Source organism: Phaethon aethereus, assembly GCF_964289735.1.
Source record: "Phaethon aethereus genome assembly, chromosome: 9".
Lineage (NCBI taxonomy): Eukaryota > Metazoa > Chordata > Aves > Phaethontiformes > Phaethontidae > Phaethon > Phaethon aethereus.
Window position 1 is genome coordinate 17,923,374 of NC_138585.1, and position 71,813 is coordinate 17,995,186.

Genomic DNA, 71,813 nt, shown 5'->3' on the forward strand with positions numbered 1-71,813 from the left:
GGGCAGCCCTTTTTTTCTGCACCCCATTTCTACATCTTCCAGGCTGGGTCCTGGGGGTGTCTGACAGCCTCCCACCATGCCATGCCCCCTGGATGTGTTCCTGTGTCTTCATTGCAGAGAGGGCAGACACCACCCTGGGTGCAGAGCAGGGAGGACACAGGCTGGTCCTGGCACTGGGGGCTGAGACTGGGCACAGCTCAGTGCATGGGCCACCGCAGGGAGCCCGTCTGCAACCCCACTGCCCAGCCACCCAGCCCCAGCCAATCCCCACGCACTGGTACAGCCTACCAGCCAATCTCATACTGCCACCTGTCCCTCCCCGCCCCTCCAGCTTCCGCCTTCCCTAGTGCTGCCCCCACCAACCACAATCAAGCAATACCCAGGCCTGACCAATCACAGTCTGCCACCTAGCACTTCTCCCCCAGCCAACCACATGCTGCCACCTGTCCCTGCTGCTGTCTCACCCGTCGCAGCAGCAGCAGCTCACCAATCGCAGGGTGAGAGAGACTGCTCTGAGCCAATCCGGTGCCACCACCTGTCAGCAGTCCCAGCCAATCGGGGGGCAGCCACACCCGACTGAGGGGTATAAAAGGCCCCTCAGTGCAGCCACTCGGTCTGTGTTTGGGTCTGCCTGGGGGGTGGGAGGTGGTGGTCCTTTGAAAGAGCGGCCTGACTGCCTGCCCACCCACCCATCGGGTTGCAGCGGGGATGCGGGCTAGAAGGTGGCTCTTCACCTTGCCTGATGCAACTGGATGAATCCAAAATGCTGTAGGCGTTGCCCACCTGGATGATGTTTTGGGATGGGGACTGGGAGCAGCAGGTTTCCCTCAGCAGGAGAGGGCTTGCAGGAGTTGTGCCAACTGAAAGCACCTCTGAGGATGTCTTGGAAATGGTCTCCCTGGTGAGGTGGCCTCATGCTAGCGGCTGACCACTGCGACCTGGAGGGTCCCACCTGCCTCTGGTGCGCAGAAGATATCTCCACTGCTGCCTGGTGACCAGAGCCAGGCTCTGAGGGGGGCTGATGCTGCAGGGCTGGAGGTGAAGAGCATGTGGCCATTGGATGCTGTGGTGCTGGGCCCCTCACCCAGGGCTTTACCAGGTCATATGTTCAGCTGCAACCTGTGGAGCACTGCTTGTGCTGCCTCTTGCCTGCAGATGTGACCCATGTGCTATGGGCGACTTGATTCGTGGTTGGGCTGCTGATCGTGCTGCTGGTGCTGGAGATCAGGGAGGTGAATGTCCGAAGCTGTTCTGGGGTGCGCTAGCTGGCTGCTGATGACTGAAGATAGCCCAGGTAGCTCCCAAATTGTAGCTGTTAGAGCTGCAGGGTGCCTCGTACAAGCCTGGAAGGCCTCAGCTGGAGCAGCGGTGTCCTGCGTGTGGCTGAACAACTGGGTGAACCGAGAACAACTTCCCCATGGTCGGCCTGAAATGCAACGCACCAGTGGGAGCTGTGCTACCAAAGGCCTCAGCCAGTGTACCCAGCAGGGCTGACCCCATGCCTGGTGGGCAACCAGACTGGGTATGGACCAGCAGGCATATCTCCAGTCCTGACCTCCTGTCTGTAGTAGGTTAGGACCTGTTGCATCAGCTCAGGCTTGTTCTGCACCAGCTGTAGCTTTCAGTCAGCCTCAACCAAAACTTCTTGTTGTATCTTGACAACCTTCATGAATTTGGAGCAACCTGAGGACTTGGTGGAGAACTTGCCTGTGGGGAACACAGCACTTGGACTCTAAACTAGACATGGGCTGGGGTTACTGGTGCAGTTTGTGTCTGGGCAAATAACTGGCATCTACTTAAGAGTCTGAGTGAAACTGTCCTCCAGGCACAACTCCTGAAGATCACAAACACACAAGCTCTTTTGGGGTGTTGATGTTGAAAATAGGCATGAAGAGCTGTTCCTCTGGCAGAGCAATTGCCACCCGGCTCAGGGTGTGAGGTGTCCCAGGGGAGCAGAGCCCTTGCGAGCAGGCTGGGGAAGCCCAGGGCCTGTGGCTGGTCGTGGTCCGTCCCACATAGCAAAGATGTGCCTCCGAAGTGGTGTGGGGATGTTTGTGCGCTTGCCCCCAGAGCTGTCTGGTGTGGGTGATGCGGGAGATCTGGTTCCTCTCTCATCCCTGGCTGGCACATGCCCCGCAGCCTGGCCCCGTGGTGAGCCGGGGCAGCTCTGGTCCTGGACCCTAACTTGACAGTCCAGAGGACCGGCCAGACCCCAGTCCAGCAGAGGTCCTCAAGATCTGAAACCCAGCTAATCCCTGCTGCCAGCTCTCCTTGGGACCACCACCCCAATCCTTCACCCCTCTTGTGGGGGAGCCTCAGAGAGGGAGCAGGGCTGGGGTGCCTGTGGCTGCTACTGTGCAGACACAGGGAATCCTCCATCCTTCCCCGTGCCACTGGCTGCTCCCTGTTGTCCCTCTGAGCTCATCCTCTCCAAAGGGCTGGAGAGCAGGAGGAAGGGCTGCAGGGGGCCTTCAGCTTTGCATACCCCAAGGAGAGCCATGGCTCCTGTTCATGGCCAGCTGGGGAGCCCTGGAGTGGGGGGCAGATGGGGACGGTGGGCTCAGAGGCCCCCCCGCATTGTGCTGCACCACGCATGACCCGGGAAGAGACCTCAGAGGAAGCGGTGAGTGCTGCACTTCAGAGCAGGCAGGGACACTTCCCTAAGAAAATGCAAGTGCAAGGGAGGCAGCTGGGTAGTGAGAAAGCTCAACCCAGTTAGCCCTTGGAGAATCCACAGGGATGGAGACCTCAGGCTGTAAATCTGCAGGGGTGGGGTCTTTGCACGTGTCCTTTCCTGCCCACGAAGGAGGCCTGAAGGTGAGGGGCTGTGGCAGGCAGCAGGCTCTGCCTTTCCCTGCGTGCCAGCCAGGTGGGCATTGGGGTGTCCCGGACTCTCTGGGCACCTCTCTGGCCCCTCTCCTTCGCTGCAGGCAGAACAAGCTCCCAGCCCCGGCCCTTCAGGGAGCTGGAAACCAGCACCCCTCTTTCATGACTTGGGGGGGAGGTACAAGGGGTGATGCAGTTTGTGCCCGAAGCTGGAGACCTGGATGCTCAGGTTGGTGCATGACCCATGGGCAAGGCTGAGGAGGACAAGCCATAGCATGGATGAGGCACCCCCTGCCCTCTGACCCACGGGCAGAGAAGGGACATAGCTCCAGATTGCCTGGCTGGGGTGGCAGGGAGCGGGGTCCTGTGTGGGGCCAGGGAGCCCACTGAGCCTGCCTGCGGTTGGCTCCACCACCAAGTGAGGCCCCCAAGGCAGCGTGAGGGCTCACAGGGCGGCTCCTGGCTGCCATGGGGTGCACCCACCCTGCAGTGGTGGGGTGCAGAGCCAGCAGCCCAGACCCCTGGCAAGGCAAACCCTGGCCATTGCAGGGGCTGGGTCCCTGTCCTGGTGCAAATCCCCCGCAGTCTTGCTTATCCTCCGCAAGGTGAGGGCAAACTCTGGGGCTGTCCCCCCACGCTAAGGCCTGTCCCTGGGACAGATGGTGTGACCGAGGCTGCAGCTCGGGATGATGCCCCGGGGGGGTGAGCAGCGGGCAGGAGCAGGGCTGTGGGGCTGTGCCGTGGGGAGGTGTGACCGTGGGGGCAGCTGTCCCCAAGCAGGCACTGGAGCCGCTGCTCCCTGCCCCTGTGCTGCACCATGGGGCGGCTGTGGGGCACCCCTCGGGGCAGGCTGGTCCTCAGCAAGAGCTGGGGGCTGCGTTCGCCATGGGGAGCCCCACCGGGCCGTTAGCCATGGCCTTGGGCTCTCGAGGCTTCTTGTGCACCCCCCGGCTGGGCAGGGGGAGGGCCGAAGGGGGGATGAAGGCGGGTACGGGGCACGGCAGCGCCGGTGCCTGCGCGAGACGCCGGGACATCTCACCCCGCGGCGGGAGCAGCCCCGGTCCTAACCGCGTGTCCGTGGGTACCCCGGGGGCTGCGGGGCTCGGCGCAAGGGCCGCTCCTCACTCGTGGCAGAGCGGCGGCGCGTCCCGTCCCGGGGGGGCCCCCAGCCTACCTGCCGTGGGGCTGGCTTGCCCGAGCTGGCCCTCGGTGGCTCTCCCAGGCTCCCCGGCCGAGACGGTGACCCGGACCCGCGTCGTCCCCGCCGGCGCCGTGCAGGCACTGCGCGGTCCGGGCGATATCGCTGTATCGCAGCACCATCTAGTGCTGTGGGGTGGGGAAGCCCGGCCACCCCGATGCTCCCCCCCTGCCCCAAGAGCTATGGAAGCACCGTGGGGACAGCCCGTGACTGTCCCGTGTCCGTGGGTCGTGCTGCCAAGACCACCCTGCCAGGGAACCCAAACAGGCTGTTGGTGATGGGGATGAAGGGGCGGCACAGCGTGACCGCTGGCCCGGCGCAGCCAGAGTCTCCCCGTGCCCCTGCTCCGTGCCAGGGAGTTTCCTGCAAGGATCCTGGGAAACATCAAGGAGTGCAAACGCTCCCAGCTCCTGAGCTGAATGTATCTGGCCTCAGCTGGTGGTTTTGCCACTTCCTCCCATGGAAATCAGGCGTCCATGCTCTCCTCTGGCCACTTTTGCTTCTCTATCAGCCAGGTGACCCCGGCTCTGTAAGTCCCTTGCCGTCAGGGTCTTCACGTCACTCCTGTGGCTTCCTCCTACATCCCTGGTGGTTTCTTGGTGTCCGTCTTCCATAGCTGGCATGAGCGGATTCCTTTCCACTGCTCGTCACCCTTCCCCTTTTGCACACCTGGGCAACGCCAGCCCTTTCCAGCTTGGCTTTCTGCACACTGGGAGACAGTCCTGCTGTCCCCTCCTTCCCTTGCTCCGTGTCCCCAGCTCGTCCCCTCTCAGCTCATCATCCCTCCTGGATACCTGCCATTCTCTCCGTCTTGCCTGGTGCTGGTAGAACAGGCAGGATTTTGGCACAGGGAGGGTGGTGCAGATAGGATTTTGGCACAGAGCTGGATCCCATAGGAATGGGATGCTCTGCAAGAGGGGTCATGGCGATGGCTGGCCCCACTCCCCTCCTCTGGTGGGGCGTGCTGCTATGGATGTCATGCGTGCAGTGGGGCAAGACAGGTGCTGAGCCCCAACAGGGGTTGCACCCAGGTCCCGTGACACTGAGGGGCTGGTGGCCAGAGGCTCCCTAGGGCAGGAGGAATTGGGCACCTTGGACTGAAAATGGGGCCTCTGGGTCCTGCCTCTGCTCTGGCTGCCCTCCTGTCTTTGGGAACGGATGGGACTGTGCCAAAGTCACCTGGCAGCTCTGAGGTCCCTCTGACCGAGTGGTTTGACACCTGGCTTGGTCTCTGCCCACGCTATCTTGGTGTTCTAGGAACGGACCTCTGACCCGAACCTTCCCAGCCCTCCTGTCCCCTTCCCAGTGCCACCAGGGGAGGACGGAGCCGGGTAAGACAGGATGAGATGACGCTGACCCCACAGGCTGCCTGACGCTGCCACGCGCTGCCTGCTGCCACGCGCTGCCTGACACCTGCCTGCGCTGCCTGCACCCACAGGAAGGTAAGAGTAGCAGAGCAGGCACCGAACATAATGTGGCCCTGGGCTGTTTGTGCGCCTTTTGTTCGCTGGTAACCTTCGTGACTCGGCTAATTAACTGCATTAGGACAGCTCTGCTTCCCTGCCTGAGCGTTATTGGGCAGGGCAGATCTGGGGCAGTGCGCCAGCAGGAGCCCCGGTCGGTTTTGCCAGGGCGTCAGGCAGCTGAGAGCCCCCGTGGCGGCCGGGGTAGGCAACAGCCCGACGGGGTGCCGGTGACAAGCAGCAAGGGTGTGAGAGCCCGGTGCTTGCTGTGTGGTGGGGAGGAGCTGGCCCTGTTCCCCCGTCACCCTCATTGCAGTGTGCAGGCAAGAACCCAGTGCACCCAGGGTTGGGGTCCTGCTTCACAACCAGCCTGTATCCCATCGATGGGTATTTTTCATTGCCGTAAGCCATGGCTGTGCTTCAGGGAGCCTCTGTGGTGTGATGGACCCCCAAAGCATACAGGGAGCTCCCCTAAAGCCAAAAGCATGTTGTGCATCTCTCTCTGTGCATCATCTGCCTGCTTCTCCCTCCCTCCTGCCTTGGCCTCCTGACGTGCCTTTGTGGCCTCTGGCCACATGTCTGGGCTCTGCAGGGCCATGCTGCCCTCGCCGCCAGGTTTCCACAGGCTGCCGGGGCGGCTTGCAGCCTTCCCGATGTGGGGGGCGAACCCCGTGCGGCAGCCGGCCGGCTGGTGGGGAGCAGCCTCCCAAGCACGTTCCCTGCCCCGAGGCTCTCGCAGAAACAAATGCCATCTTCATGCCAGCGGCTGGAAGGCACTTGCATCCGCCGCAGGAGCTGCTGAGGCCAAAACACCCCGACTGCGAACAATGAGACGGGGAAAACTGCGACTGTCTGTTGGGATTCACCCGCGCGGCGGCTGCTGCCACTGAATCCGGCCGGTTCCCGCTCCCGGGCACTGCTCAGCAGCAGCTCCAGGTGAGCCAGGTTTTTTGCGAGCAGATGGGCTCTGGGAAGGGCCCTGCATGGTGAAAGGCTCCTCCCTGGCCCAGGCAGGTCCTACCCCCCCAAAACTGCCCTTCTCGCCATCATGGAGCCCTCCCCTTGTGCCGAGCCCGGCAAGGTCTCCCTGCCCTGGAGATGCCTGCCAAGGTTGTGAGTTTCCAAGTGAGAACTTTTATTTTTGCAAATAAAAGGGGGAATCGATGTGTGGCTCCCCGCTCCAACTTCGCCTCCTTTGCGCAGAGGGTGTCGTCGGGCTGCCCTTGGGCCGCAGCCAGAACCACCCCTGGGCACAGGGGCGTGTGGTGGCAGAGGTGACACACACCCCAGTGCCTCCCGCTCCTCTCTCACTCTTTCCAGCCCCACTGTTCCGTTTGCTGGTGCCTTTGCTGGCCCAAGAGCCGCCCGCGCCACGCTCGGGCCCGGAGTCCGGGCCGTGCTGAGGGCAGCGCGTTGGCAGTGCCTCCTGCCCCTTCTCCCGGGGCTCCCAAATCCCCGTCAGCCCCACGGGGAGGGGACCCACAGCCCCTCCCGCCTGGGCCAAGCACGGGCTCCTGCTCCGAGCACCCGCAAGCCCTTTCACCTGCATCTGGGGTGGTGCGCGGTCGGACCACGCCGTCCCCCCCGCCCTGCCGGGGCCGTTCCCGCCGGCTGGGTCTGGCCGCCGCTCTGCCCCGGCCTTGGCTCCATCGCTTCTTTAAGGGAGGCTGAATCCCGCACTGGGGGATGCTGGGGGGCACTGGGAGAGGCTGGTCCAGGGATAGGGGCGGGTGAGCTGCCAGCCATTTCCCACGGAGCCGCTTGAGGGCGGCAATGGCCCGCCGCAGAGCCGCTGCCGTGGGGCCGGCCGGCTCCAACTGGGCGAACTGGGGCGGCCGAGGCCAGGCGGGCGCGGGCGGGGGGGAAAGGGCTCCGGAGGTCCTCCCCGGCCATGCGCGTCGGCGGCCGCCTAACCCCCCCGCCCCCGCAGAGACCTCCAGCGTGTGCGGCTCCACGGGGAGGGCATCCCCGCAGGAGCCTTCCTCGCCGGTGGGGCGAAGCGGGTGCGAGGATGTAACGCTTGTTTGCCATTAAAGTAAAAGGCACCCAGGCTGGGTTCAGTTCCGCCGGGAGCATCCCCCTGCCACGGGGGCAGGGGCTCCCCGGCACTGGGCTGTAGCTCAGCTTGGCGAGAGGAGACACCTCCCCGTCTCTGCCAGACCCACGCTGCCCGTGTGTAGCCAAGCGTCTATCCGAGGACACGGAGGTACCCGCTCGCGAGACCCTTGACCGTTTCTGTTTTTCCTTTTCGGATACCTTTTGTCTCTCCTCTTTGATGGAGAGACCATCACTGCTGGGCGTTGTCCACACTGGGTGCAGAGGGCAGTTTCGGTCGATCCCTGTGTGTAAAGGCTGGCCCAGGACGAGTCACACTGCTGAGAAAACTCTGCCCTGCGAGCCCATCAGGCTGAAATCCATCAGCAAGGTCTCATGAGCGAGCTGCTATAATGGATAATGTTCTTCTCATGGGGATTAATGATCCAACTTCAATTCACCTAAAAAAAATATTATGCTGTATCCCTCCCACAGACACCCAGTGGCTGAATTCAGGATCTGAAATGCTGCGTTTCATTTCCCTGTGACTCTCCTGCGAATCTCAAGCTCAGCCACAGGACAGGCTGAGCAAGGTGTGGAGCGATCATAAAGCTGTCGTGATGTTTAAGAGCAGAAGCTGGAGACGTCCCCTTCCCAAGATTTACATGTGCTAGAGCTAATTATAAATGACCTGGGGAAAGAGCAGCGGTAGGGCTCGAGGAGCCTGTCATAGCAAAGTTGCCGCTGTGTCTCCTTAAAGCTGCGCACGCACGGGCACTGCTATCGGCAACCGCTGGTACCGCTGGTATCAGCAATGAGCTCCTTGTGCTTCAGGGAGCTCAGCCCAGCACAGCAGTGATGCTGCTGGGCTCAGGGGGAGACAGGTTTTCCAGAAGGGTTTAAGCATCCCCAGGAACTTAGAAAAGCAGAACAGCGTGCAGTGCTGCTCAGGACACCGGTGACTGGGCAAACAGGACAAACTGCCCCGAGGGGTTAATGCACAGAAATGAGGGCAAGGAGAAACCTCGGTCAGAGCAGTCAGGAGACCTTTGCCTACGAGGCCGGCTGGAGGAAGAAATTTAACAAGGGTGGGCTGTGGAAAGTCCTGCCCTGCTGCTGGCTTCAGTGAGAGGAGTTTGTGCCTGCTGCGAGGCGTTTTTGTAGCAGAAAGGAAAATGCACAGAACTAATATGTCTTCCCTTCTTTGGACGGTAGGAATGTTTTAATTGAGAAATTTGTTTTAATTACATTAGGTGATATCACAGTCTATTTTACAAGTTCAGGGTAAGAGGATGTGTGAACCAGTTACAGAGAAATCCAGTGAAAGGATAAAAACCTACAACATGAGAAAAATAAAAAGGTTAACTTAATCCCCCCCCAAATGAAACGCATTAAGAATTTGGTGTGAGTGGAAATGGGAGATTATACCAGGATCCAGAGAAGTACAAAGGATGAGACTAACATAATTTACAGTATTGGTTCTGCATGACCATCGTTTGCCCGTGTTCAGAGACAGCCTCTATTCCCCAGTGCATCGCTGAGCAGATGGTCCCGTCTCTGAGGGTTTGGTCTGGTCTTGTCAGAGGAGAAAGCAAAATAACTGATGGGCAAAGGTCACAACCCACGTTGAGCTGGTCCCCAGGGTCACCGCCTACAGGAGTGTCTTCCACTGGATAGTCAGGGGGTTCTGCACCAAGAACTGTATGGAGGAAAACTAAAACAGCTCCAAAAAGCCCCATCTCAAACGTAGAAAAGTCTCACTCTGGAAGTGCTTACGAGAAGGTCGTCATCATAGAATTTGGTTTCTATAATAACATTACCACTGTGGAAGGAAAAGAGCAGAAGAGGTATTAGAAGAATGCATGAACGGTAGAAAATGACTGCTCCTCTCAGTGCTCTCACAGGCCTGGGCTGACATCTTACCCCCCTCAACACGAGCTTTCGTTTGGAGCCACGTGCAGCGAGCACTGTGTCCTGACCCAGGGGCCATTGGGGCTGAAGGAGCTCTCCATTGCATTCCTACATGGAGCAGTTCCCCCATCCCTCCCTTGCCATCCCCCTTCTGGGCTCAGTACCACGCAGGCTGCAGAGAGTGCTAACAAACTGCAAACTTCTGCTTACTTCTACTGCTAAAACTATACTAGCAGTCCCAGCACCTTCAGGCCCCTCTTTCTTGCAGTGAATTGTGAAAACCATTGGGAATTCTTTTTTTATTCCCCATCTCTGTCCTTTAATGCTGAGCAAGCTACTTTAACCAACTTGACATGTCATTTCTCTCAAGAAGTGCTTAAATGGAAACGCACAAGCATACTTTATACAAACTGCAATGGAATGTGGATTTGGGTGTGACAAAACACCAATGGTTTAAGTTGCTGACTTTGAGATTTCGGTAGACTAAGGTAAGAACTTCAGGGTTGCCACAACACCTGGGCACCTGAGCAGTGTGATCTGACCATGTCTAAATAACCTGGCTCTTGAAAATCAAAGCAGCAGGTCCATCTCCATTGTGGCTCTTAGTATCTGTAACTCTGACAAGCACGTACAGTTTTGCTGTGGCATGGACAATGCTCGAACTCAAATGTCAGGGAATGTTCTTAGTCTGACATTCAGTCATCCTGGAAATCCTTCATGCAGCGTGCCTTGGTTAGCACCAAATACCACATCTCCATTCTCTCCTGCTATTAGAAACACCAAGACAAACATGAAGTCTTTGGGAATATCAGAAAGTGAGGGGCTTTCCAAGTCTTGGCAGCTGAAAAAAGTTGATTTCTTTGGGCCACAAAAACCCAATTGCATTTCTTTGGGCTGCTGATTCTACTGAAAAGCCTCAAGAATTACTTTAGGACACCTCCATGAATAGGAGAGAGAGCTGAGCTGCCCACTACAAGTGGACTGACTCCAGGGAAAGAATGGGACACTGGAAAATCCTCAAGGTTGCTTGAGAACTGGACTCTCATGATTCCCAGTCCTGAAAATGCCTTGATTTCCCAAGATGGTCAAAGCCAACTTGTCAGATGTGTTTGTTTCTTTACTCTGATTCCCAAATCTGGCTCCTCCTGTACTGACTGAAAGCCACCAGCTCTGGGAGCCGAGGAGGCATGCAGCACCTACAAGGGTCTGAGCAGATTGTGCCAGGGAGCACTATTCGAACACTGATGCTCTCTTCTGAGTCCAAACTTCTTCTGAGTTTCTCTTTGAAACGTGCCATGAATAGAAATCAGCGATGGTAATTCCCATCCCGGTGCCTTCTTGATGTGACTGGCTTTCCTCCAGGCAGGGAACGAGAGCGAAAATGCTGGAGAGGAAGGTCTTCCAGAGGACACAGTGACCCTGTGGTGAGACTGGCTGCTCCCTGTCTGCCTCTTGTTGGCAGGAGGATTCCCATGCCCTTCTGTCTCTCCTGGCAACGTGCTCCTCATGTGCTTGCCAGCACCCATCTAGCACTGCAGGGAGGGTGGCTTTTTGTCAGTGATTACAGCTTCCCAGGGGCCTCCCTCAAGGAGCCTTTTCCACCAAAGCTTGTGCCTTGCTGTCCGCACTCGGAGCAATGCCCAGCATGCACTGCTCGGACACAAGCCCTAGGGATCGCCGACCTACTCAGAAGTCAATGTGCAAACAGCGGCCAGGACTAGATGTTCTTCAGGAAGGTGTGTGAATCCCATTACAGGTGACTGTAAAATGACTGTTTCCTACCTGTTAAGGGTATTTTATTCCCAGATACAACTCCATATGACTAAATGCATAGATTATAATCCAGTGTAGAAGACACAAAGCTTGTCAAAATGGTACAGTGATGAAACAAATGCTAGAGCAGCTCCTATGGGTGATATACTGCATGAAAAACAACCACCTCAGACAAGAGTCAGTGATCAATAGCTGGACTTGAAATGGCCCAAGCGTCTCTTTTTTTTTCTTTTTTTTTTTTTTTTCCCCCTGGATGTAAGGGGTATTAAGCTGCAAAGCATTTTAAAATCCTTTCATGGTTCACCTTTCAAAAAAATTAAGCAATGGTAATAAAGGATCAGTTCCACTTTCTCCAAACTTTTATTGCTATATTAATGCAAATTGGACCTATGGGAAAGAAGGTAATGAGGTTGGCTTAGCCCCTTTTATCTCTCAACAGTGAACAGTAGTGGGGGTGATTCAGAGTTGGTAGCAGCTCCCTCTCTTCATTCCCACTGTGGGCCCCAAGGAAATGCCACACATCATTGTTTTTTCTTTGCCTGCTCTCAGATTCTGTAAGCCCAAGGCACTCACGTTAAAAGGTTAGCTGGCATCATCTGTGATTCAGGTGCTGCCTCTATCAAGGACTGCCAAGTGTTTGTGGAGTTAGGAATCACAAAACCGAATTCAAAGAACCATTCTGCAAAGTAAAAAGAAGATCCAGAGGCATTTGAAAGAAGATAAAATCCACAAATGGTCCTTTTGCTTTTCACCTGACAGGCTGGGGGAACTCCCTAAACTGTCCTGCTGTGCTGCCAACATTTTACATTTAAATTACTTTGTACAGCTTAAACTGCACTGAACCCTGCCCTCCTCAAAGCAGATACTCCCTTTCTAAAATAGCTGATGGTAATGATAAAGTCACACCACTTCCTTAGCATTCAGTGGAAATTTCATCACACCTAATTTGGAACAGGGAAACCACACTCCCCCTCTTGCAAACATCCCCCGGATCCACTTGAGACTAACTGCACAACTGGTTGCCCAAAAGACAAGGAGCTCAATGTTTTATCTCCCCCTCCTCCACCTCAGATTAAGAGTAATGCTGCAGTGACGGAGATCAGATGTGCAGCTATGGAGTCACGTGGACAATACTCGGTGGCACTGCTGTAATCAAAGTAAACCAGAGGTTCCTTTACTCTGACCTCCGGTCTGGTGGTGGCCAGCACTAGGTGCTTCTGAGGAAGATGCATGTATCCCCATAATGGGTGACTCCAAAATAACCTGTTTCCTCGCCTCAGGCAGCCTGCGGTGGATTTATGCCCTGAAGCATGATTACCCAGATTTTTTCCTTACATAACAAAGTGTTAATACACTTATGAAATGCTATCCCTAATACTGTGGCCCATTAGTCCTGACGAGACGAGTGCTTCAGTGCTACTCTGAAAAATTAAAATCACCACGTTCAACCCATTTTAGCTTCTCTAATCCCTGCCGTGCTGGGGGTCACTCCCCGCGCTGCAGCAGGACTGCACACAGAGCAGATGCATACCTTCTAGACACTGCCCTTTGAAATAAACTTTCTGTTCCAGTCGGAATTTTTCCATTTGTTCTGCTGAGGAAAAGTTTAACTCCCGAGACACTGCTTTGCATTTCAGGATTTTTTTTGGAACTCGAGCTGTGAAACAGATAAAGAAGCATTATTTGGACACAATAAAACAAACCCAGCTGCTTCAGGTGATATTATAATATACTTTGAAATAATGATTAGTGCTAGTACAAGATCATAGCAGCAGGAGAAATGCAAATACAAAGGACCTCATTTTTACATTTGCAGTGAAATCCAAGATGCAAATAGGTTAAGTACCTTGCCCAGAGCCAGGAATGAAACTTGTGACAGAACCAGGGATACAATGCTGGGATACAACATCTCTCAGACTCCTGGTTCTTAGCCGTTTATTACTAAAACCCACAATTCTTCAAGTCAAAATATGAGATACAACTTAAATTTTTACTTTAGGAAGTGTGCTGATGATCACAAGCAGCTGAAGGGCTGCTTAGTATACCAAGCCTGTTAGCCCTCCTCACTTCTTCCCTTTCAGACTCCGCATCCCCAGCAAACCACAAACGGCTATTTCTCAGCCCAACAGCACTCTTTCAGCCATCTCACATAGCTCTGGGAAGTTGCCCTGTAAAAATACGCAAAATGTCTGTCCCACAAACATTGAAACTCACACAGGCAGTAAAGTCAGTACCAAACCAAAGAGTTTAAAGAGACAGTAATTTGGCAATCCAAGGTATTTGGGCTCTTGCAATGGGTGAGATGCCAACAGCAAGTGGCAAACTGTACCTGGTAGGTATTTCATAAGGCTTTTTTTAGAGGTGGAGGAGTAAGAGAAGGGACAGTTTGGGAGCATTGATTAATATGCTGAAAGGTCCTAATCAGGAGAATACAGGGGGGAAGTCAATATACTAAAAATCTCCCAAGCCTCCCAACCATACTTCAGTGGTATGATTGCACATAATCCTTCCTGCGACTAGAAACAGTTTCATGTAAATTTATTAGAAATAAAGAGGGGAGGGAATACAGCTGGCATGTGCTTTATGAGCCAAACTGTTCCTAAATGGAAAGTGTATCAAAACGTCCATGAGCAGATAGCAGGCTGCTGTTTAATAAAAGGAAGAGTCTACCAAACCCCAGGGAAATCCATCTGATGCAGAACAGTTTAATGGACTAGGACCTTGATGTGAAAACAATCCAGAGAACTGGAGGGTTAGGGAATGTATACCCTAACATGTATATGTTTATATGTAAATGTATACTACCATCCTATCCCATGGAGAAGTACACAGCCCCACAGTTTGTTTAAAAAAAAAAGGGCAAAAAAGAAAGTTAAAAGGGTAAGGGAAGAGTTTTAAATGTAAAAGCTCTCTAATTATTTTTTTCAGCTAGAAATCTGCATGGCACCATCCTTTACTTCCCTCACAAGTACAGACTACGGCCTGTTGTGAATAAACATCCCTTTGCAGTTAAGTGTAAAATGACTCGTGAAAACTATTCTGCAATTTAGTAATTACATTTCTTTCATCCCCAAGACAGACTGCTGAGAAGGTTTGCTTTAAGATCGTAAAACTACAAAATAAAAGGTTACTTTTAATAAAAGTAGGACTGAGTAGTCTTTAAACCCCTGATCTAAGAGATTTTAATTGATATTTATACAATCAAGCAGAACATTTTAATTGAAATTATTTATTTTAACTCATTTTACTTGTATACCTCTCTTTTCCATTCAAAAGACAGAAGAGAAAGAAGTTTAATTCTCATCAACTAGGGCCATTAAACATGCTGAAATGCAGATAAGCATAGCCTTTATCCTAAATCTAGTACTGCTTTTTGCTAACGTGATATACTATGCCTGCACATTTATTTAAGCACTTACATAGCTAATATACATTTAGTCAGATACTTAATTCTGATTAGATTAGAAAGTGATGATTGACACATTTCTTATTTACTAAACAAGTAATTTTGGGCCCAACTGCATTTAGGTAGAAACTGAAATTCAATTAAAATATCTGTATCATTATGTTTTCATATAGTTTAATAAAACTACCTTAAATATTAACCAAACTTACTTTATATTTCAAACTACATCTTTTCTTAGACAATGAAAGGATTATTTGTATTTCCTGAATGAAAGCTGGCTGCGGTGACTGGGAACAATCCTGGGGATTTCACAAGTGCTAGACCTCAGCAGCTTACTCCAAGCTTTGCCTATAAACTGGAAGAAACCAAACTTTACGGATTACCTCCCAGTTTTGAATGCACTATCCCTGAACTGAGCTAACTGGGTACATGGAACAGCTCCTGCTGTCAAAACCGGGCTTAGATGATTAATTCCAGTTTCAGGTGCTCAGGCAGTGATTTTCACCACTTTCAGCAGTTCAGACTTGGCAGCAATCCAATACCACATTAATATTCTTTTTATTTAATCTAAGCAGTAATAGTAAGTTTAGGTAGTAATACAGTATCATGATTTGAAACTTAATAGTTCATTTTTTAAAGAAACCTGTACTTTAATCAAATATAAGTCTTGTTTAAAAAGCAAATTAAGTCCTGTTTAAAGGGAATATATTTTATTCACTCTGCTATATATTTGATTCTTTGTCTGCTATGTCTAGACTGTGATTTGCCTTGAATGTCCACGGAACACACGCACATGAGTACTATATAATGATTTTGAGACACACATGGCCTTCATTTTAAAACAATTATTCTGACTGTCTCTCTGTTCACTGTTTCTGTTGCAGGACTGTACCAGAATCACATTTCCCCACACCTTGTTTCAATTCATAGTCAGATTATCCTCCTTTGTTGGACATCTCTCCCATTTCTTAGCCTATTTATTGAGAATAATATATCCATCTCAGCCTTCTTTTCTTGCTCAGCCATACAAGAACATCTCTTTTCTCTCTTCTCCTAAGGAAGACCATCCTCCCATCTGTAATCTTTTCAGTGGCTTCTTCTAATAGCTCTTCTCTGCACCTGTTCCAGGTTGCAGTCATCCATCTAGGAGATGGATGACTGAACTGCACACCAGATAAGGTCTTAACAATTCCTTGTACAATGGGCATTAATCTCATGCCAGAGTATGCTTTAATTAATTCCCCAAGCTCCTCTGATGGGATTGAGGGTTCCTGGTTTATATGTAAAGAAAATCTGAGGTGATATGATTTGCCAAAGCGAGAAAGATGGCAGGAGGGAAATGGGGCAACACAAGAAAACCTCATGAGACACAGCTCCAGCTGTCCTCTCTGCCCAAAAGCACACCTTTCTGTAGTTTGCATTGAACCAAGGCAGTGTTAACAGTCTGTTGAGACAGAGTGAAGAGGATTCAAAGACTAGCCATGCATCCAAGGAGAAGCTTTTGCAGCACAAAATCTGGGAAGACTGGGAATACTTTTGGCTGATTTTCTTCTGCTTTCTAAAGCCTGATTCCTCATTTCTCTTAGGTCTCCCGTCAGGTGCTGTGGGCACGCCAAATGTTACACTTATATTGAGAAGGCAAAGCATCCCTAACCTGCAATTTAAGAAATTTAGTACTGAACCAATGAATTACCACATTTCATTTTAAAAGTTGTATTTCAATTGCTTTCCTGCAGGTACCTTTTAAAGCACTGGAATGCTGTTCCTTAATGTAGGTGTCTTGCATGGTAAGCATGAGTAAATATCTGTTGAGGCCTATTGGCAGAACTGTTTGCTGTTACCACTGGTATTAGAATGGGAGTACAGGTTAGCAAGGCTGAAGGAGACAAAGCTTGGAAAATGCTCTTAGTAATCACTGAGTCACCGCTTTGCTTTCCTATAGCTCTGACCTGCAACTCCACTCCTGGCATCAAGCCCCTCTTAAGCTGAGACAACCTTCTACTGGTCCTAATAATGAACTCTTGTCATAAAGTAGATGAATGTTGAGTGGGGACCAAATGAGAAGAAGGCAACTCATTTCTCTTGCACCTTAAGTGGCTTTGAAACCAGGCATATTGCTGGAAGACTACTGGACTCACAGTGTTTTGCCACAGATCTTCTGTATGCTCTCTGGGCAGAGAAGGATCGTTATACACCGGTTGCCTCCTTCAGACACAACAATTTTCCAATTTATGGGAGAGGTAAGTCCTAGTAATGCCAGGCAGAACTCAGTCCTTGATGTTTAACCAAAAATAAATCAATGCCACCAGCGTGATTAAATGATCAAGTTCATTCCACTTACTGGAGATCAGCTACAGTACTCACATAATAGAAAAGCCTTAAAAATTAATTCAGTGAGGTCAGACTCTTCACAGAGCCAAAGTAAAGCTCTTGGCAAGGGACATTACCTATCACAGTGCTTTGTCACAAATGGGGAAGTGTAAGGGACAGTGAAGTCCTCTGCTACTCAGTGACAACAGAAGTTGAAGGGTAACAGGCCTTCCTAGCAATGGCAGAGGGACAGAAGAACAGAGCAAATGTGCCATGCATGCCGTTTTAAAGCAGAGGTCAAATTTAGTGCATGAGAATATTAGGACAGTTGTGGCCAGGCAAGGCAATAACTGTGTATGCTTCTTCCCCACTGGTTCTCCATTTGACCTCGACCTTGACTAAACCCTGTTGTTATACTGAGAAAAGTCAATGTATTTTTATACTTTTTATTTTGGAACGAACACTTGACCTAGCAAAAGTTGGCCACTCATTCCTTATCCAGCTGTGCTCTCTGCTTAGCATTGCTTAACTTGTCCCCTTTGCCAGCCACTGATCCACTCCCACCCTTCTCCACATGTCCCCAGGTTACTGTGGTGGGTCCCCAGGTTATTGTGGTGGAAGCCTCTGAAGGTGTGAAGTCACAGCCAGGACATCTGTCCTTCAAAGCAGGGGTATGCTTGCAACTCTGGCAACCCAGACATACAGCACCACCCAAACCCAAAATGCACAGTAAGGCCACACAGTACCTTCATGCTCCACTCCAGGTACAGACAGATCTTCTGTTCCTTGCCAGAGGATTTTCCCTGTTTCTGCATCCCGAAGGTTCATCCAATTTCTGATTGGGAAGCAATTAAGGAAAACAAGCTATCTACATCCCTAAATGCTGCACCTACTGTTCTTTGCTAAGCCCTCAAATAAAAGCTACTCCAGCTGAGTTTCAATTGCGTTTCCCGATTCTCAGGAGGCCAAGGAAAAGAGACACTTTTTCCCAGAAAATAAATGAACAAACCAACCCTTCATTAGAATGAGTGCAAGAAGAGTTGTGTAGTCACAGATTTAGTTTTCACTTTAGACTGAAGCTTGTTAACTTCATTTATCTTATTCCATTGCTTTTAAAGGATAAAGGTAATGTCATTGTGCTGCAGAGAAACATTACTATCAATAACAGATACTTCTACACAAACAATTGCTGTTCTCCAGCATTTGAAAAATGCTAGAAGTAGTGCTTCCTGTACAACATTAGAAAAAGAAAAACACCTGATCAAGCTTGGTTTTCCTAGTTTACAAAATATTAATATCAAGGGTTGTTCTATTGCTGTTGACCCAGTAAGTGCCACTCATGGAAATTCTTCAGCTGCTGAGCACTAAGCAGAGAGATCCCCTCTTTTCACTTTCAGCAAGTGAGGTCATGCTAGCTTTCAAAAAGCCCAGATCAGTGAATTAGTCATTAAAGTATATAGGCAAGTATGAAATACTTACATTTTCAAAGGGACAATTAATAATGATCTTAAGCAGACCTTTGAAAAATCTTTCCCATAACTCAGACATTGACATACCAGAACAAGGAGCCTGCGGACCTGCCCGATGCCATTTTGAAGAGGGATACAGCTGTCCGTGAGCCCGAGGCCCCGAGCTCCACAGCTGACCAGAGTGGCTCTGAGTCATCACCAGCATAAATGTAAGCAGCCTAAATAAAGCAGGATCTGTGAGATAAGGCCATGCAAACCAACACCTTTCCAGGTGTTTCCTTTCACTGGTTTATGGCAGTGCACCCTTTGTAGTGAGTACTTCCTAGACAAGATACTGGAAACCATCTGGGAGAAGGGGAGGGACTAACTGCTCAATGAACTGCCTAGGGAGGTGGAGTAACATAACAGGGATGATATGGACCTTGATGTAGGTATAAATAGGAGCTGTCAGAGATATGCATATTGAACTCATCCTCTAACATACAGTTTCCAGGAAGACTCACACAAACTTGTCACATTGATCAAAATTTTCCAGAGCTCCAGGGAAGAAACAGATGCTTTCGCAAATTTTGCATTACAAGGTAACATTCGTTTTAAAATTACGTGTGTGGAGGAGGGAAGGGAAGATGCCTGCTTCACTGCAGATGTGAGAAACCTTTCCCTTCCTGAAGGCTTGCCAGACTTTTCATGTCCCACTGGAACAGCAAGGGGGAGGAGAAAGGTGGGAGTGCATGTATAGGATCAATTTACAAGCACGGCCTTATAGCTTCCAAAACTTAGCAACAACTTGGAGCACAGGAAGAGGGAGGGTAGGGCAGCCTGTTCACGTCCTTCCAGACTTGTTCTATAACATATAATATCTAACACTTGTTCTGGGATTAAGGCAGGAGGGAAAGGGGGAGAAGATGGAAAGCATCATCCCCAGACGGCCTCATATATCACCTCCGTATCCTGTCAGAAAGCTGGAGAGTGGAGATCTCTTCCCTGCTACCAAACCAAGGGAGATGCGGGCTGCAGGCAAGTCAGAGAGAGAAAATGAGCAGCAGCATGGCAAGAAGAACCTGCAGCAGGGCTGGGCACTTCATGTGGTGCTGGCTCAGCACAAAACTCGAAGTCCCCAGCCAATGCAACCCGCAGGATGGAACCACCACAACTGTAATTTAAAATGTCAAAAAAATCCACCATTTTTAGATACATCTTCCCTCAGACAAACATACAAACTAGCCAGGGTGAAGCTATTTGCATAGTAAGCAGTGTGCAGTCTATCAAATACCATGTACAAGGGAAAAATACTCACTGACAAATTCATTTATCTTCACAACACCTTGCGATGCAAACACTCTTGACTATTAGCAGTACAGTAATTCAGTAAATTGGGCATTTGATCATCAAAAACCTGGATTACCTTTAAAAAATTATCTCCTTCAGAAGTATTTACTTGCTATTTGTTCACTACCAATATCAGTGGGAGTTACGAGCTCACAGGTCTGGCCGTAGGCTGTGTAGTGCCAAACTGAGCAGTAGACAAAGACCTCTGAACTGGAGATGAAACACTAACCAGAACAGCAAACCCAGCATTGCACAGGAACTAATCCAGCCTCCCAAGTGCTATACCAGTACTCTAACCACCTTCCTTTTTCCTTGCCATGCCCTCCCTTGCCTTCCTGACCCTCTTCCCTTACCATTTTTTGGAGTACTCCGAAATCACGTTTGCCATTTTCAGAAGTATTACATTAGAAGTACCCTTCAAGAGTATACATAACCTCACAGCTTAATTATTATCCTTACTTGAAATACATAGTTATAGGGTGACAGTGACCTACTATTTCTGGTGAGAGAAAACACTGCTGTAGATTACTGACCTCTGTTGCTTCTCCCTATAAGGATTTATCTCTCAATCCATTCCAAGAGAGATGATACATGTTGCCATGCTGAACAATGCTAGATATGTCAACATTTGGGGTCTTGGACTTCTATAAAGTGCTATGAGACTTTATTCTGTATTGATGTTCCTTTGTAAGAGTAAATCCATGCAGGACAGCCTGTCCCATGCTTTGTATTCTGACTGTCAAGTTAAAGATGAAGAATAAATAAAAACATCAAGACTATATCTGTGTTCATGAGAGCACGCATGCCAGCAATGCATTCCACAGTTCCGAGAAAATCATTGCTAACCCATGTAAATTCGATACCAAATGAATAAAGGTTTAGTGTCAGTGTAGCCAAAGGCTTTCTGGCCTAGATAGATGTATGTGCAGGTTCAAGACATGCTTTTCCAACTTTTGCAAATAAAAAAATGAAATCAACCTGCTATTCAGACTATATAAACAGAGTTAAAATACGTGGATCCAGGCATATTTTAAGGAATCAGAATACTCTAGCCAGTTCACAAGTTTTTTTCCCAGTAACTAAGCATTATTAAAAGAACAAATCATCAAATCTTAAAAGTGCACACACACAATCCTCTTCTATTGGTAAAAAACACTTCACGTTCAAGAGATTCATTCTTTTTAAAAAAATAAATGTTTAAAAAGAAACAAGCATCTGAAAAAAAATTCCTAAATAAAAATCGAGATAATTCATAAAACTTAACTGTAATGGAATTAAAAACCCCACAAGTCATTTTTTTTGCAAGGGAATACCTGACAAAGCAGCAGCTGTACTGCTCACCTAGTTAGCAGATTATCACATTATTTCTGTCATCTTGGATAGAAAAGCTGGTACTAGGACATACCCCAGAGTGAAGAAAACGGAGATCTTGAACCAAACTCACACACACTGTTATCTTCTAATGTGTTTAATTGGTTTAAGATTCTTCCATCCCAGCATGAGAGATATTGTTACTAAAAATAAAAAGTGCTCCGTCTTCTGAGAAGCAGTGGAGACCTGCAGGCAGGATGAAGAGGGCATTTTAAGTATTATTGAAAAGAAGAAAGTAAATTAATATAGGTTTAACACAATTACTCCATTTGAAGAGGCTCATGTCAAGCCACCTGGCAGGAGAGAGAAAGTAGAGAGCCAGGTAGTTACAGCTTTGTGAAGTTAATATATATGAAAAAAAAAAGGAAGAACAATAGCATATTCCTAGTTCAGCTTCTCATTCTAAAATCATAGGAACACTCTTACACCGTTAAATTTCCATTCTCCTGTTTGGTTTTTTTTTTCTTTTCTTTTTTTTTTTTTGTAGGAACAATGTCTGATTTAAGACTCAATAGATCAAATACTCCTCAATCCTGAAGGCAAGGAAGGATTAGGTAGAACAGCAGAAGGAAGGGTGTAGTGTTGATCTATTTATATTCCGCCACCTATTGGGTCAGCAAAGTCTTACATAAAAGCTTTGTAGTAGCTGGAATTTGACTTGCTTTATATACACAACATGAATTAGTTTCCTCACAACCTACTTTGCTTAGCCTGATGAAGGGAAATAGTTTGTGCATTTCTAATTCCAAGTTTTGTTGTCTTGAATACCTCTGATCTCAGAAGAGAAATTATTTCTTTTTTTGTATCTGTCATAGACATCGCCTCATTCAAACAAATCAAAATATACATACTTATCTTTAAGTGCTTTAGCATTGCAAAAGATTGCCATGTATTACCACACTGGTAATTAAGAATAACCTTGAAGGAAGAGAATGAGAACAAACAAAATTAATTATTAAAGTAGTATGGAGTTAAAGAAGTTCTGCCCTAATCTCCCTGACTATTATTTGTATGTTGTAACTTTTTTAATATCTCAAAGGCTGCAGCAAACAGTAGGTGTAATTTCTTCCATTAAAATGGTCCATTTTTCCTTTTATTCATTGCTGTCTACACCATTCTAAAATCTGTGGAACTGCTTCACTCTTATCTTTCATAATAAAGCAAGCCTAATGTTCATAACCACCCCTGGAAAGGAGGGTCTTTCATCATCTTTGCCAGCTTTTTCTTTTTTGTGTGCATGAAATGCTACATTAAGAACAGTTCACTACATGCCAAGTGCAAACAGGATCTCAATAATTATGTGTTAGTGAGAATTGTCCTATGGGATAAATGACAGAAAGAAGGTGGAACTGAAAGCCCTGAACAATTCAGACTCACATCTCTGTTGCAGATCCAGAGAAACTTCTGATATGGAGTGCCCAACTTTCACTCCTGATTTTACATTGTCTGTCATGAAAAGCAGACACAACGAGGCACTCAATGGGCGAGCATGTTACTTTAACGAATGTTACAGGTAAGTAAAAATCAACCTTTAAGGATTATGTTTTTATTAGATATATTTTCCCAGAATATTTGCATCTCAGTTGTTTCAATCCAGTCTGAGGGGTAAGGACCAAAATAAGTCACGCAAAGTATCTACCAAACTACAGCATTATGAAGTAGCCATCCAAACGGCCTTATGTTTCTACTCCACTCATGCCATTCTAATCTCTAACCTTTCCAATCTCTAATCTCACTTTTTATTACAACTCCCAAATCCATCTTCCTCAGAACTCTTAATCGTATGTTTAAATTTAAGCATACGCTCAGACATTCTGCTGAACTGTGTCCTTAAGTTCACTCTGTTTGCATTCAAGAGAAATGCTGTTGTCTTTCGTGTCTAATAAACCACAAGTATACATGTTGGCAGTGTGTTAAGAGAAAAAGAGTGTTTCCTCCCAGCCTAAGGCTGAAATTCAGTGCAAAGTTATATCTGAAGGAACTGAATGAGCGTCCATCCATTCTGTCTAGTAATAGAGACACCAAAACAAACACCTAAAATGGAAGCTATTCCTCAAACATTACTGAAGCCTTTGGGTATAGAACTGTCAACTTCTGCTTTCAGACAGCAGCACACTCTCTTGGGTTCCAGATTAGAGAGAACATGTGCTATGACAGCTCTTACAGGAGCAGGTATTTTTTAAAACTCTGCTATTACAAACCATCTTTCCTGGAGTGACGCACAATATATGGGTTACTGTGCTTCTCCAAATGACGGGAGGTGCTGGGTACTGGAAAGGTGCTCTGTTAAATCCTCAAATAGAAGGAAGCCAATTATCCCTTCAAAGCACTCCTGACACTGTAAAGAGCCTGATTTTAAAGTCTTCTGCGCAGAACAAATTGCTGTGCAACAGAAGCCAGGGAGATCCACAGATTAATGTGAATCTCAGCAACCAACAAAGTCATTTCATGGCAAATTATGTAATCAGGGGGATATATTTAACAGCTATAGCATCATAGCAAAAAAACTAACACAATATCATATAGTCGTATACTTTGTACTTCCCTTTTTACTTTCCTCCTTACATCTTTGCTTGTAAATGCCCTCTATATGGATCTTATATCACCATGTATTTTCATCTAACATCAGACAGTCCTGGATTAAGCTGTTCTTGGTCTGTACTTGAAAAGACAGTCACACATATTAGGAAATACCATGTCAACTTTACCTTGTTTGTAATAGAAAATTATGCTAATAGGGCAGAAGATAATATTGCTACATTATATTATATTAAGTAGACCTCAGATAATTTCTGCTATGCAGTAAGCTTGGTCCTGTTGTTAAGCTACAGTATGCATCGCTACATGTCGTATTTTCCCTATAAGAACTTAACAAAGACACTCTGTACACCTTGGGGAAACCTTTTTGAAGATAAGCTATGTTCCCACCATGAAAGTATTTCCAGCTTGAACCTCTTAATATATATTATCTTAGCAGGGCTCGTGCTGAGGCACACTGCAAAAGTCTACAACAAAAATGCAGAATAGGTCAATTCATAGTCAGATCAGCTGCAAAGAGACACTAATCAAACTAGAGAAATACAGAAACCGTTTAACTTGGCATACTTTGGAAATGCGGTAAAACCACATCCAACATTTGCTAATAAAAATTTTATGCAGACTATCCATCTTAACATCATGAAAATGAACAATTAACATACAACTCTACTCCATAGCATCCTAGTGATGTCATGAAGCAGAATAAGGCACAGAGTTTGCTTTCAGTTAGTTTATGTTTAAATTTCACTCTTGTCAATTTACTGTCTGAAAACATTCAGAGTGAAATCTCTCCAAATCTTAAATACTTAAGTCAGAATTGGTGACACATGTAGTAGGCTTAACAAAAACAGGTACTTGTACAAAAACAATGAAGATGGAGAGCTCCTAGACTCTGGAAAGAGAAGTGTTCAGCATGGGCAGGCAGGGTGGGAGAATGTGTTTTGTTTCTTCAGTAGCACACAGCAACATTGCAAACTAAGCCAGGCTTCTATTTCACTGACGTTTCCTCTCTTCCTCAAACCACAGAAGCAATACACGAATGGATGTACATTTTGAAGGAAAGAGTTACAGACCTACTGAGATGAAGGAGGAAAAAAGGTAAAAAAAGAATAAATTACAGTGGTTTGCAAACAGCGGAACTAGGGACAGATAATAGACACTATTGTTTCAAGTTTACTTCCCTGTCCAGATGACTTTAATCTTGTAGAATTTTAACTCTCTCACAAATTCCAGCAATTTTTGTCACTGTTGAGTGACAGGAACCAATTTAGGCATTTACAAGCAACCTTTGATTTCTTCAGACAAAAGCAACAATATGTGACATTCCCAGCAGCTCCTGCCTGCAGCAGATGAGAAGTCTGCCTTGTTACCCCGACGTACCAGCAAAGGCCACGTAGACAACGCTTCCAGAGTGCGTGCTAGGCATGTGTCTAGGCACTAAGCTCAACCTAAAAAGACTAACCACCTCTCAGCTCCGAAATAAAATACCTAAGTTTTGAGATCCCTAACAACAAAAGTTACAGCAAAACCCAAAATACACTTGTGGTACATACATAGAATATAATGTTGTTTAAAGTGGGAATAAACTCCAAATCAAATCTATACAAACAAATCGCCAGCTTATGGAGCAGGTTCTCCTGTCAGAGGGAGCAAGCTGCTTTCTTTTGCTACTATTAGAAATGTGTTTTCTAGAAACATCTAGAAACAGATGTTAAAACGGTTCCTAGAACCCAATAGCAGTGCCAAAATAAAAGCAAGCTGAAGCAATGTAGTGGTTTTATGCTGCTTTCTGCTGCCTATGTTTTTTAGGCTTTTCTTTGGCTTCTCTGAATAGGCTTGACAGAATTCCTTTATACAAATGCCTCAGCAGGAAAAACAACACGCTATCACATCTGGAGATTGCTTTACATCCTAGGTATTAAAACAATCAATAACTTAGAAAACTCATCATTGCTTGCAGGACCATCTCAGAAGCATGAATTGCACAAAGAAAATTATTTTGTCTTTTCCAGCACGATAACACCCAACTTCTCCCCATCTTCCCTGCATTTTACATGGCTCTCAAAAATTAGCATGTTAGAAAAGCTTGAGCTCATGCTAAGAACCAGTAATACTCTGAGTTTGCAGAAACAGCAGGTGAATCAATGAGAATGATGTATTCATCCGAGAAAAGAACGTGACCTTTAAAATCCATAGTGCTTTATCAGAACACAGTTTTAAAGGTGGGTGGCTTGTAGCTCAGTGGAAAGAACAAAACTGAATGTAACTAAGGAGAAAACTAATAGAGACACCACATGCACAAGGGAAACTAAAAATACAACTGAAACATAAAACACTGGGACCTCCTTGCAGAAGATGCCCCATCTATATCAAAAGGTGAGGCAGCTCACAGGACAGCTTGAGAAACCACTCCAAGGAATGCTATGATGAGGGAGAGGCAATTAAAAGAACATTCCTGAAATGTAAGTCTGGATGGATGGAGATTTTTTTATCCAGAATGCTTAAAATTAAGTTAAATGCTTTAAACCCCAAAACAATTTGGAATAAAAAGAGTGCGCGATGCAGTTTGCCCACTTCTTAATTTTAGCACATCAAACAATTTTCCTTTCTGCAAGTGAACACTGAAAATGATTCAGTGATTGAAACAACTTCATTTTATCTTAACTACTTCAGAACATTCAATCATTTCAACACAGCTGAACTATTATGATAATATTTCAAGGTTCTCAGCAATAAGTGAACTACAGGGAGTTTCATGGAAATAATCTATCAAGGGGTTCTGGTGAATAACTTAATTTTCATAGATGAGGTTGTAACCAGAAGCCCTCAGAAGAATTTACCTCCCTGTAAATCATTATGGTCTACTGCTCTTTACAGAGTTGAAACGCAGGATGTCATGACAGTCATGCAATGAAATTAGCTTTAATGGAATGAAGTATTTTGAACCTTGATATGCCTCTTTATTTTATAGCATTATTCAATTGTTTTAAAATATGCATTATATTGGCTTGCTTATAAAGGAAAGCTTTGCTTGATTTCATGTCATTTTTGCAATACTGTAGGAGTGATTTTTTTTTCTCATGTCTAAAAGGATCTTCACACTTCCCCATACTGACAGGGCACAGACCTGAGCAGAGGAACAAAGGGTTCTTTGACCACATTTTTAAATCGGATAAACACGGCTACTTAGCTGGCATTTTCATATAGTTTCACTTGAATGACCTGTAGCCTTCTGTGAAGAGTGGGAAAAAAGCCAACCTAAAAGGCTTTAAAAAGGCAGTTTTATATAGCACCATCTGTGGCCAGTTGACACCTTTGTTACTTGAAGGCCTCTGCAATAACTTCTCTATTGAGCAAAGTGATGTTTATTGAAAATGGCATAGCTGAGCATCAGCAGGTTCCCCTGCTGTTCGGTTTATCTATCCTCTGAACTCCAAGCAACATCTCGGTCTGAAAGTGTCCCCCTGGTAAAATAAGCAACTGACAACACAAAAAGCCTAGATGACTTCCAACTGCCAGTGCTTATGTTGTAACTATGTGCTTTTTGCCCCATTAACGTTTAATTTTCTTTTTTTTCTCCTTCACTTCATGTGTCTTCTTAAAGAGATCTCTAACACACAAGCCTACTGAGCTCCAAAGACTATTTCTGATAATCCATAGATTTATCAGATTCATATGTTTTATAAGAATATTTAATTTACTGGAGGTATTAATATATCATATACTCCTAAGAACACATCTGCAGATCGGAAATTGATAGGAGACAGGGCTTTGGCATGAACTCATTCACTGTGCTTACAGTTTGCACAGCTCCATACTGTCATTATCATCTACCCTCGGCTACCAGGCAGGAGACGAATCCTGTAATTTAACTAGAAAGATAGGATGTCCCACTGAATAGGCAATACACTACAGCTCAGTGACTGATAACTTAAACAATTCCTAGTAGTACGCTGTGCTTCAAAAACTTCAAATAATATTCTCAAAGTAGTTTTTAATAACTGCATATTGTAGAGACTGGGAAATAAGCATGAAGATTTGCCCACAGCCACACAATGAATCAGCAAGAGAAGAGGTAAGCAATCTTAGGAGGTGTTTGGCTCAAAATCTCATGCTTCAATAGACAATACTGCCTCTCTCTTAGACAGCCAGGAACTGTGCTCTCTAGCTAATGGAAACTCTTACTCTATCTTGGAGTGACTTTGCAGTAGCACAGATTGCTGCAATCATGCTAGGGAGTGGGTGCCAGTGGTTCCCTTCATGTTTTTCTTGCTTTTGGTGGTTTCTCATTCACCCTAACTAGAAAGCAGGGTGGTTCTGAATCCCTGCCAAGCATTACTAATGGAAGTGGGGGACAGGAAGGAAATAAAGATGACTGGTTGCAAAAGTAGAAGTACTTTTTAGTGTCTAAAATGGCATATTAAAGCAGGACAAAAAATAGATATATTAGCTCTGACAATAGAAGCAAAATGCTTCTAGCTAGAAAAATGAGTAAACCTGTGAAACTTATCATTAATACTCTTGTGCATTAAGACAACTTAAAACCACCAGAAATATAAAATAGGAGAGTCATGGGGGAAAGTACATAATTTGTTCCTTTCTTGGTTCATTTTAATTCAGACAAAGTTCCCACAAAAATGCTTCAATTCCTTTTGTTTTTCCTTTCTAACTCTGGACACTCAAGCATATTCTGAGCTCAGACAAAGTATATGGGTCATGCTTAATATCAGAGGTTGCTTCTCTGTTCATTTAAGACAAATAGTCATCTAAGTTAAAAAACCTCCTCCACTCTAAAAATTAGAGATGCCCCTAATATATGGTTTCTAACATGCTTTTATATACAAGGTTTCCATCCACAAAATTTCATTAGGTATAAAAGGAGGCCAAATGAATGAGTGGAAACACAGCACTTTTTCATGTATTCAAATTGTCCTCAAACTTGCCAGCTCCAGGAACTGCAGCAATAATTTTGCAAAACGTAGTCAGCAGTAAATCTGAAAGGACAAAGTCTTAGGACAAATGCTATGGCTGTTCGTTGCTGGCAGGGATAGGCAGGCTCCATTTTGTACAAAGTGACCATCCATTTTGTACAGAATGACATTCAGAGATTACCAACTAAAGGACTCTTAAGAGCTGAACAAACATGAACATATTTTGTTTAAGTCCAAACAGCCTGATACCACCTTCACTGCATCAGCACTCTCAGCATCAGACTCCATGAACACAGGCAGTCAGTGGTCGAGCCATTAGTCTAAATTTCAGAGAAAATGCCAAGTCTTGAAGCTGTTTGGTTAAAATACTAAAAATAAACTCTCAGAGCTAGGCAGAGTTGTGTTTCCAAAATGAATGCCACCTGACCAGCCCTATTACAAGAATCCACAAATGGGCCCGTAACATTCAGATATTCCCTTACACTGTTTTGTAATGGAATTGTATTTGGGACTAGCTGTTTCCATATCCTATGACGCATCCCAGAGTTGGATTGCAAGCAGGCAGCCACTACGGGGAAGTGTCTACCCTGTTGCATCTTGCCTTGTTTCCTTTTCTCATTACATTTTTTCAGAATTTGTTGGGATCAGAGCAGAACAAGGTCTGAGCACTCCTGGAATAAAAAAAAAAAATCTGGAAAAAAGCAGTAAGTTCCAGCAGCACACTTTTCCTAACCTAACTTTGCTTGAAAAAGTTTCCAGTAGTTCCAGCCTCACCAGATCCAGCTGGGAATGGGCAAGGACTCATTTTTTTACTCATACTTGTATTGTTTTTATGCAATCTATTAACACGTACAGTTTAACATTTTAGTGGGAAATCTTTCAAATCTTAGCTATATACCTGTAATTGAACTCTTAAACATCAGGCTGCCATTTTCCTTTCACAAAATCCCATGTAGAAACATGCATACTTGTCTTGATGAATCTCCTCTATTGGTGAAGAATGTCTGAACCTACCTGATCAGATTGCTCCACATAGGCCGATTATAAGGACAAACAGTAGACCTGTTAGCAGAGATGCACACTGTGACTATACAGCTGGCACCCAGATGGAGATAAATCAGCCTGGACGGGTCTAGCAGTCCCTACCCAGAACAACTTTGGTGTTTTGGCACTGCACACCTCTGCAACATAGGCCAGGAATACAGGATAATGATAACGAAACAGGTCTGCACATAGCCAGACCAGATCTAGCAGAGCTTCAAGTGTTCAAGGTCCCTGCTGAACCTCATCCGTGAAATTTTGAGCTTCTTTGCATGCTGGGAGCCAGTGCCCTTGTCTGCTCTCTCTACCACAGGAATAACTTCTTGTAAAAAAATATTGGCCATTTAGTCGCACAAATAGGTAAAACATTTCAGAAAAGGATGCAGATGTACTTAGAAAAGCCTCAAATGAGCTAGTCAGATACCCTGCAAAATGGTAACTGCATCTTATTTAAAGTTAGAGGAGACAAATTTACGGGGAAGCCAGTTTGTGTGAAGTGCATTTTAGTTCAACCAAGATGAGCTGCTTGGCTTCCTAACACTTGTTCTATTTATTCCTCCACCACAATCTTCTCAGTGTGACGTCTTTAACAAGAAGATCACAACATCCTATATACTGGCCAGGGAGATTAAGCAACACACACACACAAAACAAGAAAGCAAGAGTCTTTAAGATTTAAGTCAAAATCTACACTGGTTTGCCATAAAGATTTGACATTTAAATGACTGAATAATGTTAATCTTCCACTAATATTAGACTGTTATTAGGAGTAGGTATTACAGAATAAAGCCAAACCGTTTCCTTTTGAAAATATATTTCATCATCACTATATAAAATATGTCTGCTGATTTTCCCTAGGGTATCTTACATTCCTGGGAGATTGAATTTAATGGTGGATTTGCCCATGCCTAGCTGGCACATAGACCACAAGCTAGGGAACAAGAGGTTTGTTTTTCTTTTTCATAAAGCTCAATAAACACAATATTCCCTACTAGAATGTCAACTGATACACAATCAGAGCAAAGACCTATTTTTGAACCAACCAGTTACAGATTTTGTAGTATTTATTTACAAGATTCATTGGTATAACAAGGATCCCAAGAACATAATGGAAGTAATTAACTTCTCATTTCTATGTTCACATTCATAAAAGACTGCTTTAGGTTGAGAAGCAGGAAAAGAGAACAGAAGATCACAGTTGAAACAAAAAGAGGATGTATCTCTTTTCACTAGTCTGGTCATACTACAAAGCAAGTACACACAGCAGCAATAAATTTGGTTTTTTTAATAGAAAACCTAACTAACAATCTTAGCTAGAACTCCGTAGCTAAATGCTCAGATGTGTGGCATTCAAACAGCCTTTCATTTAAATAAGTCTGCTTTAATTGCTTATTTTCTATCTTTTTCCATTGTAAGACAAACAAAGCTGCCATCGAGGATGTGTCTCCCCTGATAAGGCAATCAGAACAGGAGCCTGCAATTACAGTAATATTTTGCATAAAGGTTTCCCTTATATTTATTAATCCAAAAGAGCTCTAATTTAAAAGAACACTATTTTACTATGCTGCCACCCTCAACGGTGCAAAAATTCTTCTGGATTCTTTTTGCCTGTACTCCAAGCTGCTCAAGTGGGCTTCCTCTCTTTAGAGAACCTTTATTCATTCCACTTCTGAGGATAAAAAAGACATGGTATGGTAGTATCACTGAATGTCTAGCAGTTCAACAACATCTGGTTCTTCATACTACCATTTCTGCTGCCCATGTCAACGATCAGCACCACGTAGTTCACACATACAGGGTGCATGTACTACCTAGATATCTCTGTTTGTAAAGCATCCCATTAATCATTCCCATACTGTCATAAATTAACATCAAGTAGGCGATCAGAACTTTCACAAAGGAAACAGTCCTGCTAGCTTGGTTACTGCTCTCAGATGGATACTGTTTACTCAAGAATTTTACTGTAATCTCTGTTGGCAAAAAATAATCCACCCAGAACAAATACGTATTCCATCTTTTAGTGTAATCCTTTTTCTCAGTCTTCATTCAAAAAACCCAAACTTGTAGCAGCTGCAGACCCACAAATTCTGCAAAATAAGGGGGAGATACATGTGAGTCCACCTAGACTGAACTGTATGCTCCTTAAACATACCTTGGAGAAACACTGCTCTGTGGAGAACTATTGGTAAGAGAATAAAGGTGCCTTCCATGAAAATTTTCTCACAGAGATGCATGCACTAAAAGAAACGAAACAGGTTATTTACTACAGAAGCAGCTGTCTTCCTCCTCTCTACCAAAGTACCCTTACTGATACAGAGCAGAGCAGAGAGGAACACAGTAACACATGAGATACTGGAAATCTGTATAGGAAAATCTGCAGTTGTATGCAATAGTTTAATCCCAGTATGCTTTTCAGTTGAACTAAACAACTTGGCCATTCAAACTCTAAATCATTAAAAAGAGCTAATTTCAGGACCAAATCTCTTTACAGTCCTACTTCAGTTCAAAGATGAAAAAGGTGCAGCAAGTATGTCAAGTGACAGACTCGCATAATTTGTCGACATACTTGCACAATGAACATCTCCTAAAGGAGACGGGTCTTCAAAACAGAACAGTTTTTTTTTAACCCTAGTTGAGTTAGCTACACTTTAAGTCTGAAACCCTCATAGTTTCCAGGATAAGTGTTACTTAGTGTTACCTATAAATTTCAGATTAAATTTTATACTTAATCTTTATTCAAGGTCTCAGTGGGAACATCACTTCCTGTTAAATTTTTGGTGTAACACAGTAAATTGATTCAACCCATTCACCCCATTAAAATGGTAAGAAAACGATTCTATTTGTTGGAGCTATAACTAAAACAATAAAGCCTTAACAAGAAGCAATGCTTCCACCTATGAAGAAAAACAACAGATCTTGAAAGCAATCTCAGAAACCTGCAGAACTCCTGAGATTCCAGAGTTCCTTAAATGTAAATTCCAGATTCTCACAGCTTCAACAGTAAGATTATTCTATGTAGGTCACCTGTTATAAGTAAAGCTTTCTTCAGTCATCCTCTCTGGACTAAAATTAAAGCAGTTCTTCAGATCTGTAAGGAAAACTAGATCCCATTTGCACATCTGCAAAGACTATTGGGATACTTTTTCTTCTGAAGTTCAGCATTATGTCCACAAACATCTGTAAAGCTGATAAAAACTATATACACAAAATAAATAATATTAACTTATTGGCAAAGCAATCCCTAATCAATGTTGCTGAACACTAATTTCTTCTCTCAGTATCAAGCAGCATGAAGAAATCTAAACCCAGGGCAGTGAATACAGAGGCTCAGACATCAACTCTATGGCATCAGGACTTCTAAGAACATTTACTCTGCCAGATCAATCTTCCTTGATTCAGACACTGATTAGATCCCAATAGAGAGAGATGAAAAAGTGGTATCTGCCTGCTTCCGTACAGTAATTCACTCAACACCTGTGATTTTGTTTGGACACAACAAGGTCTGTTAACTTTATGGCTTATCTGTAAAAGATGGCACTGATGATGTTAGTTTGAAGAACTGCTTCTGTATATCCTAAGACCTCTGACAAGCAGGTTTGCATTCACCTTCTCTTTTAGAGGGTACTAGATGGGTCTGTTAACGAATGCGGCATACATACGGTTTCATGTCATCTTGAAACACACTTCTCTCTTCTCTACATAGTGTGTGGCAAAGGTGCAGTATGTGGGTACTTCCTACATAGAACAAAAGGTCCACAACTTTGCTCTGACTCCCAAAAGACTCAGATTCCCTGGACTTGGACTCCTAGATATTCCAAAACACCTACCTTGACAAAGAGAACCCCACAACAAAACAGTGCTATCAGTGGACAATAAGATGTTAGGAGAAAAAAGAAGCTAATTAGAATTTGTGTACATGACATGACAAGTCAACATCTAGAGCCATATTAGCAAGGACTGTGACACAGGTCCTTGAACATCAAACCTAGCAACTGGGAGGGACTGTCATTTTTTAAAATCTTCTAAACCAGGGCAGAGCCCAGGAGTACAGATTTTGTATATTTGAAATATTTCTTACTTCTGGTTAACTGCCCAAAGACTGGAAGAGGCTACAAGCACAATGCATTATTACTGGGGAGAGATCCTGTTCTGAGATGGCCCTTAAAATACTCCTCCATGCACAGGATGACAGATAGCCTTAACTCTGCATATTTAAGCAACAACAGCTACCACAAAAATTTAAAGAACTCTCAGGTGGTAGTTTGTTTTCTCCAGCAATTTTGTATACTTGGTGAATGTTTGGTACATGAAAGTAGGCATCTTTCATATCAAGAGCTGTTCACCCACCTCTTTCACATGAGGGACAGAGAGTTGTCCCTAGAGAGAAAGTCTTGCCCTTTACTTTTTATATTTCTTATAAAGTTAAAAGAGCAGAAATAAAACTGTCTTCAAGAGCATACTTTAACTTGTGCTGCTGAGAACAGAAACTAGGCCAGGGGAGATTTCAGAGTTACTGTCAAGCGAGGTATGTACCTATACAGAACAAAGCAAAAAATCACCATTGAAAAGGACTGTTTGTACAAACTCCTTTTAGGGAAAATCTGTATCTCAGTCTTCACAGAGACATGTCTTGATTTCAGAGAGGTCTGTAAAAGAGGAAGAATTCATTTGTGCAAAGGACTTCAGGGACTCAGGGATTTTTATTTGGCCGTGGAACCTTTAGGCTGTCTGTTAGCACTCCAAATCCCCATCAGATCAATAAAGCCTGCAGTCATTACGTCTGATAGCTCCTACCTTCCAGGAAATGAGCTTGTGAGTTTTATTCTAATTGTTAATAGGCAGGTGTTCACACCACCAAAATCAATGGTAACGGGAGCACTTATATTCTTGTTGACTATCTCAGAGAAGGTACGAATAAAAGGTCAAGCACTGAATTTCTCTTGCATTCACACACTGATTCTGTCTAAACTCCCCTTGCTCTACTGAAAGAGAATTTGTTCTTCAATACCTTATCAACACAATGTTCTTTTTTAAACAGTACCTTTCACCAGCAATTGAATTAATTAGGAGTTTGTCAATGCATAGGAGCCAATCCAGATTAAGGCATGGAGTGAATTTAGAGATAAGCTAACTATCCCTTATTTAACCCTTGCCTGGATGTTCTTATTCTGCACGAAGAGAGTCCAATTCCAAAGCCTTGAAGTGACTTCTGTGATTTGGAACTGGACACACTCATCCTGGGATGAAGGCATGCGCAGTGGGGAAATCAAGAAGAAATAGTTAAGATGGAAGTAAATTTTAAGCATATAAACCCTATGGTTTTAGCTAGATTAGAGCTTTTTGCAACAGCATGGCCACCTCTTCTTTGACACTCAAGAAGAAAAGTATAAACACTGCTTTATCTCAGTGCAGTACATTTACACAGTGTAGCTACATCAGTTCAAAAACTCCTGGCACCAAAAAGCTCCATATTGCCCAAGCCAGTTGGCATAAAGATGGCGTGTATTCCCTCAGGGTGGGATTACAGCTCTGCATGCTATTCAGGAAAATAGGCCAGGCAATTGAACTTCCTTTTCCAGGTGTGCTCATATGCCCTCTCTCACAAGTAATGCCAAAAAATGACAGAAATTAATGAAATCCTGAAAAGATACTCTTCACATAGCTTTCAAAGCAAATGCCAGTTGCAGCCTTCAGGGAAAAGGTGAAACAAGTGCTGTTGCTGCAGCACATCTGTTAATTAGTCTATAAGGATTTGTGTTTATGAGAAGAGTGAAAACTAACTATTGCAACAGAGGTAATACCAGCAGAACACAGTTCTACTGGTTTGTTCAATCTCATAGCAATTACTCAGCATATCCAAACGGGCATGAATGTGACACTGGAGTTGGTAGGGCAGAAGTCACTCAGCTCTACTAAAGGCAGTTTACTCAAAGGTCTTCAGGCTTTTTTGAACCTCTGCACCTTTAACACTGCCCCAAAATACCTCACACACAGCATATCCCTCACTGCTTCAATCAGTATTGTTCTGTAACCAGGGATACATCTACCGATCACCACAGGTTCTCTGGGAAAGCAACTCAGTATCCTTGAAATGTAATTGGCAAACCACAAGGGGATTTAATCTGAGATTTTGTAGTAAAACAGTATTTAGTCCTGGCACTAACACTGTTCATCTAATAAACAAAATAAAAATTCAAATCAGCCAGAGAAACAGCTATGACAAGCACTTCCATAAAGACCACAATGACAAATGCCAATCTCCTGTTTGCTGACGCAGCACAGCAGGGGAACAAGCCACCCTTTTCTTGACATTAGCTTAAATGGTTCCTTGAATCTACAGTCCATGTGGACAGGACAGGCCTGAGTTTCACTGGAGCTACAAATACTTCGTTTTGGTTGGGGGCTTTTTGTTTGGTTGTTTTTTTTAAAGTTGGGCTGTGTGTGCATGAGAAATGGGCATGCTTTAGCCTTGCAAACAGTATAACCCTTACAGCCAGGGCCTCTGTGACTAAACACAAAGAGCATCTTCACCGCCACCTACCCTATTTTTCCAGGGATGAACTCACAAAAATTATTATGAACACCCTCAACACCAAGCCAAGGGGACAAGTAAGGGTGTGAATACTTAGGTGGATGTCAGTGGCCCTCTAAACTCACAGGACAAGACCACAGTTAGAACCAGATGTAGCTTTCAAAGGAACAAGAGAAAAATAGGTCATGGATCTGAGCCACTGAAGTAGTTCTATCTCTGGAGCACTACGCAAGTCATTGAAAGAACCATTTTATAGTATCTTTTAAAAAGCTGTCTTTCCTCTGATGACATGGCACTGTTATTTTTCAGAGCCAGGAACAATTTCCACTGACATGACAGGAGGCTGCCATACAAACAAGAAGTTAACAACTCATTTTAGGATATGTGGTATTAATAACATAGGATACAAAAATCAATAGCTGCTACATGGGACACAAGTTATTTAACAAAGTGAAAGCAGTAAATCAGCTTAATGGCAGGACCACATGTTGCAATATAGATAAAAAGATTTTTAGTTTTCCACTTACAATTGACAGGACTAAGATTATTCAAGGAAAACAAGTTCATTATTTTGTCTCTTCTGAGGAAGGGAGGAAAACTTAGAGCATAAAGACCAAGTGGAGAATCAAAACAAAATCGAAAATAGTAAGGAGGGAGTGATTGGCAGATGCATGAGGAAACTAATCTTGTAAATGGACCAGAGGCTGCTGAAAGCAGGGGCAGAGAGGAGGAATAAAGGGGGATTTATACAGATTGAGGCAGAACTCTCAAAAAACAAGGACTCCATATCAGGATTGCTGTGATTTTTTAGGAACCTACTAGAATACGCAAAGTGCTTAAATTTGCAGTGTGGATTAGTGTGGACAATTTAACATCCCAACATTTTACACAGTGTTAGACAGCATGGCAGTCTGAAGAGAAAGTTGTCTGGAAAAGCACTACAGCAACACATTGCAATTAGAAGTAAAAAATTCAGTTCCAAATGAGTTTATAATAAGTAAAATATAATATTTCGTTCTGAATGTTGTACATTAATCAGCCTCTACAAATATACTAATGCGAACTATACTGATGTGAACCGCTGAGCATGTCACCAAGGAATGTCTCGAAGATGAAGGGTCTGTGCCCAAACCAGCATCTCGCTGCTTTAACGTGCACTGGAATTCAGATGAAAAATATTACTGTGGGGATACAATAATGAAATCGCCTCTGAAATGACAAAAATGCGATGACCTCTATTACTTCCAAGCAACTCCTATAGCTTTCATTGTCAATAAAATCTACATTTATACTAAGATTTTATTTTTATTATTTTAACAAGCTTGTAGGTATATGTTAAATTTTCAGAGTATTTGAAATCTGTTTTTTAAGTTTCAATCAAGGTCTATGAATATATTTTTCAGCTGAAGCAATAGAGTATCTTCTGCTGTGAAAAAGAACAGCATGTATAAATAATACAATCAGCTGTAGTTCACAAGTGGATTCTTTCAATTTAGTTATTAATAATAACAAAACAATAATTCAGTTATTGAAAAGCTAGACTTACATACAGCTGATACAAATATTATGTTTTTAAAATACTATTTTGTTGTTTCAAAGTGTGTATCTTCATAAGCATTTATGTTAAGGTGAATATCAATGTTGTGAAGTTACACACAGAAAGCTCAAAAAATGCCATAATTAGCATTCTCTGGACCCTTTACAGGTATGCCTACATTAAGACATAGTCTTTATTTGAATTTGCACCTTTTCAAACATGCGTCTGCCTCATTCACTGCATTTACTATTTCAGAACTGGCAAAACTGGGACTTGTACAAACAATGTTATTAAGCAAGGCAATAAGGAACTACTATTTTATCAGTGAAACAAATGCAGGAGAACATCATGAACCGTGAAACATTTTCACCTGGCCACTGGCAGGGCTGTATTTAAATGAGAAAGAGTGGCCTGATGTGGGTAGTAGGGCTAGGGGTCTTGGAGGAGTAGAGGTTGCTTTTATAGCTGCCTGGTTAAAGCCTCACCTCTGCTTTGTACAGATGGGGGAGGAGGATATGGTGGGACTGCCAGTGGTGAGAAGGGGTCTTTGTTCTGAGAAACAGACCACAGCACTGAAGAGGTAAGCTTACAACTTTCTTTGGGGAATCCTTGTTTTCATTTTGCAAGTAGTACTTCAGTTCAGATTATTTTAAAATATGTGTATAGTGTTGTGGGGTTTTTTTGTTTAAAACTTAAAGGAACTTAATCTAATGGTGGAGTAGATGATGTTAGGGGAACTGGTGTTTTTTCTTTCTTTCTATGAAGCTAAATGATTCTCTGCAGAAGCTGAGCTTAAGGTCAGTGTTATACTAATATAATGCAGTTCCCTTTGAAGGGATTACATGGGGAAGCACATAAAAAAAGTCCTTCCTGGAGCTGTTTAAACACTGCATTTTTATGGCAGCAGTGTAACTGTAATAATTCCCTGTGGATTAATGAGGGTGCCATAAATGAACATCACAAACTGGATTGAGAAACTCACTGGCTTCTCTTACTCTTTCTGGAAAGAGTATTTTTAAAATAATGTGCATTTGTTCTCCATGGCTGCATGGGATTTTTCAGCCAATGACTTCTTATGTCTGTCTCATTTTGAGAGCTGCAGGAGAATAGACTCTAATGGCACTTGCTACATGGTCCCAGACCCTGTTTGTAACTTTGCCTGGTGACTGGCACACCTGGTTACTTGTCACACAGCACAGTAATGCTAAAGACTTCTTGCACAGAACAAAGTGAAGATGACTACCCCACCAAAAGCATCTCAAATGCATTTCTCTTACTTAAGAAAAGTTATGTGACCAGAGACTTAGCAATATGAAGTTAAAATGCTCAACTAAGAGTGCTAAGCTAGGATGTTAGAATTGGTGCTGCAGGGGTAACTAAGCATGGTAATGTGAGTAATGTCCTTGGATGAGTTGGTGCTGACTGCTGAAGATGGTGTGAAGCTGCACTGAGAACAAGACTGTCTGATCTAAGACTGAGGCATGACACCTGACAGAAGCAGTAGTTGAAGGAAGGACTGCTGTTCATGGCTTTCCCCAGCTGCTTCTTTCTCTCTCAAGCAGCTGAGCAGTTTTACAAACTGCTAACCTGATCTGCTTAACCAGCACAGGTCTCTGCTCCTTAACCTACTGTTTAAAATGTTTAGCATGCCTTGTTCTGACTGAAATGGGAGGTTGCAGTGCTCATCTGAGCAGCTCAGTTAGTAAGCCTGCAAATGAGGTAACAAGCAGCTGGGAATGGTAATCTGTGCTCTGCACAGCTGCTGTGACAGAAACACACATCAAGAAGAATGTAAGGGTGGATATCTTTCAGATGTTGTCTTTCATCAGAAGGAACAAACCCATAGCACTTCCTGACTGAGCTTTTTTTAAACATCACTTTAAGGCTAACAAGGTTCAAATTAAATAACAATCAGAAGGACTCTTTTCTTCCTTATCTCAATCTCTGGGAAAGAAAGTAACTTTACTGGAGAAACAATCATGTCTTAAGCTGGACTGTGACTGATAGGCAAGTATTCTAATGCACTGAAGAGTCTACCCTAAAGGCTTGCACAACTAAAGTATCTATTTGTGTAAAGTATCTCTAGAACATATGCTGGTATTAAAGGTCAGAAGGTATTTCTTGATGCCCAACTTCCAGATGGGTTGGTCTGTTCCACCACATGGCAGCACGCTAATGGGGACAAGGGTCCTTCAACTCTCTGCAAACCTCTTCCTGCAAGAGGGGTTGGAGGTGCTGCAGAACTCTAAGTACAGAGCTAGCAGCAGTCTATGCCAACAGATGAACAGAAAAAATGGGTTCCTCAGTGAGAGTCTTGATAAAAATTGTTTCTGTGTATGTGGAAAGGCTTATTTAAGGCCATGCAAATAGACAGTTTTTCTGTCTCCTAAAACCAGAATTTTCTTTGTCTTTCTAAACCAAAGTGACTTGACATTAACTCTCTGCTTGCCCAGCAGGCTGTCTCTGTTTAGAAGTTTCTGACACTTTTAATAAAACAAGATGGATTTCTTGTTCCAAGCGTGTGTAACTTGGAATGGCTTAAATCAAGTCCTCTGGAGCGAGGAGGAAAGAGGCATGCAGACAGGCAATCTGCAGCTGACATGAGGTTCCTACTGTTGTTCATGAGTATCTCAGTTACTGCTGTCAGGTGTCTCCTGGACAGAGCCTCCTGACAGTACTACTGTGTCTATATGGATATAATGTCAAATGGCTTTGGAAACTTACTATGAAGTAGTTTCCAAAGCCATTTGACATTACATAGTAAGGCCCAATGAGTGTATGGGGGTGTTCCCTCAAACTGTCATCTATTCTTTAATGTTGCTCTGGGAGTGATGCTACACAGATGCCATATCTCTTTTCTGTGGGTACTCTTGATTCAGTCTCAGTATAAAAAGGCAGCCCCTGAGAATAGCTTTTAGCATTCAGTGCTCACTACTGTAGTTTCTTGCACATCAAGTGTAACTACATGATCTGCTCAAGATGTGTGAGAAACAGAAGTGTACAAGTCACCTTTCATGTGCTTATAGAACTAACTTTTGATAAATTTTGCTATACTAATATGCAGAAAGACAAATTTCAATATTGCCACATGGACCTTAATAGATCATGATGTTTTCTACTTGTTACCTGTATCTGGGAACCTAGCATACCTCATACTTCTACACAAACTCTGCCTACCTAGATGCAAACAAAGCATTGGCTTATTTTTAGTGGAGAGTCTGAGCTCAAATTTGAAGCTAGCTTAATTTCCCAGCTTAGACATGGGGAAATAAGAGGCTTGTATTACACAAGTGTGGAAGTCAAAGGCAGAAGTTGCAGTACAGTGGTCTGCTATCTTATGAACTTCATGTAAAACTTCCACTTAACGTTCTTTCCAGATCAACTTGAATTCAGAGATAAAGATGTGTAAGAGCAAGTTGAATCATCTTTCCTGCTAAGACTGCTTTAGCTAATAGAAAACTATTTTTTTCAGAGACACAGGAGACTCATCAGATGTCTGTATTAAAAAAAACCACAAACAAACCACTACTCAGAACAGTATCTGTTTAACTTGGGGATTTTTAGATGCCTTCCCTGCTTGTCTACATCTGTGTAAGCTTGTTTTTTTTCTACACATGTTGGTTGTGAAGATGCATGGGGTAGAGTGAGGGGTGGGGAAGAAGTTCTACGAATTCTTACTTAATGGATTAAATTACTATCTTCTGCTGTGTGGAAATTCTGTAACAATGGCTGCAGCACAAGGCACCAATGACTTCCAAGGACTTAGAAATCTGCCAAGCCTGCACAAAATAACTAAGATTATTTTCCCTTATTTCTTTATATCATATTAAGATAATGTTAATGACAACTGCATTATTTTAGGTCAGCACTAAGCAAGCAATTAAAAATACTGAAATCATAATTCCAGTGAAATGCTGGTTGGGTAAGCTTTGAAGAGATGAAGGACAAATCTTAGAAATAAAATCCTAACAAGGTGCTGAAATAATACTGCTGACTAAAAAGAAAACTGCAAACATCAGTGTCAACTTACACTTTCAAATCAGTGTTAGATAAGATGTAGTCTCTGTAGCACCTGGCAGCCCATTTGTTTCCTGCAATGGTGGAACTCAGTGCCCCTTCTGCTGTCAAGGGCACTTCCAACACTGGACTGTTAAATCTGAAATGCAGAAAACTGACTGTAGCTCATTTGGACAGTATATTTATAAGGAACAGTGAAGTTAATGCAAATCACTGTTTAAACATTATTAAATATTTAAACTTTTTTCAATGAAAGTGAACAGGGTGGGGCATGAAGTTTTTGGTGTTCACTGAGGAACCAGGCAGTGGTTACCAAACCTGGTAAAATTGCTCCTGCATTATTTGTAGATATGCCTCATGACTCTGCATAAGAAATGTAAGGAGTCTGTTTAGCATGCCAGAACTACAGATGAACACATACAGTAGGACTTCTGTCAATGCTGGAAGACAACCCTGATATGGTAAAGATAACCTTGACCACGGTGACACTTACTTAAATAAGTACAACCTGACTAAAGCTTCTACATGAAACTTGGGCCTCTCTGAAATGAAGATTGCTTGATGTTGCCAGGGTGGGAACTTGTTCTGCAGTCAGACTAACTGTGAATGTGGACAACTCTTGCTTGTAAAGTAGTCTAAGGTCTGTGGACAGGAAAGTGGTAATGAAAGTTCAAGAACAACAGAAGACTAATTTTTCAGATCATATAAATGAACTCGATGCATCATATGGAAGAACATTCCAGTTTTTAGAAACCAGAAACATGGATGAGGGAGCACAAGCTCATGTCTTCTAGAATGTTTTAAAACTGCATTGGTGCAAACTACATGCAAGTTCTGCTTTGGCTCTTTACAGAGCATATTGCCCAGAAGCTGGGCAGACCTGTTCCCTCTTAGCTAGCCAGTGCCTCCTTTCAGATGAATTTGGTGATTCATCCTTATTCAATTGCAAGAAGCCTAAACAAACTGCAATATGAGGAAGTGTACAGAAACCTCAAAACAAAGGGGCATTTAAGCCAATTAAAGCTGCTACCTTGTTAGTTTGTAAATGCACAGCAGATGAGCATTTTAAGTGAATAAGCAGCTAAAGATCTACTGGCCTAACAAATTGGAAGCTCAATTTGATGGAGCTTCTGTTTGGATTTCTCAACTTCTGAATGCTGCATCAAACTAGTTCAAAACTTCAGTGACTATTTTAGGAATTGATAGGCAAGATTGTCATTGACTACAGTTTCTGTGTGTACAGCAGAAACCACGTAGAAGCTGGAAATAGAAGTCTTTCTGTCTGCAGAATAAAATAAAGTTCACAGAAGCTCTTAATGGTTTAATGGTATAACTATATCTTCATTACAGCTCTGTCCATCTATCGAAGAGGTTAATGCTCTGCTAGAATGATTTCCTAAACAGAAAAACAGTGGTGAGAGGAGTATTGGAAGAAACTCTGGGAGCTAGAAAGATTTGCATGGGGAACTTTGAGGATTCCAGAGAGTAGGACAGGATTTGACATAAAGTTTTGCCTACAAATGTTTGAGTGCTTGAGTACAGGTATGTGTTTATACTGACCACAAATACTAGTTTCATAACTTCATAATTATTCTGACCTACAGTTAATATTGTCCCTTCATGCTTATGTTCACTGTATTAATTCTTTCAGGAGACTTCTGAAGGACAGTAAAATATACCGCATAGCCTTAAATGGAACTTCATGGAGAAACTTATCCTGAACTGTTAAATATCTATATGGTGATCAACACTATGGAGATTATGGAGATCCAATTCTGATGAGAGACTGTACAGATGCAAATGAAATTGGTGATATCTTGTTTGACTTCCAAGATTTCAACAGAAAATGGATGTGCTTACTCACATGTTGAGAGGCTGAACTTAGCACCTTAACTATCCTATGAGACCCAGCTGACCTATTTGGGTTTTCTCCTCTTTGCTGTTCTGGCTGAAACATTACAGGGAAAAAGTGCATAAAGAAGCTGAATTGTGGTCCCTCAAGAGTTGGATGTGAATTTGTTGTTGCAAACCACGACTGGATATTTCTAATCTACAGCATGAATGCTATGTAAGAAAGCGGAGCATGTAAGCTTGCCAAATGTTGGCAAACCAAATTAAACAGGATAACTGTCTACAGTGTCTTCACTCTAGTGAACACAGTGCATTAAAAAAACACTTTGTGCTAGTTTGTATCAGAACAAAGACAAGTTGGCAACCCACAACTTACCAAGGGAGCTGGGGGCAAGCCATAAAAAAATACCCCTGGGTTAAGGAAGTACATTATTAGTGTTACTTTGTTATGAAAAAGGATGCTAAATATGTACATCTAACAGTACACACTAACTCTAAAGATGACAGAAGGATGTGTTGAAAGGGTAAGTGAGGGTTGAGTAAAAAGCTATTCTATAGCTTGACAGGGTAACTCTCCCATCTTCTGGAGAAAAAAGGTGTAATCAAATTTCGTGCATTTGAGATTATAGGACCAGCTGTACATAAATACTTGCAGAAATAAGACTTGGCTAAAATTCTAGAGGAATGAATCTTCAGTTACCCACTGAACTGATGTTTGACTATAGTCAATAAGTCTGCATTTTCATAGTACTAGACTACCTGTAGATGTTAAGTGTAGCAACTGTGAGTGCCTTCAAAACAGAGTTGATGAACATGCATACAAGCTCTGTTAACAAATATTGTTTCTCAGCTGACAAGCTATAAATTTTTTGCTGGCTGCTTTCAGTCTTTTACTGCAACATACTTACTGGCTGGTCAGTGTTCAATTTTTAACTGGTGCCATAAAAATTCTTAGGACAAGTGTAATAAAGGACAACGAATATCAGCATCAAATACTTCTCCTTTAGTTTTAATCTCTTTAAAATAGCAAAATTCAGTTGAGGGAGTAAATGTTTCTGGCTTGAATTTCAGGACACTAGCCACAACGTGCTTCTGCACTAGTGTCATAGAGGAAGGAAAGCATAACTCTGCATTTAAAGTTAGAGGGTAGATTTGGACTATAATTTAACTTCCACAGCAGCATGTCCCAATCAGTTGGAAAGCTCGTAATTAACCACTTCTCAGGAACCACAAGTAAACAATTTATCTGAGGAAATTTTGATTATTCAATATGAACTGGATTTCCAGCTGCTGTGCCTGTTCCAGTGCTAAAGAAAGTATTTTGGAAGTCTACTTCCTCAGTTATGCTCTCTGCCCTATCAACCAAGCTTGCTACACAAGGAATCTAACACAGCTGTACCCTAGGTGTAATGCTGTAGCAGTTTCTTGTGCTAAAAGCAAGGTAGTTTGAAGTGCCAAGTTTGCAGGCTGTGCTTATTTTGGTGGAGTTGAACTCCCTCCCTCCTGGGAGAGGAGGAAAAAGTTTTCAAGTATTCAAAGTACAAATTTAACACCTTCTGAGAACATATTTCTTCCTTTCTATTGAGTAAATTAAATTAGCACATACAGCAGTAGAGTGGGCAGAAGATAAAGCATCTCTTTAAAATGTAATGCTTTCTAGAATACATGCTTGCTCTTAGAAAACGAAGTAGAAGTCTGAGCTGATGGCTGCCTGACGGAGAGCATGGGCACAAGCAGCTTCCTGTGTGGATGGCGCAGTGTCTCAAGGCTTCCTCTCATACATGAGGAATGTCTGTTCAGCCACTCTTCTGGTTTATTAAAATGAGGACTGTCTGTTCAGACACTCTTCTGGTTTACCAAAGGCATACATAGATGTTTTTTCAACTATTTTAACTTGCTAAAAGTTCAAATTATGAAATGTTTCTCAGACTTTATATTACCTGGCCCCTATGGCAACTATCTAAGTACTCCAGCATGTTTTTGGAGAAGCACAGTCAAGTTTTTGCCTAGAACTGTCCTGTCAGAAGTAATTTTTTTTTTGTAAGAACAAGGAAAGGAAGACTAAACTTGAGGTACTTCAGCGTGGAAGTGCAGAGTGTTTCTACTAAAGCTTTTTGTCCATGCTATGGCTACTTGAGATAACAGGCATTTACCTTAGTTTTGTCAAACACCCTCCCAAAGGGCTAAAAGCATTTTCTACTTTAGCCAACAAACAACAAAATGGGTTATTTCATCCAAAGCTGAACAAAGGCCTTCATGTAAATTCTGCTACCCAGCAAAGACTATATACAAACACATGCAAAAAGCACTCAAAAGTTTGTTCCCTAGGCTTAACTTTCCAGGCTCTCCTCATTTTTACCAACAGCTTGGTCTTGCCAGAAGCTTATTCTTCTAACTGCCAGCACAAAAGGTTTTTAAAGCATGTTTTGACAGCTAAAATACACCTTCATAAATAAAAAGGACTGTCAATAGTGCTAGTGCAGAAGCAAAGGAACCAGATGCAATACTAACAGCTGCGGGAGAGGACAAGGATTCAAAAGTTAAGCATCTGCTTATAGTTTGATAGCAGCTATCTGTCTAAATCCAGCCTAGAAAATTAGATCCTGCTATAGCTGGCATAGAGATTATGAACATCTCACAGGACAAAAAAAAACCTCTTTAGAAATAATAATATTAGATCAAGAGGGTATTTTGTTCACTTCTCTTTTCATTGTAGGAAACAAAAAACAAACCAACTCTCAATAATTTTGTGGTGTCTAAAGGTCAAGCGAGCAAGCTTGCATTTGTCTTCCAAGCTTAGGGGAATCTATTATAGTAAAATATAGCAGTTGTATTTTATGTGTGGTGTATTTCTCCCACCCTTAGTTTGCACATGGGCCATGAGGTTGAGCCTTTCTCTACTTCACTGAAATCCTGGGTTGGATGGGTGCACACAGGATCTCATTTCTCTTCCAAGCTCTGACCTATCTCATTTCACCAGCATTAAATTCATATTCAGATAACACAGACATGAAATGAGAATGCTCTTTGAAAGCCACAACATTAAATTTTTTTAAATGAACTCTACAGAAAGGTATTAACATCTTGAATATGCCAGGGTTAGCAATAAAAGACACTGTACAACTAACACAACGCATGCCACTACCTCACAGTATGAAAAGGAACAAGGTATTTTGCTGCTTCTGGACCTGAAGACCAGGAGTTTCCTTTCCAAGCAGAGGTGTCCAAGTGTAGGCCGCCGGCGAAGGGATGGGATCCTCCTGGGACCGAGGGCACCGGGCGCCGAGCTACTTCACCTGCCCTGTCAGCTGTCCTCGCTGCCGACGCGGGGGGGTCCCGCTGCCCCGAGGCCGCCGCCTTCCAGCGCTGCCTCTCTCCTCCGGCCGCCCGGCGGACAGCTCCGGCGCGGCGGGAGCGGGGAGGCGGCGGCCGTCCCCCACCCGGGGCGGGGGGGGGGGTTGGCCGTCTGCCACCGTCCCGATGGGGACCCCCGCGCCTCACAGCAGCCCCCCGCAGGGCTGGAGCCAGGCCCCAGCGCTACGGGGGCTCCTTCGCCGCAGCCCCCCGCCCAGCAGGCTCACGGCCGGTCCCAGCCCCGCGGGGGTGCAGCCGCTTCCAGGGGGAGGGACACCCCCTCTCGCCACCGGAGGGGGAGGACGCCACTGGGAACAGCCCAGCCGGGAAGGCGTTTCCATGACAACCCACCTTTCCGCCCCGGCGGCCCTGCACCCGCCCTCGCCGCAGGGGGCGATGACTCCTTGTTACCCCTCAGCCCCCCCCCCCCGCCCGGCCGGGTTCCGCCCGCCCGCCCGCCTCACGGCCCCCGTCGAGAGGATACAGCTTGAAGCCCCGGAGGATCTCCTTGGCCCGCTCGTCCGTGGCCGACATGGTCCTGCCGCGCCGCGCCGCGGGCGGACGGGGCTGGGCCGGGCTGGCCTGGCTGCGCGGGCCTGGGCGGGAAGGCGGCGGTGACAGCGGCGCCTCAGGACCCCCCCACCCCTCCCCGCTTACTCCCTCGCACCCGCCACTGGCCGGCGCAACCAACCCGAGCGGCGTCCCGCCGCCCCGCCCTCCGGCCTGCCGCTCCGACCAGTCATCCGCCGTCATCGCCCCGCTGCCCCGCCTTCTGGCCCATGAAGGACGGCGCGTCTGGCCAATCAGACGGCATGGCTCCCCGCCCGCCCCCCCCACCCCCCCGCATTCAAGGGCGGCTGCGCAGCGGTCGTTAAGACGTACGCCCCGGCTGAGCCTGACGTCGCCGGGGGACGGGAGTCGCTGCAGGACAAATCTTTCCCCTCCGCTCCGCCGTTGTGAGGCTGGGCCGCGGGGCGGCGCGGGCCGGGACCGGCGGAGGGAGCGGGCAGGCGCCCCTGCAGGCGAGGGGGGGCCTGGGGGATGTAGTCCGAGGGGGGGGGCGAGAAGCCGCCGCAGGCCTGGTAGCGCTCGCCCGCCCGGGCGAAGGCCGCCTGGGCCGTGCCACAGCTGCTGGGGCTCGGTTGGCGCTTCTCCTCACGCGGTGGGCAGGTCTGGCCCCGAACTGCCCTTCGGGCTGCTTGGCGGCGGCCCAGCCGAGCTCCAGCCACGAGTTGGGGTGTTGCCGGGGACCTGGGCACTTGCTTTGGTTCAGGCCCAGGGCAACTTCTGCGAGTGCTGGGGCCGGAGCTAACAGCCCAGCCAGCGTTATGGGGAAGTTTAAAATATTTTTTTTTTTTTCCCCTGGAACAAAAGGAACCTTCTTTGTACTGCAGAAATTTGTCCTTTGTGTAGCAAAGTAGATTGTGAGGGAAAGCCTTTGGTTCATTAGTGCATCACAGAAGCCAGGTTAGTCTTTAACATGAGCATGACAAGTTAACTCCTCCATTAACAATCTGAGCGTGGGTAATACAAAACATTGATAAGTCATGAGAAAAATAAAGGCAGCAGTTGTAATTTAGGCTCAGAACAAGGCCAGCAAACAATCAGGGGGATATCAATATGTTCATGGCTCTGCTTGCCTCCAGATCAGCCATGGTACAAATGAGGAGAACATGAACATTAATAAAGGCCACGTTTAATGCATAAGGATGAGGCCACTGCCAGTATAACCAATAAGAGATCTTAATAATAAAAATAGGTAGCATTTATTTCCCTGATACATGTGATCCATGCTCTGTTCTACATCATCAGTTTAAAAGTGTATGAACAGATAATTTTGAATCTGGGCAGAGTGCCAGGGGTATGCTATGCTAATAGATATCTATCTTTTATTAAGAGTGCTTCCTGGGTTTTAGATAGGCTGTGTAATTGCATGCTATCTAAGGAAGAGGAACTGAAGATCACCGAGGAGAAAAGACTGATGAGAAAGGGTGAGCAAGAAAATGCGAACCTGAAGAAAGCAGAAACAAATGGTCCTGTGTGGGGGAAGAGCTTATCAGGTGGAAGTATGACATGCTGGTTTACACAAGACCAGGAACTCAATCCTGCCTCTGTTCAGGCTCCTCAGAGATGAAGGAGCCAGACACCAAATAGATCTTGCAGTGAGAAACTCTGGCAGTGTTGAAGGACTTCTCTAGCACAGGTGTAGGAGTGTTTCCAGAATTCAGAGTTGAGGCCTTTGTGTATTCTGGCCAAATCCCAAATTCACCTTGCTATGCAGGGAAGCTCAGGCCTCTCATTTTTTAATTTTTGAAAATCACGAAAGAGTTTATGGATGAAATGTGGAGTTCTTGTGACTGGTCTGGGCATAAGCAGCAATGGAACATGTGACACCGTAACTTCCAGGACACACTCTCAGCCCTCTCCTTGATGAGGCCAGGTGGTAATTTTCTTGCCAATGACACATCAGAATTGGGACTTTAGGAGAGGAAGCTCCAGAATTGTGTCCCAGGGTACCAGGAGGTGCACACCTACAAGGGGCAAAGCTTGTGCCGCCAGCCAAGCATGCAGGAGGCAGACACCAACAGGATAAGCAGCTGGGGGCACAGGGTGCTGAAGAGCCTGAAGAACCAGATCCCAAACTCGGTGTGATGGAAGCTGCAGGACAGAGGGACGTCACTCTGTGCTGTTAATCACACCCTTCCTCGTCTCTGTCCCTTACAGGTGATTTTGCAGCCTCGTGCCTTGGCTTCTGACTGAGAGAAACCATGTTCTCCCAGTCTCTCTCTGGGGCTCCATGACCCCACTGCTTGGGGAGGTTACTCTGGATTTATGGTTTCTTTTCTCAGGCAATGCAGGGAAATAAGGTGAATTATCTGCTGCCTAAAAGGGACCTGGACTGCAGAATCACAAGGAGAAAAGATGTGGTGAGTCAAGAGATAATGCCAACATTAAAAGATGAAATGGATTAACATTTCCCTGCACACAGGAAGTTGCGTGGGTGGAGCAAGAGGTTGCAGTAGTGGTTTAAAAGGGGATGAGACAGCTGGGCATCCTTGTATTTTTCTCTTAGAAAAAAAAATCCATTCCAAAAGCTGAGCTTAGCTGATGCTATCCTCCAAAGTCCACGTCAGCCAGCCAGGCTGGCTGTCAGTAGTTGGGAGGTGTCAGAACAGCCTGACTAACAGACCTTCCTGGCTGACCTACATGGGGCTAACACAGCTGATTTTTTACCCACAGGCTCCAGCAGGAGGTTGCAAAAACGATTCGTGGGAAATAGCTTACAATCATATATTTCCATTTCTATTTCAGCTAGGGATTTCAGCTTTAACGACTCTTGAGACAAATGAGGCCACGCACTGCTTGCCCAAGGCAACTGTTCCAGCGTGTCTGCAGGGTGACATGAACTGTGGTGGAGGGCCTCTTTAGGATGTGATTAAAGAGGTAATTCTTCCCCCCGTGCAGATGAGATCTAAGTGTGGCTTAAGTAAATTACTGAATGGCTTGTTACAGCCCTGGCTGAGTTCCCTTTCTGTGCAGGGCCTACTTTTTTTACATCCAATTTGCTGTGAAGCCCAGAATGTCACAACAGCATCACAACACCTGCATCTCTGCACTTGTCTGACACCCCTTTCTCTGGAAGATGGGGCCCCGGGGACCCACTGTGGATGGTTCTGAGGCACAGGCTAAGCACCCTCAGTTTTCCTAATAGTTGCTGATGTTCATTCCCTGAAAGCTCCCCCCTCCTGAGGGTGCCAGTCCACGATTTGATCTTAAGGGACTAGCCGATTGAAAGCCAGAAGCGCTTTGCTCTCAGCTAAAGGATTTTTAACAGAAGCATGTTTTATTCGCAGTGTGGCACACATGAGTGTACAGACCTTGGGGAGGGTAACAACCCTAAAAGGCCTCTTGTTCCCACCCCTGCTCTTCTATCCTCTCAAGAGTCTTTTGGCTCCTAATCTGCGTCCTGGAGAGGATCCCAATCCTTCCAGCTCCTTCCCTGCTCCTCCACACCCCACATCACGGACAGCTCTGCCCTTTGATTTGTCATTTGTGTGGGCCACTTTTCTATGGAGTTAAAAATCAGTTCTAGCACCTTGTGATCTTTCACCCATGTCTTGGCATTTTCCCATTTGCAGCCCAGGACTGGCTGGAGGCTGGTAGCCTCCATCGTCCTGCCCCGCAAGACCGTTCAATCCTTTGATGCTGTTAATAGCCTCATTTCAGCCTGGTTCTTGCCATAAAATGGAAGATCCAATCCCCACTGAAGGCTGTAGCATATGCATGGATTCAAAAGAGGAATGGGACCTGTTTGTGTGGAACAGACCCACGCTGTCAGAAGAAAGGGGGCCTGTCAGAACTAAAACATGGCCTTACAATGGTGGCCCTTCACACAGGTCATTTTGGAGTGCAGAACCCCGCGATGCTGCCACAGCATCGCATATTCCCGAGAGAGAGAAGCGGAAACTTCACTTGCTTGTAATTAAAACAGCTTCTCGGGACGTGGTGAGGCGGCGTTTGCTCTAGGGGCTGCTCTGGATGCCGCAGCTCAGCGGCAGCCGCCGCCAGCAGAGCCAGCCTGCCATCCCCCGCTCCGGGGGGGCCCAGCCAGCCTCCCCCCCGCCGCCACAGCGGCCCGGTTGCCGAGGGATGCCGGTGCGCCGTGCTCGGCGGCCGCCCGGGGACGGAACACTTAGCGCCCAGCCGCGCGTTCCGGGGGAAGGAGGCGCGCGCGGGACACCGGCACCGCCATCATGGCGGCCTGAGGCGCGGCGGGCACGGCGCCGGGAGCCGCAGGGCGGGAGGCCAGGCGGCGAGGCCGTCAGTGGAGAGGTAACGCCGGGGGAGGGAGGTGCCGCCCGCCTCTCCGCACACCGGCCCTTTCCCTTCCCCGCTCCGTGGCCGCGTCTCGGCGCTGCCGGCCGTACGGCTCTCCGAGCCCTGAGAAGCCAGCGGGGACCGGGGCGGCGGGGAGGGGCGAGAGGGCCCGTGGCGGGACCACGGGGAAATCATCCCCTTCGGCAGAGCTCGGCCCGCTCGGTGCGGCACGACTCCCGGCCCGGCGAGGCCCTCGGGCCCTCCCGGGTATCTGTGGGAACGGGAGGGCCGAGGGGCCTGGCTGGCTCCGTGCCTGCAGCCCGCCTCCCTGCTGCGGGGTCTGCATGCCCCTTCCAGCCGTGAAACCCTGTCAGGTCCCTTAGAAAGGCTGCAGCAAGGCGTGCCTGGGGGAGGAAGCCCGGTTTATCACTGCAGATGGGTTATTATTGTAGCCTTTGGGCAAGCTCCATGAAAGTGTCTTACATGTCTATTTCAGTCACTTCTCACCCAGGTAAGTCAGATGTGGAAAGAGCAGCGAGGTAGTCCCGGTGACATGGTTGTGCAGACAGGTTGCAATAGCAATGCAGTTGTTTGAATGTTAACTTGGAAAGGAACAAAGAATTGTCATTCTTTGCCTAGCAGGGCATGTATACAGGTAGCCAGACTTGTAACCTCATACACCAGTGTGCATTTTGATTATCTGCGAAGGAGGACAATGGCTTGGGAACCATGAAGTCTGGATTTCATTCCCAGCTCCCACTTCATGCACTGTCTTGAGAAAATTGTCTATCCTCTGTGTCTGTTTCCTTATCTGTGAGTGGGGAGTGTTATTGATGCACCCTCAGGTGTATTAGGAAGCCACATTGAGTGTTATTGCATTGCAGGGATTTCTCAGTCAAAACTGAGGTACTATTCAGTCAGGCTGCCTGTGTGACTGATGAAAAGAATCCCAAAGAGACTTTACACGGAGAACGAGAAAACTTTTTGTGGAGAGCGCAAAAGATTGTCTGCTCAGATTAGGACCATTTGTACCTGTGGGTCTAATAGGCTACCCTGCCTTCACAAGTCTTAATTTGGTTAGGCATGGTAAAACTGTGCAAGCACCTGTGTGACTGTACCACCACCACGAAGGCAGATGTGGTCCCAGTGGTCACAGAGAATGAGACAGGTTCTCTGGTGTCTGATTTTCTTCACCACAATTATCCAATACAAACGTAACACAAAAAAAACCTTATCTGCAAAGTTCTTTGTTTGTTGTCTGAATAATATGCTTTGGAAGCTTTTTCTTCGTTGTTTGTAAACAAATAACTTTGTTGAACTTGTTAATAAATAGCATTTTACATTTCAAAAGCAACATGTTGTGCTGGGAGACAACATGCACACCAGAAATGTCAGGCAACAGCTGAAGACAAAGACCTCTTTTTACAGGGACTTAAGTAGAGCCTTTGTAGAAAGGGTATTTTTATCACTTAAGCTTTCCAGTTAACCCAAAACACTTTAACTCTACAATGTAGACTTGGTAAGCTACTTACAGGTCACAGTTCTTTTTGCCTTTTAGGTTAAGAAAGCAAGAGGAATTACATACACATGCTTTGTCTATAGCTGATATCAAAGGAAAAGGTGTGATGTGTGGGCCTACAAGGTGGATAAATTCTTCACAGAGAATTAAGTTAGTTGCTGTTTTGAAGCTGTGTAGTGAGGAAGTCGTAGGTGGCCTCTAATAGAGGTAATAATAAACATCTGTGCAGTTGGCATTATTTGGCAGCATCAGCAGAAGGAAAAATCTGAAAACATCATGGACTCTAAACTCCTTTCCTACTAGCAGGAGTAGATCCTTTTAGGGAGCTGACCAGTCTTCAGAAATTTTGCTCAGGTGTTGTGTGAATTGTTTTTGCTCCCCAGGTAAAAGAGCATTCAAACCTGCTTGGGTTCCTGGCCTGCCCTCTGAATGCTGAAGAAAAACCTGGCTCTCCTGACACCAAAATGTTACTATGCTGAGCTTAACCTTCTGATCCACTTCCAGACAGAATTCATCAGAGGAGAAAGGATGTATTAATATAATGTTCTTTTATTGACAGATTGAAAACCTAGAATGGCAGGAGAACAGAAACCGTCCTGCAATCTTCTAGAGCAGTTTATTTTACTCGCCAAAGGTACAAGTGGCTCAGCCCTGACTGCTCTTATAAATCAAGTGCTGGAGGCTCCTGGGGTTTATGTCTTCGGAGAGCTATTGGAGTTAACAAATGTGCAAGAGGTAAGAGATGAGTTTCTATCCTAATGCCCCTTCTGCTCTTCCAGTATAAGGGATCCCCAAAAGTTCCCACAGACAGCCTGTGCATGAAATTTCTGTGCCAGGAAGGGCCTGGTGTGACTTATCTTGGTTCTGAGATGTTTGTCTATGAGAGATCGATGCTGCTTTTGCCTGTATATATTAGATGTTAAAAAATACCTATATAAAGTTTTGCTACCTTAATGTGATTGCTAATACAGCAAAAACCTGGCAGCCATACAGTAACAATTTTAAGAAGGCACCTAGCCAGCCAACAATGAAAAAATCCCTTTCTACTCCTTCGTTGTCCTGGAAAGCATAACTTCAACGCTCTCCAAAAGTCTTTGTGAACAGATGTCTAGTGTATCAGGCCTGGGTGGTAACCAAATCCAAACCATTTCAAAGCAAGGTGGAACATAAGTTCCAGAGCTTTTGCTAAGAATGCCTTGCCAGCACCCCCCTCTACTACAATGAGGGAATCTAGGTTGAGTATCTCTGCAGCTGGGGTAATGTGGCGTACAGCAAGTTTGTCTTTCCAAATGGGCTATCAGATATGCTGAAAAATGCCTCTGGTTTTTCATCATCAAATCACAAGTATGTTTTTTTCCCTGGATCTGTGTGCAGCAAATGATATTAAAAAAACACTCAGTAAAAATCACTGCTTGGTGCTGCAGTTATTCCAGTGAAGTGTTTGCATGTGGGGGGAGTGCTGTTACTTTCAAATGCACTCAACTTAAAATGTGCTAGCTTGCTTTGCTTTGAAGTTTTTGTGGCTCTGCAGGTAAGCTGTTTTAGTTTTCCGAGTAATAGCAAGGATGCTTAAGCAACCAACAGCATTGCCTGCTTGCTTGTCACATGATGAGAAGAGCTGGCCCTGGATGCCAGCTGAAATTAAGAGTCTTCATTTTCTTTTACCTCCTAAGGTGCTGCACAAAACAGTTGCCAGTCCAAACTGCAGTTAAGTTCTAGTGCATAGAAATGGCTGGATCATCTTGACTCTGAAACTGCTGAAATTTGCTGCTGTTCATGAGGTCTTAGAAAGGGTCCAGCTTTTTAAGATCGGTACCTAATTGCTTTTCTGGGTACTGCTTGTCCTCTGTAGACTTAAAGCATTCTCTGGAGAAGTTGCCTACCAGTATCATGTTGGCTGTTAACAATGTTACATGGAATTTCTTTTGTTTTCTTCCCATGCAGCTTGCTGAAGGGTCTAATGCTGCTTATTTCCAGTTGCTGAATCTGTTTGCATACGGAACGTACCCAGACTATGTAGGTAAGAGACTGCAGCCTGTTTGCAGACTATGAGACTGGGTTGCCCTTTAGAATTGTCAGAGGCAGTTCTTTGCTTTCTGTGGTACCTGTTCTAGTGTGGCTAGGTGAAAGTGTCCAAGAACAGAATCTGCCTGGGAGGAGAATTGTTTGTAGGGGGTCTTTGGGTCATATGTGCTTTTTAATTGCTAAAATGTGAAGGAAGGGCTATAGCCAGGCTAGAGACTACAGGATTTTACTGGTTTGGATTGGGCTGCAGCACTGGATTGTATTGGTCTGTAGCAGTATTCATTGATGTTCACTGACACCTCTGTGAAGTGCAATTTCAGACATCTGTTTTGAAATTTAGATGTCACTGGTTATAGAAGCTGCAGAAAACTTAGATAAAATTGTTCTTCATTATTTATAAAAACCTATATGGTTTATGGGGTAACCTTTTATTCTGTGACGGCATTGCTGAAACAAAATTAAACATTTCTTAGCTAGAATACAATCGAAATAATGACTTTTTTACAGCTTCAGAAGGACTGTGTGTGAATCATCTTAGTATCTGTTGAGATGTGCTTTTATCTCTGGTGCTTATGCTTCCGTTCTGCCACAATTTAATACTTCATTTGTGGGTAGCAGCCTAATCCAGACCATTACAGAGTGTGACAAATAATTCTGTCATAGTGCTGGCTATCACTGTGGTGAATGAGCTATGTAGTTCCTATCAGGAGAAGTGGCATCTGTAAGTGCAAGGACTGGAAATTCCAGTGGCTGTGGAGCAACACGACTCTCATGAAATCTGTGACTGATTAAAGGATGTGTTTGCTGTGCATGGGTCTTGTGTCCCGGCATGTGACAGCGTAGTTTGTTCTTCCTTTTTTAGTGAAGAAGGAGAAAGGGGGAAGAGTAATCAAAATGTAGAGCATTGAATGAGGTGGGATTGATGGGAGAACCCCGAAACACTAATTTCCATTAAAGCAGATTCTTTGTTTTGGACAGCTGCCAGTTTCCTTTCTATTTTTAAATATTCATGAGGTACATGAATATGATACATTGACAGTGAGGCCGTTTAAGTATCTAGATTAATAATGTCTCCCCTCTTCCTCAGCCTGGTACTTTACACTTTCAACCCTAAATTGTGCAGCTCTTCAGAGAAATAAAACCATCTGTATTTACAACCAGATCAGCAAAGGGAGAAGATTTTATTCTGTCATCTCATTAATGAAATAAAAATGACTTGATGGTAGAAACAAAGCATTGACCGACTGTTTTGGCAGGACACCACTTGTGTAGATGTGAATTACATTCTAATTCCAAAACCAGAATTACTAAAGAAGCAGAGAAGAACGGAATTGCCAGCTTGTTTTGTAACTTTTTCTGTCTCTCCCCAGGTGTGCTAATCTGTCATCAGTGGCAGCTCTCTCCGCTAACTGGCACCCACAGTAGCTGAAGGAGTTTGGCCTTTTGGGGTTTAGTGTAGTGTAACTAGTGTGCAGTTGTGCAGCCTGGGTTATATGATTCTTGAAAGAAAGTCCTGAATCTTGTCTTTTTAATATTAACAGCAAACAAAGATAACCTGCCTGAATTAACAGCAACTCAGAAAAACAAGCTGAAACACTTGACGATTGTAAGCCTGGCTTCCAGAATGAAGGTGAAGTAACACTGTGTATGATAGCAGTTGTCTTTTTGTTTGTTTTTGTGTTTGAAAATGGCATCAATTCCATAGCATTGAAGTTATATTGGACTGCATGAGTACTCCCAAAAAATCCTGCAACTCAGAAAGTACCTATAATGTACAGTGTTCTCTTATGGTGCATTTGGGACATGAACTTAGTGGACTCCCATGGATGAAGTGTGGGGGTGTCTGAAGTGCCATGCAAATTCGTCAATAAGGGGTGGGAAACTTTGTATGGCTTCTCTCATTGCTGGAGGTAGAGAATCATTCTTAAAAACATTGACTTTTTATTCTAGAGAAAACTGATCAATGCTCTTAATTTCTTCTACAATCCCATTACCTTTTTTCCTCCGGAACATGCTATGCCAAAGCTTCAGGAATTACCAAAGCTGAGTCAGAATATTATATAGTCTAGTAGCAGGCGTTTGTTCTGCCATGATCAGTCACTGCTGTAGTTGCAGGTTAAAATGTAGGATACAATAAATATTTGGGTCTTGACCTTCTGAGATGTAGCTGTTCATTTTGGCTGTAGGACTGTTAACTTATTTTTGGACTTGCTGTTTTTAGTGCATTCCCTATTCTGTGTTGCTGAAGGACCTGGATATGAGGAATCTGAGGGAGTTGGAAGATCTGATTATTGAAGCGGTTTATACAGATATTATCCAGGGGAAGTTGGATCAACGAAACCAGGTGCTAGAGGTGGATTTTTGTATCGGCAGAGACATTCAGAAGAAGGACATCAGTAACATTGTCAAAACACTCCAGGAATGGTGAGGCAGTCTCTCTACCTTCCTTGTTCCTTGTACTTAGCTTGTCCTGTCTTTTTCTTATTCCTCAAGGTTTCAAGTTCTGGCTCAATTTCACCATGTTCCATTAATCAGGAGTCTTACGCTGTAGAGTAGGGACTTGCAGGAGTAGTCTATTGGACAAGTTTTCAAAGATCCCATCTAGGATTCAGTTTGTGTTATGTATCAAGTCAAACTATACTAGGTCTTGAGAGTGTGCTCTCACTGTAGCTTTTACATGGCAGAACTCTAGCGAGGAGTCAAGGCCTTTTCAAACGGACGTGCCAAACTGGACTCATGGCCTTATGGTGGGAGCTACTCCCCTTTCTGCCATTTCACTTGATAACAAAACCAGAACTGTCCATTAGTTTTCAGCCTTTTTTACTGTGATGAGAACTGCATGGGCAAATTCTAGAGAATCACAGTTCTTTGAAGGGATGTCTCTTCAAACCTGAAGTTTCAGATGCCTTTGCCTTCTCTTTGTTCCTGCAAATACAGGCTGCTTGCAACCATATTGGGACTGAGGTACTATCTTTTTGTACCTTTGCCAGGAAGCTGCTTCTCATCTTCTGTAGGATTCCCTTCCCACCCAAATTCCTCTGTAGACTGTGGAGCCTGTGGCAGGTTCTGAGCTGACTGGGAATAGCTTCCTAGGTAATGGGTGCATGAAAAGTAATTAAACTGCTGGGCAAATATGCTGTCCTGAGGTGGGGGCAGGTTTTTTGCTTCTCTACTCCAACTCCCTCAATCCTGTCACAGTGGGAGGGCATTGGAAGCTTCCAGGACCTTACAGCATTGTCTGGAAGGTAACAATGAACCCACTGCCAATTCCCTTTTTGTCCTCTCCAGTTACTCGTTCTGTGTTGGAGGAGTGCTCTTCTCTTTTGAACACTTAACAGGCAGGGGGATTCTCTCAATCTGAGGGTTTTTTCCCTCAAATTTTTATTTTAAAATTTTATTTAAAAATTTCCTGCTTGAAGAGGAAGTTGAATGCATTGAACCTGCAATTTTGGATGGGCAAGTAAGAGTAACATGGGCTAGCTAAAGAATGCTGTGAAATACATTGAGTAAACAGCTAAGTTTTTTCTTGCCAGCTTTTTGGAACTCTAATCTTAAGCAGGAAGTATAAATTTCATAATCTCCTAAAATTTTTGGCGAGCAAGACTTTTCAGATTGCCTGACTGAGCTGCTGCAGAGAGAATTGTAAACACCGTTTCACATTGTTTGTATTTGCAGGTGTGATGGTTGTGAAGCGGTTCTTTTAGGAATTGAGCAGCAAGTACTTAGAGCCAACCAATACAAAGAGAACCATCACCGAACTCAACAGCAGGTAGAGATGGAGGTGGGTACAGAGGCACTTCAGACTGCTTTATGCTTTTTGATAAATGTTTGTTTACTTAAGAAAACACCTGATAACACCTGGTTAATGGTCATGGCTTCTCTGAAGCAGGCTAGCAATCATGCAAATCAGATGTGATTTGGGATAGGAAAAAGACACATCTGCTTCCATGTGCTAGTAACACCACAAACGTCAAATTTGCCCACTCTGAGCAGGTTGGAACTTTTCTTTTATTGTTGTGGTTTAACCCAGCAGGTAGCTAAAACAAACACACAGCCATTTGCTCACACCAGGGGAGAGAATCAGGAGGTTGGGGAAAAGGTAGGAACTCGTGGGTTGAGATAAAGACAGTTTAATAGGACAGAGAAGGAGTAGAATAATAATGATAATAATAATGATAAAAGAATATACAAAACAAGTGATGCACAGCACAGTTGCTCACCACCAGCTGACCGATGCCCAGTTAGTTCCCGAGCCATGGCGCCTCCCTGGCCAACTCCCCCAGATTACATACTGAGCATGACGTCGTATGGTATGGAATATCCCTTTGGTCAGTTTGGGACAGCTGTCCTGGCTCTGTCACCTCCCAGCTTCCCGGGCACCCCCAGTCTCCTTGCTGGCAGGCCAGCACGAGAAGCTGGACAGTCCATGACTGCTTACCAACAACTAAAAACATCAGTATGTTACCAACATTACTTTAATCCCAAATCCAAAACACAGCACTATGCCAGCTATCAGGAAAAAAATTACCTCTATTCCAGCTGAAACCAGGACATTAATAAGTTTTTATGAATTTAGGATAGGTAGCTGCACTAGATATGGTTTCCTGAATGGATTTGTTAGGAAAAGCGTGCTTTTAACACAGAGCTTTGATGCAATTCTGTTCCTTTTGTATGAGGCAGGCAGGAAGGAAAAAAGTTTACTTTGTCTTAAACCTGAAAGCGTAGTTAACAAAAACCTCTTGAATCTTGTTGTTTTTGCAAAAAGTGCCCTCAGCAGCTTCCTTCGGAGTCTCTCTTGGGATCAAGTTGAGCACCCAGACAGGGCCCTGACATGCTCTTCAGCAGCATGACCTGGGCGCTCCTGCCTCTGTTGCATGCACAGCTAGGCGGTAGATGGCAGCACGGGAACGCCATTTTAGCCCCTGCTGATGTGTATTTACTTGTGAGACAAATCTTGGCTAATACAGCTGTAAAGGTGAAAATGGTCCTCCCGAGACACTTGCTCAGGGTTTATTTCTTGCAGAGCGCTGCATCCCTGCACGTTTATGTTTGCCGTTTGAAGCAGCACATGCTCAGCGGCCTGATTGGCATCCAGTAGCGCACTTGGTTTGCCAGATGCCTTTGGGCTGGAGTGGGCACACCTGACTCCCAAACTTGTTTTGGCCTGTGTTTGGTGTGTTTTTTTTCTAAAGTTTGGTCATTGTATTCCTGGTGAGCCCTACAGGGTTCCAGGGGACAGAGTATGGTGCCTGGTGCTGTATCTCCTTTTCAGCCAGAGTGGCAGAAGCACTACTGCTGCCTCCCATGAAACCAGTTTCTGTTCCTGCTTCTAGCAAATATCTGTAGCTCAGCCAGCCAGCTAGGCCAAAAGGCATTTTCCCTTTTTGAGTGCTGTCCTACGTGTAAGTTTTTCTTTCACAGTCTCTTTGTCCTTCCTATTTCTGTCCAACATAATGGTAGGATGGCTGCCTTGTGCACCAAGGCAGTAGTAGGTCCCTCCCTCCAGCCAGCCAGAAAGGTGGTACAATATTGTGCCATTGTCTCTTAGGGAGAAAAAAAAAAAGTAATCTCTAGTTATTCTGTATTGGATCCAGACTGGAAATATTAATAACCCTGGCTGTAAGTGAGGATGAAACACTATCTTTAATAAACTCAAATGCAGAGCATGTTTCTGGTGGGAGAGTTTATTTTATAATCTCCACTTTATACTCCAGGGCTTTTTCAGTATGTTTATGAGCAGAGTTTCAACTGCAAGGGGAGGAGGAAGCAGGTGCTGATTCACTCTCTCTTCTTGGCCAGGTCACAAACATAAAGAAAACATTAAAAGCTACAGCCTCGTCGTCGGCACAGGAGATGGAACAGCAGCTGGTAGAGCGAGAGTGCCCTCCACACACAGAACAAAGGCAGCCCACAAAGAAGATGTCCAAAGTCAAAGGGCTGGTCTCCAGCCGTCACTAGAACATACCATCTAAATGTCTTTCAGCTAGGAATGACAACAGGAGGAGCGAAAAAGGGCCTGCGTCTCCTTTTTTCAGTGGGTTCTGGGCTAGTCCCTTCCAGGCTGGCAAATAAAAGCCCTGTTTGAATACAGCTCCCAGTTAGCAGCACCTGGCTAAGTTACACTGTGCAGCCTCTATTAATTTCCAGGGTGTCCCTGTTCTGGCCCTGTAAAGAGAGGCTTCTAAAGAGAGGGACTAACCAAAAGGGGCACAGGAAAAAATATATCTGTGGACAGTTTTGCTCCCTCCCAGCCAGTCTCATTGCTGCTTAACCTTGAGGAAGCTGCTGTACTAAATCAGATCTTGGGAGAACTTTTGTAGCAAGTGTCTGAATCCCAGGGTTGAAGTGTGGCTACCAAAGCCCGGCTGGGAGTGAGGAAGCCATCAACACAGATCTTTTCATTCCCAAAGGGAGCACAGGAAGGTTTCTAGGCCAGGAACTGCTTTACACTGAAGTCTTCAGCCTTTCCGCTACCCCTGTCTGTTTTAAACTGGGGTGAAATTCACACTACCTCTCTCTGTGAAGATGAGATCCAGTGCTGGGCTGTTTACTTAACTGTCTGTTTACTGCCCTTACTAAGCCCTTTAATCTCTCACAGATTTAAAGCACTGTTCTGCATCTCTGAGGTATCAATACAATAAGGAGGAAGTAGGCTGCTCTTTTAAGCCTTCCTTCTTGCAGGTAGTTAGGGGCATACTACAAACTGTGTTCCTTCTGAGTGTGATGTGACCTCCCAGAGCTGCTTGTGAGTTGTTTCCCTCATTGATTCCTTCAAAGGGTAATGCGTTCGCTCTTCCTTGGATGCTAGTGACAGCGGTCTGCTTGGGAGAAAAGCCCGTTTAGCATCGTGGCAGGCTGGTGGCCCAGGACCCATTGGCAGGGGTCGCAGCAGCATCCCCTTGCTGAAGCAGTGGACTTGACTAGTTTTTCTGAATTTTGAACACTTTCAGGTTGTATTTTCTTCCCTTTTTTTGTACATTATTGTGATTCTAAAGCATTTCAGCCTTTGTTTTGTGTTTTTTATTTGTTGCAGACTAACTTCGGGTGATTTGCACCATTTGGCAAAGTGTGGGTTTTTTTTTTTAAGGGGGAGGATGGGGTTGGTATTGAAACAACAATTCACAAAAAAGCACATTTTAGAAAAAAAAATTAAAAATGCTGATTTAACATCAGAGCCTGGATTCTTGGCTTTGAGGCTGCTTTAGGCCTGTAGTCCAACAGCACTTGTTCACTTGAGGATTTACGTGGTTCTTGATGTTGAATTATCAGAAGGTCTGACTAATCTCCCTGATGCGTCCAGGAGGCCAGGAAGTGCTCTTCCCATTTTGTCAGTAGTTCATCTTTGTCCAAATTTGTGCAGAAGGATCTGTGGCGAAGCCGGTAGCTGAGCCCAGTGTCCTGAGCCTAAATAGCTTTGATGCCTGATTGTGGAAGTTTTGTAGCTGGGCTCTGTATTAGGCCAGTCGATTCCTTCCTCTGGGTCTAGCAGAGTACTGCTTTGTGGTTTGGCCCCTACGTTTCACTTCACTCCGTGCTGTAAAGAGAAGGGCTTTCCATGAGCGGGCAGAGGAGCTGTTCAACAGAGGACTCTGACAATTCTCCAGTCCTGCAGCCAGCTGTCATCTGCACTTGTGCAATGCACGTGCCTTCCTCTTATTGCTACCAGAATTCTTTGCCATCTGCGTGTTTTCAGTCCTCAGCCAGAGGACTTGTTGTGCACTTGTGAAAGTAAATTCCCGTCCTTCTGCAGTGCAGGCACACCAGCTTTTAATCTTAAGAGGTGGATCTAAATACCTCCCATCCAGTTGCCTCTGGGTCAAGTCCCTTGGTTTCTGATTCTTTCCAAGCTTTCTTCCCCCCTAGAAATGCTAGCCAAAAAATTCCCAGTGAAGGATGTTAAGTGAATAAGCCCAGAGCACGAAGCTTTCCCCTATGTCTCCAGGGAACTGGTTCACAAGCAGTGGCAGTACTTGTTTCTGTACTAGCTTCTCCCAGTGTTTAGCTGACAGCTGCTCATGAGGTGTAGGTGGACTTTGTGTACCCAAGTATAATAGATCTGTGTGATGGAGATGGAGTGAGTCTGTTTCTGGCTTCCCATGTGGGCAGCTGCAGTGTATTGGTCATCCAGTTCCTCACTAGATTTGACTAGTGAAGAGAGGTTCTGTGGTCCTCACTAGCTGTTTTCTTTCCTTCCCATTTTTAATATCAGTCCTGCAGAGAGGCAGGAAGAATACCAATGCCTTTGGAAATTGTTTTAGCTCCTCGGCAAGCCACAGTCTGCTGGGGCAATAGTTGTGTATTTGGCATCTTTGGTGTTTATTCCCTGCCAATTACAGGAGTCACATTAGTTTGCTGAAACTTCTGTAGTGTCTTGGAAGTTTTTGAGTTCTTATGTTTTTGCTGTTCTCAAAGCCTGGCTGGGAGTGATCTTATTTATGCTTCCATACACATTGCCTTTGATCAGGAAAGAAACAGGGGAGGAAATAGCACTTTGAATAAAGAGTTGTCCCGTGCTTGATGGCAAGAGATGACTGAGAAGGGAATGGGGTATTGGAGGGAATGGAACTGTTTGCATGTCTGGCTTTCCTTGTGTGCCAGCAATGCGCTCAGTGCTGCAAAAGGAGGGGGGTGTCTTTACAATGAGCCCAGGCTGAGATGAGTCATTAACAAATGACATGCACAGAGTACCTGGGGGAGGCAAACAGCTCTGCAGCAGCTGGTTAATGAATCTGGCTTGAAGGAAAGAGTTAGAAGCTATTCCAGGAATGAAGCAGAAGGCGTAGTTGTTAACAGGGAAGGATGCAGGAGGTGCTATGCTGTTTGAGAAGGACAACAGATAAAGACTGCATTGGCTTCCTGTGACTGCAGGGAGAGGGCAGCAACTGAGAGTTCTGTGAATTGAGGGCCAGTGGGGGCTGAATTGTGGGCAGTTTTGAGTGGGGAGTGCCTGGGGAGCTTAATTGTGCTAGGGGGACAAGAGGGAGGTGGAAGCAGAGGTGGATTTGATGCAGACTCAAATGTATTCCATGTGCCCACTGGGAGCTGGACACTGGTCCCTGATGTGGGGAGAGCATCCTGCCCCCTCTGTTTTATGGCAGCAATGGGCTCTTCCAGCTGCAGCTCACTTCAAGGTTGCAGCAGGACAGAGTTTCAGCTATTGAACTTCTGTTTGCCTCCTCCACCCAGAGGGAGACAAAGTAGATGGAGCTGCCTTCCCTCTGCTCTCCAGGGCTTTATTGTCTAGCTTCGTGTTCTGCAGCTCCACTTGTACTAGTGCTTGTTTAATACGGAATTGAGCACTGAGCTGGAAAATGGAAGAGAGGATCTTGGCTGATTGCGGTGCTGGTAGACTGCCCTAGCCCTAAAGCTGTGCCTCATGCTAACAAATGTCCCTGGCATTCCTGCTGTGACTCAGTTGATATCAGCTAACATCAGGCAATTCTGTAACATGATAAAGCAATGCTGATGTCCATCTTTTTACGGAAAAAAGTTTGGGATAGAAATCTATTGTTCTTTTACTTCCCTGCTCACCTCCTTAGATAAGTTGAATGCTAGATAAGTTGAATGCTAGCTTAGTCTTCTGTTGAGAGTAGAAGGGGAAATCAGTGATGCTGACAGACCCTTCTGTGTTCAGATTTGAGACCCATCCTGCAATTAGTCTTGTGCAGACTTCTGGAATCCCATGGGTGCTTGTAGAACTGCATGCAGGCTTGCAGGTCTCTCTCCATGGATAGGTTACAGGAGTAGGACCTGCAGAGCCGCTCTCCAGAACGAAGCTGGGGAAGATGAAACTTTTCTTTCCATAGGAGAGAATGGTGGTACGAGATGGCCATTCTCCCACCATCCCTGCAAAGTGAATTTTGCTGAACAGCTTTCTTTTCCTGGAGGAATGGAAAATGATACAGAATCCAGCGGTGTTTTTGTTTTTAGTGTTCTGCTTATCCTATGAGGGGAAAATGCATCGGTCCATGTGTGCAAAAAGGAAGTTGGGCTTAACTCATTGCAGAGGAGGCAGAAGGGAGAGTGCCATCAACTTCAATAGTTGTATTAGAATGTAATATATCACGTGGGTAAACCAGACTTTTCCTAAACTTTCAGTTCTGCACAGGTGTATATGAGTCCATCTAAACTGTTTAGAGAGGCCTCTGATTTTGAAAACCTCATAAAGCCCACCTCCTGCTGGGGTAAAACAGTCAAAGCTTAATCATTTCTAGGTCTGTTGGTGCTGCTGTTTGTTACTTCAGTGTCTGAGCCTATTGCACGCTTTGCAATGGAGAGAAACAGTGTTGCTCTTTATTACTCTGAATAATGGGGAAATGGAGAAATTAAAGAACCTGCCCCACAGCTATATAGATCCAGCTAGCCAGATCTCTGGCACCTACTCCCATACAAAGTTTTCTGTTGTTGTGTTGTCCCCACCTGCCCTCAGTCTTCTGTAGCATCTAACCTGATGCAAGGGAACCAAAACCTGAATCTGTCTGGCTTATTTTTGTATAATCCGAGAGATGGTAACCCAGGGGGCTCAAGAAAGGTAAATTAAAGTTTGGAGTGATCTCAGTTCGTTCTTGTAACCTCACCTTGTATTTTTATTATGGAATTTTAACCTGACAGTCTGGTTGAATTTCTCAGCAGAGTTTTTAGAAATATGTCATTGTTTCACTCTGCTCTGTGGCAAAGGTCAGTGTCTCTCAGGGACTGTTGACATTTTGCTGATTTTTCATCAAGTTTGGCCATACCACAGAGCTACCAGAGGTAAGTGATTTGAGCTAGAGAGGTGTACTGTAAAGAGAGGGTGTATTTACCCCTTAGCCTGGGCTGCAGCCTGCTGCTTAGTGGCACTGTGATGGTACCTGCATCTCTGATCAGTGAACGAGGCAAAGGATTAGGCAGAGCAGCACTTTGCTCCCTGTCTCCAAATACAGAGGCACACACACTTCTCTTTCCCACAGTGTATAGACCTTGTGAGATGCCCTTATGTATTTGCTACAGGTTGCAAACTGCATGAGTGTGATAGCTGTGACCATGGCTTTTTCTTGTCAAGAAGAAAAAATGTCCCTGCTCTAGTGAATGAACACACACACTGGAAATTGTAGGTGGTAATGGGATGCCATAATGTCATTTAACAGTCCTGAAATGTGTATTTCCCCACAGAGTGCAAAAGAATTTGTGCTGGTAGTCCTCACTTGGTGTAGTTTTAGTAGAAGGTAGGACATCCTTCCACAGCTCCAGGTCTCCTATAGAGGCTTGTGAATCTGTATCATTAGAGCATTTTTTCAAATGCTTGTGCACACATGATACATCTGTGTTTCCAGAAGAGCTGATTGTGGTGGTGAAGTGAAGCCTTGCTCCATCAGAGATCGGCCTTTTTGTGAATATTTTGAGCTTCTCTGACCATAGGGCCGTATCTTTACAGGTATGAAGTTTGGAAATAGTGCTGTCTAGCCCTCCAGACTCTCTTCCTGAAGACGCTGTTTATCTCACCAGCCCCAGTGTTTCAGTCTGATGATCAGCTGAGTCCTAAGGCTGCCTTGTGCTGATGCAATAAGTAACGTCTTGGTGTTTCATTGTCACCTTCGCAGCTGTTAGAGAGCACCAGTTCCTACAGGATCACCTGCCAGCTGTGATGCTATTCCTTTTACATCACGACTGTTGAGATGACACCTCTCCTTGCTGGCAGACAAGCCAGGTGGGTAGGCATTGCTCCTCAGTGTTGTTCTGCATCTAGGGAGGTGCAGGCTGTTGCCTGCTTTAGCACAGTGGAAGTCAAGGACAGTTATAAATAAGAGGCAAAGCACAGAGCTGTGTCCTATTCCAGCTCTGCTACAGCTGCAGAAAACAACTTTGGGCAAATCAGCTCCTCTGCAGCTGTGTTTCCTGGGACAGCCTCTCTCTTGCGTGCTGACTTTGTGACAGAGGTTTGTGAAGTGCTTTGGTCTCCTGGCTGGGCAGAGGTTCATTGCTGATGGGATTAAGAAGATGCGTGTGCATGGGAGGGGGGAATCTTAAAGCTTTTTAAGTTTTTCCAGAAGTCATCTTCCTCCTGTGCACCATATCCTTCTTTTCCCCTGATGAAAATAAGGTGGTCCACTGTGGGAATATCAGCCTGGAGTACTATGGGTAATATGCCAGGTTAATTACTGAGGGGGCAGGAAAAATAGCCTGTGCCATTTTCAACAATATCAAAGGGATGCTACCTAATGATTTTCCTATTAGCTCTTCTGCCAGCCTGCCAGAGTCACTGCAGAAGTGTCATTTACAAAGGCAGTTCGCAACTCATTACCCTGGATTTTCACTGTAGAGAAACAGTGAGCTCCAGAGAGCGTGGGCTTTTGCTGTGTGCCCCAGCCTAATGAATTACCTGATTCGGTTAATGCTGCCATCCCTTCTGACAAGGTTAGTTGCTGACTGACAGGAAGGGGCCTGGATTTGATTCCCTTCTTGTTTTTGACTTGCACTTGTGTCAAGTGCAGGCTCCCTCTGGAAGCTGCCCTGTGATCCCTTCCCTTTGTTTTTCTGCATTCTGATGGAAGCAGCCCATGCTTGAAGAAGTCCTAGAGCAAGTGGCAGGGGCATGTGCGCTGCTGCCCCCCCAGCAGTCCCTGCTCAATGCCTCAAGTCCCTTTCCAGCTGGAAAATTCCACTGCTTTCCTGCTCTGGGGCTCTGGGCTTTTCTTTTTCTTCATTGGTTTGGGATTTGCTGTCACCTGAGCTGGGCTTTGTAACACTTAAGCAATAAATACCTTGGAAAAACTGCATTAATGGTACCAGGGAAAAACGTACCATGCGAGCTGGGGGAACAGAACTGATTTCCCACACATTAGAAGACAACTGTATCCCTGTTACGGGAGCTCCAAGGTCTGCTCCGGCCTGTTTGGGCTTTGCAAGGTACTTGTACAGCAGTGCTGGAGAAAGTGTGTGTCCTTTTTCACTGGAGAGCAGTGTGCTTTTTCAGGCTGGGGGCCTGTGGCTCATCTCACACTAGGAATAGCTCCTGGAGAGGGGAAATCAAGGCTGTTGCTGTGTCATGTCACAAGCACTCCCACTTGGGAGCTGAACGTGACTACTGCTCCTTCAGCTGGTAGAGCAGGAAACATGTAGGTCCAGTGGGTGCTAGTTTGACCTGAGTGTGGACAGAGGAGCCTGGGACTCCTGCCACCCTCACTTCCAGGTGTGTGTATACACCTCTGCTAAATGCCATTCTCTGAGCCTGCTGTTGAGACGTCTCATGCCAACCCGCTGAGGCTGCAGCTGGCATCCAGGACAGCTTTTGCTGTTTGGTTTGCTGTCTCCAGGCTGGGATGTGGCAAGAGAAGTTTTTCAGTGCTGGCTTTGGATCCTTTTACTGGATGTCATGAGGATTTGACCTAGCTGGCCCATAAGGGAGACAGTGGCATGAGATCAATTTGTTTCTGCTGCACGTGATGCATCCTCTCCTCTTAATTAGATTCGTGTGGCCCCTCTCTTTCCTGCTGGCCTTGTTTCCTACTGAGTCTCTGTCAGGGAGACCCAATTGTGGCCTTATCAGGTGCTTGCTATGCTCTAATGAACCATTTCTGTTTCCCATTCTGGCCTGTCCGATGAACCGAGGAAGGTGCTTGTCAGCGCTCTGAAAACTGACCTCTACTCACAACGCCACGCTCTGCCCATCAGGCCCACTGGTCTGGCTGTGCCCTGTGGGTGCCAAGGTTGTGTGGATCTGAAAATTTCCCAAGTGCTCTTTCAGCCCTGAGTACTGCCTTCTCTCTTGCACATCAGCTCACCCCCTCGTGTGAGCAGGATGTTCCTGTCCTGCAGGTGGGAGACCAGCACACCAAGGGACAGGGTGACTTATTCCTGGCCAGAGCAGAAGCAGCAAAGTGAGGAGCCAAGCTGTTATCCCCTCCCTCTGCATAGGGAACTCTCGCTCTGACTGCTCTCCTTCTGCCAAAATAGTGTCCCTTTGCAATGCAGCTTTGTCCTTTTCCTTGGGCTTGCTCTTTTCCAGGAAGCGCGGTGGATGGAAGGAACCCGTGCTGTGGGGCTACACTTTCCCCTTGGACTACGTTGCAGAAGAGAAATGGGAATCCAGACCGTACGTGCCTCCAGGCTGTGGCCTCTGAGCTCTCCCTCAACCTGAGCTCGGGTTGTGCTCCACATAGGTGGTCAAATTTTGTGGAGTGAATTCCTGAGACTGTGTTTCCTCTGCTCTGTTGAGGAGAGGCCCTCCGTCACCAGGCAGATGGTTTCATTCCAGCTCTGGCTTTGCAGCAAAAAGCCAAAGCTGGAAGGAGAATTGGCCCTACCTTGGTCCCAGCCTGGCACTCTCTTCTGATCACTACTCTGTCTTCATGCTCAAGGATCAGGACCCTGAGGGGCACCTGCAGTACGATCTTCTTACACGACTGTTCAGACCTGGTGTGTAAGGTCTGGACAGTAAGTGATTTCTTATTGTCCTTTAGGTTTTCTGGGTGACAGTGGACAGTCCCCTCTGATGGGCAGCTCTTTAGGAATTCCTGGCACAGCCCCTCTTCCCTCTAAAGATGTGCGGAGCCCATAGGGTGACCTTCACGGGTGTTTTATTTGCCTTACAGAGCCCTGGCAGTGGGTCCTTTAGCTACGGACATCTCTGGGGGGCTCTAACTGACCCTCAGGCAGGGCACCGAGCTGCCAGCTGCCCGTCCTGCCTCCCTCCCTCCCAGGGTCTTGATTTTGTTCCCCTTAGGCAGCATCTCGTGTGGTCTGTCTGCTGCTGCTCCCCACCAGCTGGATTCTGTGGGCACAGCGAGGTGGGTACCTGTCTCTGATGGAGACGCTTTGCTTGTACGAGGCTAGAATTGTCACATGCTTGCTCCTAACCTGATGATTGAGCTGTTGGGTGTCTGGATGAATCCTCTTGTTCTGTAAACCTAATGTTCTCTAATAGTTGGGGAGAGTCTGGCTGAAGGTTTCTATGGTTTCCTGGTGGTTGCTAAGGAAAAGGATCTCTCTGCCTCTAGGTCTTGGTGACTTTCTTTTTGCCCTGTCCTAGGCGCCGGAGCCCAGCAGAACATAATGCTTGTTGTTCCCCAGCCCACTACAATGGTCAGGGCATAATTTGTGACTCCTGTCACGGCTGGGCTGGGCGCCTGCCACTCTTTTTTTTTTTTTTTCCTCTTTCTCTCTAAGGCCCCTTTGAAGAATGAGGCCAAAGAGCCTTCATGCAGGAGTTTGCATGTTTACTGTGCTCCCCACCCCCTCGCTTGCTGTTTCCTTTGGAGCTTCGAGTCATTTTAACGATTTATTTCGTGCACTTTACAGAGCAAGAAGCTGTAGCAACAGCTGTGTCTGTGAATCCTTACCCGGCAGCCCTCAGTATATTTTGATCTGTCTACGTATTGTCCCAGGCACCATTAAATAAATCTGCTGGAGGAAGGGGCTTTACAGCTTAGCGGCAAAGGTTTGGCAAATGGGAATATCAACAAGATACTTAGTGAGCTGCTGGATCCTGGAATAATAGTGCCTCCGGCATAAAGCTCTGTTCCCTCTGGTGCAGCCGGGGGCCAGATCCAGTGCGTCTCTTTGTTGCTGTCAGCAGAGACTGCATCTCCGTTCGGCACCCAGTGAGGTAGCTTTATTTACGGGATGAAATTTGGACCCAAACTTGCAGACTGGAAGCGGTTAAAACCTGTCTAGGCTAAATGCTGCTCTTATCACACTGCTATCTATCGATCCGGATCTAGGCTGTTGAACATGTTGGGCTTATTCCCATGGTGCCGTTCAGGATCTGGGCGATAGATGAGTTGCCCAAGGCCGCGTGCTCTCCCAGGGAGTTCAGTTGTGTTCTGCAGAGGCTTGCAGCTGCACGCAGCGCCTGGCAGGATTAGGTCCGTCAGAGCATCACAGGATTGGGCACAAGTTTACTTTTGCATATGGGATCAAAGCTTAAACTATCAGCTGGCCTTTCTCTTGCTCCTGATTTTTCTAAAACACCTGAACCATTTCTTCTTTAACTATTAAAATCAATCAATCTGACATTCAAACTGTATGTGAATTTGATAAATAAAGACAGGTTACAAAATGCCACATGGAATGATTTTTTTTTTTAAGTTTTTCACCTACTTAGGACAAAAAATGTTACAATGCTTGACTTTTCATTTAGTTACATAAATAATTTTTTATAAATATCTCTTTATAAACAATATATAAATAGCTTTACAACATAAATACATTTATGCATGACATGAATTTACAAACAGCAATGTTATACAGCTGGCTTCATCAGTCTCTTGGAAAAGCACTGTCCCTTGTCTTGGTGAGTGTTTGTATATATAATATATATAAGATAGAGAGCACTTTTTAAAAAAATAACAAAACCAAAACAGCTGGTGCCATGACTCCTCGTACCAAAAAGAAAAACACAGCCACATCTTTTGTCCATTCCAGGGGGGGTCTCTGCTCTTCTAGGCGTTGCCTGGGGGATGGCCCTGCCTGCCCACGACAGGAGAAAATGGACTACGATTCAAAGCCCTGCGCAGGATGAAAACAAAGCGCCTGTTAGTACTTGCCATACAACACCCCTTACCCATCCCAAGGTGAAACTCC

General features: G+C 45.3%; 2 protein-coding genes across 3 annotated transcripts; one reads left to right on the forward strand and one right to left on the reverse strand.

Moving 5' to 3' along the window:
- Positions 1-9,261: 9,261 nt before the first annotated feature.
- On the reverse strand, positions 9,262-47,425 carry PDE6D (phosphodiesterase 6D; the record flags this gene model as incomplete). The annotated part of the gene is made up of 5 exons (XM_082003881.1): positions 9,262-9,343; positions 11,779-11,884; positions 12,737-12,862; positions 17,668-17,756; positions 47,376-47,425. 5 exons carry the CDS (start codon positions 47,423-47,425, stop codon positions 9,262-9,264), a joined length of 453 nt encoding a protein of 150 aa, XP_081860007.1.
- Positions 47,426-53,801: 6,376 nt separating this feature from the next.
- Positions 53,802-61,211, forward strand: COPS7B (COP9 signalosome subunit 7B; the record flags this gene model as incomplete). Of its 2 annotated transcripts, XM_082003606.1 has the most annotated exons (6): positions 53,802-53,963; positions 55,173-55,248; positions 56,795-56,883; positions 57,475-57,677; positions 58,929-59,034; positions 61,053-61,211. In XM_082003606.1, 6 exons carry the CDS (start codon positions 53,802-53,804, stop codon positions 61,209-61,211), a joined length of 795 nt encoding a protein of 264 aa, XP_081859732.1. The 2 variants fall into 2 exon arrangements, with proteins under 2 accessions (XP_081859732.1, XP_081859733.1); XM_082003607.1 differs by lacking the exons at positions 55,173-55,248; positions 56,795-56,883.
- Between the last annotated feature and the right edge of the window lie 10,602 nt (positions 61,212-71,813).